A 72,089-nucleotide genomic window follows, 5' to 3' on the forward strand; every position below is an offset into this window, starting at 1 on the left:
CTGTTTACTGCACATGGTAGTTGTCTTGCTAACAGTGTGTAGCCTAGCCTGCACAGCGATAGCTACTGTTTACTGCACATGGTAGTTGTCTAGTGAGAGCTAGCTAATGGTGTGTAGCCTAGCCTGCACATGGTAGCAGTAAGTGACATGTGCCAGAACACACCCCTTATTTTGAAATTGATGAGCTGATTTGCTATAATTTTATACATTTAATATTTTTCCCCCATTTTTAAATATTCAAGCATAATTTAAAATTCATTACATAGGCCTAAATGAAATATACTTTATGTACGATGTCCTGAAAGGAAACTACCAAATAAAATGTATTATTATTATTGACAATTAGTTTTAGGTTCACCCCCCGTTCACAAAAATGGTTCGCTCCGACAGACAGTGAGTCACGTGGCCTGCTATAAAAGCAGACCGGCCATTCAGTTACTGTTCGATTGAGCAAACCGAGTGACCTAAGCGATTTTGAGCGCGCTGTGATCGCCGGCCAGCCGGCCTCCTGGGCTATTCACGCATGACAGTGTCTGGGGTTTACCGAGAACGGTACGACAAACAAACAACATCCAGTCAGCGGCAGTCCTGTGGGTGAAAACAGCTCATTAATGTGAGGTCGGCAGTCCTGTGGGTGAAAACAGCTCATTGATGAGAGGTCGGCAGTCCTGTGGGTGACAACAGCTCATTGATGAGAGGTCAGCAGTCCTGTGGGTGACAACAGCTCATTGATGAGAGGTCGGCAGTCCTGTGGGTGAAACAGCTCATTGATGAGGTCGGCAGCCCTCTCATCCTCTCTGATGAGAGGTCGGCAGTCCTGTGGGTGAAAACAGCTCATTGATGAGAGGTCGGCAGTCCTGTGGGTGAAACAGCTCATTGATGAGAGGTCAGCAGTCCTGTGGGTGACAACAGCTCATTGATGAGAGGTCGGCAGTCCTGTGGGTGAAACAGCTCATTGATGAGAGGTTGGCAGTCCTGTGGGTGAAACAGCTCATTGATGAGAGGTTGGCAGTCCTGTGGGTGACAACAGCTCATTGATGAGAGGTCGGCAGTCCTGTGGGTGACAACAGCTCATTGATGAGAGGTTGGCAGTCCTGTGGGTGAAAAGCTCATTGATGAGAGGTCGGCAGTCCTGTGGGTGAAAACAGCTCATTGATGAGAGGTCAGCAGTCCTGTGGGTGACAACAGCTCATTGATGAGAGGTCGGCAGTCCTGTGGGTGACAACAGCTCATTGATGAGAGGTCGGCAGTCCTGTGGGTGAAACAGCTCATTGATGAGAGGTCGGCAGCCCTCTCATCCTCTCTGATGAGAGGTCGGCAGTCCTGTGGGTGAAAACAGCTCATTGATGAGAGGTCGGCAGTCCTGTGGGTGAAACAGCTCATTGATGAGAGGTCAGCAGTCCTGTGGGTGACAACAGCTCATTGATGAGAGGTCGGCAGTCCTGTGGGTGAAACAGCTCATTGATGAGCGGTTGGCAGTCCTGTGGGTGACAACAGCTCATTGATGAGAGGTCGGCAGTCCTGTGGGTGACAACAGCTCATTGATGAGAGGTTGGCAGTCCTGTGGGTGAAACAGCTCATTGATGAGAGGTTGGCAGTCCTGTGGGTGAAAACAGCTCATTAATGAGAGGTCGGCAGTCCTGTGGGTGACAACAGCTCATTGATGAGAGGTCAGCAGTCCTGTGGGTGACAACAGCTCATTGATGAGAGGTCGGCAGTCCTGTGGGTGACAACAGCTCATTGATGAGAGGTCGGCAGTCCTGTGGGTGAAACAGCTCATTGATGAGAGGTCGGCAGCCCTCTCATCCTCTCTGATGAGAGGTCGGCAGTCCTGTGGGTGACAACAGCTCATTGATGAGAGGTCAGCAGTCCTGTGGGTGACAACAGCTCATTGATGAGAGGTCAGCAGTCCTGTGGGTGACAACAGCTCATTGATGAGAGGTCGGCAGTCCTGTGGGTGAAACAGCTCATTGATGAGAGGTCGGCAGCCCTCTCATCCTCTCTGATGAGAGGTCGGCAGTCCTGTGGGTGAAAACAGCTCATTGATGAGAGGTCGGCAGTCCTGTGGGTGAAACAGCTCATTGATGAGAGGTCGGCAGTCCTGTGGGTGAAACAGCTCATTGATGAGAGGTTGGCAGTCCTGTGGGTGACAACAGCTCATTGATGAGAGGTCAGCAGTCCTGTGGGTGACAACAGCTCATTGATGCATGGCTTTGCACCACATCAACTCCCATCATCAAGTTTGCAGGCCTGATAACCAACCTGTCTTACTTATTGATGTCATGTTAAATCCACTTCAATCAGTGTAGATGAAGGGGAGGAGACAGATTAAAGGATTTAAGCCTTGAGACATGGATTGTGTCTGAAGGCCAAGACTAGTGCCTTTGAACAGTTTCCCAATGGTCCATTGGGAAACTGTTGAGCGGGGAAAACCCAGCACCGTTGCACTTCTTGACACATTCAAACAGGCGCTCCTACCCCATTCAAAGGCACTAGTCTTGGCCATTTCCCAACTGTGGGAAGTAATTGGAGTCAACATGGGCCAGCATCCTCGTGGAACGCTGTCGACACCTAGAGTCCACGCCCCGACGTCAAGAGGGTGCAACTCAATATTAGGAAGGTGTTCCGTACCCTCAGTGTCTACATTCACATTTAAGTCATTTAGCAGAGAGCATTCAGTGTCGTACTGGTCCCCGTTGGGAATAGAACCCACAACCACGGCAAGGCAAGTGCCCTGCTCTACCAACTGAGCCACACATCACACCTGCTGTTACTAGACTATTATATATATATTGTGCCTTCCTGTATTCTACTGATTCTAGAAAGTTTCCTATTCTACCGAGACATTTACGTCATGCTCCTATTTGTCTCTATTGTTGTTGTGAAGTAGGAGCCTGCAGTAAGCATTGTGGACGATATATCCCGTACATACGACTAATAAAACTGAGCTGGCTTTCTACTCTCAAAATGAGTTTAAAATGTTTTCATTTTTTTATTACCAAGATAAATTGTCTAACATTGACAGATCATTTTTACTTTTAAGTCGTCAAAATAAAATGAGTGTTTTTCTTACCGATATACCTTTGCTTAAGTCCATTGTCACTAAAGATGATTCAAAATGGAGGTGAGGGTTCCCTGAGGTGAGTTGAAGACGTTGGCTCAGCCATACCTGTCAGTTAAACTATTACACTGCTCTTTGCAATGCAATTCAGAAAATGACGTTTTGATTTGAAAAAGGGTGAAGCTGTAGTTGTCATATTAAAATGTCTGTAGTCCTGAGGCCATCCTTCCCGAAGCCTGGTCCATGTTTATTAGCTTAACCAGACGTTTAAAAAAGCTCACATTTAAATAGTAATTCTTGTTACGACCAGTAGAGTGCGCTGGTGCACCTCTGCCAGCCGGGAGCTCGAGAAACACTTTAAATATCACATTCCAGTTTATTAACAAATCAATGATTGAAACCATCATCAGAAACTCAATCCAACAGTTGCTTTCGTATTAACAGAATATCAGGTGGTTCCTCCAGACAGCCACCTTGAGAATTAAATGACGTTTTATGTGTCTGTAGTGCATTTGGGTTCGATCCTGAGACTTCTCCTCAGTATCTGTAGCAACAGAGTTCAATTCCCTGACAATTGTAACTTTCCCAAAGATGTCCAGGTTTTTCCCAGAAATCCTGCTTCTGGAATCAGGAGTGAGTTAGAAGATACTAGGATTTCTGGAAAATCTGGGGAATTTTTTTGCTAATGGAGACCGTGCTCTCACTTTGTCCCTGTAGTCAGTCAGTCTGGCAACCCAGGAGAGAGATGTGTAGTGTTGACACAGGTAGTCTCTGTACACAGACAGACAGGTGTGGCTGATATTAGGAGTCGTCCTGTGGGCCAGGTTTGTTACACATGAGTTTAGCTGCCAGAGATCCGTACGCGTTGCTTTTAGCCTCCGGCTGGACCTTGTCTTTACATTTTCTCCCTGTAGTAGAGACAAGACATATAGATCATTAGAGAGGTGGTCTACATTCACCATGTTATTCTGCTGCTGGGGATAATGCACATTCACCATGTTATTCTGTTGCTGGGGATAATGCACATTCACCACGTTATTCTGCTGCTGGGGATAATGCACATTCACCACGTTGTTCTGCTGCTGGGGATAATGCACATTCACCACGTTGTTCTGCTGCTGGGGATAATGCACATTCACCACGTTGTTCTGCTGCTGGGGATAATGCACATTCACCATGTTATTCTGCTGCTGGGGATAATGCACATTCACCATGTTATTCTGCTGCTGGGGATAATGTACATTCACCATGTTATTCTGCTGCTGGGGATAATGCACATTCACCATGTTATTCTGCTGCTGGGGATAATGCACATTCACCACGTTCTGCTGCTGGGGATAATGCACATTCACCACGTTGTTCTGCTGCTGGGGATAATGCACATTCACCATGTTGTTCTGCTGCTGGGGATAATGCACATTCACCGCGTTATTCTGCTGCTGGGGATAATGCACATTCACCGCGTTATTCTGTTGCTGGGGATAATGCACATTCACCATGTTATTCTGTTGCTGGGGATAATGCACATTCACCACGTTGTTCTGCTGCTGGGGATAATGCACATTAACCTCACCTTCTGGCTATTGAGAGATGTCTGAACAGGTTTACTGTAGGGTAAGACACTAAGCACCTTCTGGCTATTGAGAGATGTCTGAACAGGTTTACTGTAGGGTAAGACACTAAGCACCTCCTGGCTATTGAGAGATGTCTGAACAGGTTTACTGTAGGGTAAGACACTAAGCACCCCGGTCCAACCCGGGTCCTCCAGTACCTCCCAACAGCCCAACCCTAGTCCTCCAGTACCCCCAACAGCCCAACCCTAGTCCTCCAGTACCCCCAACAGCCCAACTCCAGTCCTCCAGTACCCCCAACAGCCCAACTCCAGTCCTCCAGTACCCCCAACAGCCCAACTCCGGTCCTCCAGTACCCCCAACAGCCCAACTCCGGTCCTCCAGTACCCCCAACCCTAGTCCTCCAGTATCCCCCAACAGCCCAACTCCGGTCCTCCAGAACCCCCAACCCCGGTCCTCCAGTATCCCCCCAACAGCCCAACTCCGGTCCTCCAGAACCCCCAACAGCCCAACTCCGGTCCTCCAGTACCCCCAACAGCCCAACTCCGGTCCTCCAGTACCCCCAACAGCCCAACTCCGGTCCTCCAGAACCCCCAACCCTAGTCCTCCAGTACCCCCAACAGCCCAACTCCGGTCCTCCAGTATCCCCCAACAGCCCAACTCCGGTCCTCCAGAACCCCCAACCCTAGTCCTCCAGTACCCCCAACCCTAGTCCTCCAGTATCCCCCAACAGCCCAACTCCGGTCCTCCAGAACCCCCAACCCCGGTCCTCCAGTATCCCCCAACAGCCCAACTCCGGTCCTCCAGTACCCCCAACAGCCCAACTCCGGTCCTCCAGTATCCCCCAACAGCCCAACCCCGGTCCTCCAGTACCCCCAACAGCCCAACTCCGGTCCTCCAGTACCCCCAACAGCCCAACTCCGGTCCTCCAGTACCCCCCCCAACAGCCCAACTCCAGTCCTCCAGTACCCCCAACAGCCCAACTCCAGTCCCCCCAACAGCCCAACTCCGGTCCTCCAGTACCCCCAACAGCCCAACTCCGGTCCTCCAGTACCCCCAACAGCCCAACTCCGGTCCTCCAGTACCCCCAACAGCCCAACTCCGGTCCTCCAGTACCCCCAACAGCCCAACTCCGGTCCTCCAGAACCCCCAACCCCGGTCCTCCAGTACCCCCAACAGCCCAACTCCGGTCCTCCAGTACCCCCAACAGTTTTGTTGTAACCCTTGCCAAACACTTCAACTAATTGAGGACTTGATGATTAGTGGACAAGTTGAATCAGGTGTGCTTGTCCAGGGTTACAATACAAATGGGTACTGTTGGACCGGGGGATTTAGTTTCAGGTGTTTCTGGTACCCCTGCTACGTGTGGTTAGCTGGAGCCATACCAGGAATACCATGTTAAAATATCACAGAGAATTACCTGCTTCAAATGCAACTTGTTTAGGCAAAAAAAGGTTGATTTGTGTTTCCTTGTAGAAATCTCGTCTTGGATATTAAATCAAGATGTTTCAAATGCTCCCATCCATTTCTATTTGTTGTAGAAGTATATAGTTACCTGGTATTTTCCCCATGGCTATGAAGGTTATGTTTTCAGTCTTGATCTTGGGTCTGTCTCTGGCTATCAGGAAGACTCCAATGAATGAGAGCAGGCAGCTGGAAGAGTTCAGAGAGAAGGTTATGTTCAAATATCACTCTAAAATCATGGAGTTGAAATCACAGTGTTTACAATTTTGGAGTCATCTGAACCCTCAGAGTGATACGGTCTCTGGAGTTCACTGGGACGGTGTACTAAACTCCACTGGGACGGTGTACTAAACTCCACTACGAGTTCATTGGGACGGTGTACTAAACTCCACTACAAGTTCATTGGGACGGTGTACTAAACTCCACTACGAGTTCATTGGGACGGTGTACTAAACTCCACTGGGACGGTGTACTAAGCTCCACTAAGAGTTCACTGGGACGGTGTACTAAACTCCACTGGGACGGTGTACTAAACTCCACTGGGACGGTGTACTAAACTCCACTAAGAGTTCACTGGGACGGTGTACTAAACTCCACTAAGAGTTCACTGGGACGGTGTACTAAGCTCCACTGGGACGGTGTACTAAACTCCACTGGGACGGTGTACTAAACTCCAGTAAGAGTTCACTGGGACGGTGTACTAAACTCCACTAAGAGTTCACTGGGACGGTGTACTAAACTCCACTGGGACGGTGTACTAAACTCCAGTAAGAGTTCATTGGGACGGTGTACTAAACTCCTAAGAGTTCACTGGGACGGTGTACTAAACTCCACTGGGACGGTGTACTAAACTCCACTAAGAGTTCACTGGGACGGTGTACTAAACTCCACTAAGAGTTCATTGGGACGGTGTACTAAACTCCACTAAGAGTTCACTGGGACGGTGTACTAAACTCCACTAAGAGTTCACTGGGACGGTGTACTAAACTCCACTGGGACGGTGTACTAAACTCCACTAAGAGTTCACTGGGACGGTGTACTAAACTCCACTGGGACGGTGTACTAAACTCCACTGGGACGGTGTACTAAACTCCACTAAGAGTTCACTGGGACGGTGTACTAAACTCCACTAAGAGTTCACTGGGACGGTGTACTAAACTCCACTGGGACGGTGTACTAAACTCCACTAAGAGTTCACTGGGACGGTGTACTAAACTCCACTAAGAGTTCACTGGGACGGTGTACTAAACTCCACTAAGAGTTCACTGGGACGGTGTACTAAACTCCACTAAGAGTTCACTGGGACGGTGTACTAAGCTCCACTGGGACGGTGTACTAAACTCCACTAAGAGTTCACTGGGACGGTGTACTAAACACCACTGGGACGGTGTACTAAACACCACTAAGAGTTCACTGGGACGGTGTACTAAACACCACTAAGAGTTCAATGGGACGGTGTACTAAACTCCACTAAGAGTTCACTGGGACGGTGTACTAAACTCCAGTAAGAGTTCACTGGGACGGTGTACTAAACTCCACTGGGACGGTGTACTAAACTCCACTAAGAGTTCACTGGGACGGTGTACTAAACTCCACTAAGAGTTCACTGGGACGGTGTACTAAGCTCCACTGGGACGGTGTACTAAACTCCACTGGGACGGTGTAATAAACTCCACTGGGACGGTGTACTAAACTCCACTGGGACGGTGTACTAAACTCCACTGGGACGGTGTACTAAGCTCCACTAAGAGTTCACTGGGACGGTGTACTAAACTCCACTAAGAGTTCACTGGGACGGTGTACTAAACTCCACTAAGAGTTCACTGGGACGGTGTACTAAACTCCACTAAGAGTTCATTGGGACGGTGTACTAAACTCCACTAAGAGTTCACTGGGACGGTGTACTAAACTCCACTAAGAGTTCACTGGGACGGTGTACTAAACTCCACTAAGAGTTCACTGGGACGGTGTACTAAGCTCCACTGGGACGGTGTACTAAACTCCACTGGGACGGTGTACTAAACTCCACTAAGAGTTCACTGGGACGGTGTACTAAACACCACTGGGACGGTGTACTAAACACCACTAAGAGTTCACTGGGACGGTGTACTAAACACCACTAAGAGTTCAATGGGACGGTGTACTAAACTCCACTGGGACGGTGTACTAAACTCCACTAAGAGTTCACTGGGACGGTGTACTAAACTCCACTAAGAGTTCACTGGGATGGTGTACTAAGCTCCACTGGGACGGTGTACTAAACTCCACTGGGACGGTGTACTAAACTCCACTAAGAGTTCACTGGGACGGTGTACTAAACTCCACTAAGAGTTCACTGGGACGGTGTACTAAACTCCACTGGGACGGTGTACTAAACTCCACTGGGACGGTGTACTAAACTCCACTAAGAGTTCACTGGGACGGTGTACTAAACTCCACTAAGAGTTCACTGGGACGGTGTACTAAGCTCCACTGGGACGGTGTACTAAACTCCACTGGGACGGTGTACTAAACTCCAGTAAGAGTTCACTGGGACGGTGTACTAAACTCCACTGGGACGGTGTACTAAACTCCACTAAGAGTTCACTGGGACGGTGTACTAAACTCCACTGGGACGGTGTACTAAACTCCAGTAAGAGTTCATTGGGACGGTGTACTAAACTCCTAAGAGTTCACTGGGACGGTGTACTAAACTCCACTGGGACGGTGTACTAAACTCCACTAAGAGTTCACTGGGACGGTGTACTAAACTCCACTAAGAGTTCATTGGGACGGTGTACTAAACTCCACTAAGAGTTCACTGGGACGGTGTACTAAACTCCACTAAGAGTTCACTGGGACGGTGTACTAAACTCCACTGGGACGGTGTACTAAACTCCACTAAGAGTTCACTGGGACGGTGTACTAAACTCCACTGGGACGGTGTACTAAACTCCACTGGGACGGTGTACTAAACTCCACTAAGAGTTCACTGGGACGGTGTACTAAACTCCACTAAGAGTTCACTGGGACGGTGTACTAAACTCCACTGGGACGGTGTACTAAACTCCACTAAGAGTTCACTGGGACGGTGTACTAAACTCCACTAAGAGTTCACTGGGACGGTGTACTAAACTCCACTAAGAGTTCACTGGGACGGTGTACTAAACTCCACTAAGAGTTCACTGGGACGGTGTACTAAGCTCCACTGGGACGGTGTACTAAACTCCACTAAGAGTTCACTGGGACGGTGTACTAAACACCACTGGGACGGTGTACTAAACACCACTAAGAGTTCACTGGGACGGTGTACTAAACACCACTAAGAGTTCAATGGGACGGTGTACTAAACTCCACTAAGAGTTCACTGGGACGGTGTACTAAACTCCAGTAAGAGTTCACTGGGACGGTGTACTAAACTCCACTGGGACGGTGTACTAAACTCCACTAAGAGTTCACTGGGACGGTGTACTAAACTCCACTAAGAGTTCACTGGGACGGTGTACTAAGCTCCACTGGGACGGTGTACTAAACTCCACTGGGACGGTGTAATAAACTCCACTGGGACGGTGTACTAAACTCCACTGGGACGGTGTACTAAACTCCACTGGGACGGTGTACTAAACTCCACTAAGAGTTCACTGGGACGGTGTACTAAACTCCACTAAGAGTTCACTGGGACGGTGTACTAAACTCCACTAAGAGTTCACTGGGACGGTGTACTAAACTCCACTAAGAGTTCACTGGGACGGTGTACTAAACTCCACTAAGAGTTCACTGGGACGGTGTACTAAACTCCACTAAGAGTTCACTGGGACGGTGTACTAAGCTCCACTGGGACGGTGTACTAAACTCCACTGGGACGGTGTACTAAACTCCACTAAGAGTTCACTGGGACGGTGTACTAAACACCACTGGGACGGTGTACTAAACACCACTAAGAGTTCACTGGGACGGTGTACTAAACACCACTAAGAGTTCAATGGGACGGTGTACTAAACACCACTAAGAGTTCACTGGGACGGTGTACTAAACTCCACTAAGAGTTCACTGGGACGGTGTACTAAACACCACTGGGACGGTGTACTAAACACCACTAAGAGTTCACTGGGACGGTGTACTAAACACCACTAAGAGTTCAATGGGACGGTGTACTAAACACCACTAAGAGTTCACTGGGACGGTGTACTAAACTCCACTAAGAGTTCACTGGGACGGTGTACTAAACTCCACTAAGAGTTCACTGGGACGGTGTACTAAACTCCACTAAGAGTTCACTGGGACGGTGTACTAAACTCCACTAAGAGTTCACTGGGACGGTGTACTAAGCTCCACTGGGACGGTGTACTAAACTCCACTAAGAGTTCATTGGGACTGTGTACTAAACTCCACTAAGAGTTCATTGGGACGGTGTACTAAACTCCACTAAGAGTTCATTGGGACTGTGTACTAAACTCCACTAAGAGTTCATTGGGACGGTGTACTAAACTCCACTAAGAGTAACCAGATACAGGGACTGAAGAGTATCCACAGCCCCTACTGTGAACGTCAACGGCCCCTACTCTGAACGTCACGGCCCGCATTCAGGTGGAATGTCAAGGCCCGCATTCAGGTGGAATGTCAAGGCCCGTATTCTTAAAAAGACAGTACTCATGGGGTTTTTTGCATACTACTTACCCAAAGAGAAACATTAAAATATTGAGCAAAGCCAAGCCCTGGAATTCCTGGTAAAATACTATTCCTGCAAAAGAAAAGTAGTTTAACACCAAACCAAAACAACATCAGAGAGGCAGAGGGAGAGATGCAGAGGCAGAGGGAGAGATGCAGAGAGAGAGATGCAGAGAGGCAGAGGGAGAGAGAGGGAGAGAGAGAGGGGCAGAGAGAGAGAGATGCAGAGGGAGAGAGAGGCAGAGGGAGAGAGAGGGAGAGATGCAGAGAGGCAGAGAGAGAGGGAGAGAGAGAGAGAGAGGGGCAGAGAGAGAGAGAGATGCAGAGGGAGAGAGAGGCAGAGGGAGAGAGAGGGAGAGAGAGAGAGAGGGGCAGAGAGAGATGCAGAGGGAGAGAGAGATGCAGAGGGAGAGAGATGCAGAGAGAGATGCAGAGAGGGAGAGAGGCAGAGGGAGAGAGGCAGAGGGAGAGAGGCAGAGGGAGAGAGGCAGAGGGAGAGAGGCAGAGGGAGAGAGGCAGAGGGAGAGAGGCAGAGGGAGAGAGGCAGAGGGAGAGAGAGGCAGAGAGAGAGCTGCAGAGAGAGAGGCAGAGAGGCAGAGGGAGAGAGAGGCAGAGAGGCAGAGGGAGAGAGAGGCAGAGAGAGAGATGCAGAGAGGCAGAGAGGGAGGCAGGTAGAGAGAGAGGCAGAGGGAGAGAGAGGCAGAGAGGCAGAGAGAGCTGCAGAGAGAGAGGCAGAGAGGCAGAGGGAGAGAGGCAGAGAGGCAGAGGGAGAGAGAGGCAGAGAGGCAGAGGGAGGCAGAGAGAGAGAGAGGCAGAGAGGCAGAGAGGCAGAGGGAGAGAGAGGCAGAGAGGCAGAGGGAGGCAGAGAGAGAGAGAGGCAGAGGGAGGCAGAGAGAGAGAGAGGCAGAGAGGCAGAGGGAGAGAGAGGCAGAGAGGCAGAGGGAGGCAGAGAGGCAGAGAGGCAGAGGGAGAGAGAGGCAGAGAGGCAGAGGGAGGCAGAGAGAGAGAGAGGCAGAGAGGCAGAGGGAGGCAGAGGGAGAGAGAGGCAGAGAGGCAGAGGGAGGCAGAGAGAGAGAGAGGCAGAGAGGCAGAGGGAGAGAGAGGCAGAGAGGCAGAGGGAGGCAGAGAGAGAGAGAGGCAGAGAGGCAGAGGGAGGCAGAGAGAGAGAGCAGAGAGGCAGAGAGGCAGAGGGAGGCAGAGAGAGAGAGAGGCAGAGAGGCAGAGGGAGGCAGAGAGAGAGAGAGGCAGAGAGGCAGAGGGAGGCAGAGAGAGAGAGAGGCAGAGAGGCAGAGGGAGAGAGATGCAGAGGCAGAGATGCAGAGAGGCAGAGGGAGAGATGCAGAGAGAGAGATGCAGAGAGGCAGAGGGAGAGAGAGGGAGAGAGAGGGAGAGAGAGAGGGGCAGAGAGAGAGAGATGCAGAGGGAGAGAGAGGCAGAGGGAGAGAGAGGCAGAGGGAGAGAGAGGGAGAGAGAGAGAGAGGGGCAGAGAGAGATGCAGAGGGAGAGAGAGATGCAGAGGGAGAGAGATGCAGAGAGAGATGCAGAGAGGCAGAGGGAGAGAGGCAGAGGGAGAGAGGCAGAGGGAGAGAGGCAGAGGGAGAGAGGCAGAGGGAGAGAGGCAGAGGGAGAGAGGCAGAGGGAGAGAGGCAGAGAGGCAGAGGGAGAGAGAGGCAGAGAGAGAGCTGCAGAGAGAGAGGCAGAGAGGCAGAGGGAGAGAGAGGCAGAGAGGCAGAGGGAGAGAGAGGCAGAGAGAGAGATGCAGAGAGGCAGAGGGAGGCAGGTAGAGAGAGAGGCAGAGGGAGAGAGAGGCAGAGAGGCAGAGAGAGAGCTGCAGAGAGAGAGGCAGAGAGGCAGAGGGAGAGAGGCAGAGAGGCAGAGGGAGAGAGAGGCAGAGAGGCAGAGGGAGGCAGAGAGAGAGAGAGGCAGAGAGGCAGAGGGAGAGAGAGGCAGAGAGGCAGAGGGAGAGAGAGGCAGAGGGACAGGGAGGCAGAGAGAGAGAGGCAGAGAGGCAGACAGGGAGGCAGAGGGAGGCAGAGAGAGGGAGAGGCAGAGGGAGAGAGAGGCAGAGAGAGAGGCAGAGGGAGAGAGAGGGAGAGATGAAGAGGGAGAGAGGCAGAGGGAGAGAGGCAGAGAGGGAGAGGCAGACAGGGAGGCAGAGGCAGACAGCTGTCCATATCTGGAGGATAAACTCTAATTAGTATGGAGCACCAGACCATGAAAACATTTGGCGTCCCCAAATGCCATCCGTGTCTTTATTTAGTGCCCTACTTTTGACCAGGGCCCATAGAAAGTAGTGTACTATCTAGGGAATAGGGTGCCATTTGGGATGCACACTTTGGCTCTTTTAGGTTTTCAGTGGAGTTGCGCGGAGTTAGCCTGGCAGAGTCACAGAACAACAAAAGAAGTCCTCCGGAGATGCGAGCCAGGCCGAGTGATTATTTTACCTCCAATTTCTTGTCTCATCGCTGCATCCCCAACGGGTTCGTGAGGCGAAGGTCGAGTCACGTGTCCTCTGAAACATGACCCGCCAAACCACACTTCACAACACCCGCCCGCTTAACCCGGAAGCCAGCTGCACCAGCTGTGTCGGTGGTAACACTGTTCGACTGAGGTCAGCCTGCAGGCACCCGGCCCGCCACAAGGAGTCGCTAGAGCGCCATGAGCCAAGTAAAGCCCCTCCCGGTCAAACCCTCCCCTAACGACGCTGGGCCAATTGTGTGCCGCCCCATGGGACTCCCGGTCACGGCCAGTTGTTAAACAGCCTGGGATCGAACCCCAGGCTGTAGTGACGCTGTGCCACTCAGGAGGCTGCAAGACTGAGTGACTCTGTTGGACCTTTTAAAAAGAGATGGCAGTGATTCTAGAGAACCCAGGGAGAAAGAGGGATGGAGAGAGAGGGGCAGAGACAGAGACAGTGAGATGGAGAGAGAGGGGCAGAGACAGAGACAGTGAGATGGGGAGAGAGGGGCAGAGACAGTGAGATGGGGAGAGAGAGGGGCAGAGACAGTGAGATGGGGAGAGAGGGGGCAGAGACAGTGAGATGGGGAGAGAGGGGGCAGAGACAGTGAGATGGGGAGAGAGGGGCAGAGACAGTGAGATGGGGAGAGAGGGGCAGAGACAGTGAGATGGGGAGAGAGGGGCAGAGACAGTGAGATGGGGAGAGAGGGGCAGAGACAGTGAGATGGGGAGAGAGGGGCAGAGACAGTGAGATGGGGAGAGAGGGGCAGAGACAGTGAGATGGGGAGAGAGGGGCAGAGACGGTGAGATGGGGAGAGAGGGGCAGAGACGGTGAGATGGGGAGAGAGGGGCAGAGACGGTGAGATGGGGAGAGAGGGGCAGAGACGGTGAGATGGGGAGAGAGGGGCAGAGACGGTGAGATGGGGAGAGAGGGGCAGAGACAGTGAGATGGGGAGAGAGGGGCAGAGACAGTGAGATGGGGAGAGAGGGGCAGAGACAGTGAGATGGGGAGAGAGGGGCAGAGACAGTGAGATGGGGAGAGAGGGGCAGAGACAGTGAGATGGGGAGAGAGGGGCAGAGACAGTGAGATGGGGAGAGAGGGGCAGAGACAGTGAGATGGGGAGAGAGGGGCAGAGACAGTGAGATGGGGAGAGAGGGGCAGAGACAGTGAGATGGGGAGAGAGGGGCAGAGACAGTGAGATGGGGAGAGAGGGGCAGAGACAGTGAGATGGGGGAGAGAGGGGCAGAGACAGTGAGAGGGAGATGGGGAGAGAGGGGCAGAGACAGTGAGAGGGAGATGGGGAGAGAGGGATGGAGAGGGGCAGAGACAGTGAGAGGGAGATGGGGAGAGAGGGATGGAGAGGGGCAGAGACAGTGAGATGGGGAGATGGGGAGAGAGGGATGGAGAGGGGCAGAGACAGTGAGAGGGGCAGAGACAGTGAGAGGGAGATGGGGAGAGAGGGATGGAGAGGGGCAGAGACAGTGAGAGGGGCAGAGACAGTGAGAGGGAGATGGGGAGAGAGGGATGGAGAGGGGCAGAGACAGTGAGAGGGGCAGAGACAGTGAGAGGGAGATGGGGAGAGAGGGATGGAGAGGGGCAGAGACAGTGAGAGGGAGATGGGGAGAGAGGGATGGAGAGGGGCAGAGACAGTGAGAGGGGCAGAGACAGTGAGAGGGAGATGGGGAGAGAGGGATGGAGAGGGGCAGAGACAGTGAGAGGGAGATGGGGAGAGAGGGATGGAGAGGGGCAGAGACAGTGAGAGGGGCAGAGACAGTGAGAGGGGGAGGAGAGGGGCAGAGACAGTGAGAGGGAGATGGGGAGAGAGGAGGAGAGGGGCAGAGACAGTGAGAGGGAGATGGGGAGAGAGGGATGGAGAGGGGCAGAGACAGTGAGAGGGAGATGGGGAGAGAGGGAGGAGAGGGGCAGAGACAGTGAGAGGGAGATGGGGAGAGAGGGATGGGGAGAGGGGCAGAGACAGTGAGAGGGAGGAGAGGGGCAGAGACAGTGAGAGGGGCAGAGACAGTGAGAGGGGGGAGAGGGGCAGAGACAGTGGGAAAGGAAAAAGCAGACAAAGAAATGGTTCCCTAGTTGATCAGTAAGCCACCAACACTGAGGGTGTTACCCATAGACTTCTGATGTTATCCCAGCAGAGCTATAGGGAACAAAACATGCATTTTATTTTTTCCAACAGAGCTCATCTCAACTAGAATCGTCACAGAGGTAAATCTGAGCTGAATCGTCACAGAGGGAAATCTGAGCTGGAATCGTCACAGAGGGAAATCTGAGCTGGAATCGTCACAGAGGGAAATCTGAGCTGGAATCGTCACAGAGGGAAATCTGAGCTGGAACCGTCACAGAGGGAAATCTGAGCTGGAATCGTCACAGAGGGAAATCTGAGCTGGAATCGTCACAGAGGGAAATCTGAGCTGGAATCGTCACAGAGGGAAATCTGAGCTGGAATCGTCACAGAGGGAAATCTGAGCTGGAATCGTCACAGAGGGAAATCTGAGCTGGAATCGTCACAGAGGGAAATCTGAGCTGGAATCGTCACAGAGGGAAATCTGAGGACTCCTGTTTTAATAGGTATTATTATACATCTTGCTGAGAGATGGATGGGTGACAACAGTCAATGCTGGTGTCTGTTGATAGATGAGAACAATGGAATAATGCCAAGCTCAGGGATCTCCTTGGGTGTCCCAAATGGCACCCTATTCCCTATATAGTACACTACTTTTAACAAGGGCCCCATAAGGCTCTGGTCGGGAGTAGTTGGCCATTTCCATTGAAAGCCCCCACTAAGCCACACCTCCAATATCATTTCCTTTTCGAGTGAATTGTAGAGTTGGTTGTTGAACTCGTTCATTTTAAGTCCTGTGGACGTCAAGTGAGTTCCTCGGCGTAGAATATAATTGGAATTAAATTAACTCTTTGGGACAATTACATTAAATATATCATAAAGCCTTAGTTTAATCCTAACACAACTCCTACATTAAATATATCATAAAGCCTTAGTTTAATCCTAACAGAACACCTACATTAAATATATCATGAAGCCTTAGTTTAATCCTAACAGAACACCTACATTAAATATATCATGAGGCCTTAGTTTAATCCTAACACAACTCCTACATTAAATATATCATGAGGCCTTAGTTTAATCCTAACAGAACACCTACATTAAATATATCATGAGGCCTTAGTTTAATCCTAACACAACTCCTACATTAAATATATCATGAGGCCTTAGTTTAATCCTAACACAACTCCTACATTAAATATATCATGAGGCCTTAGGAAACTCCTGGTTTACAAGTCACATGATGCTGGCGTGTAATTCCTATTGGAATCCAGCCAGAGTTAGGTTGTTAATGAAACACTAGGTAACACTGGCAGATTAACACTAGGTAACACTGGCAGATTAACACTAGGTAACACTGGCAGATTAACACTAGGTAACACTGGCAGATTAACACTATAGGTAACACTGGCAGATTAACACTGGCCAATTAGCTGTAAATGGCAGATTAACACTAGGTAACACTGGCAGATTAACACTAGGTAACACTGGCAGATTAACACTGGCCAATTAGCTGTAAATGGCAGATTAACACTAGGTAACACTGGCAGATTAACACTAGGTAACACTGGCAGATTAACACTGGCCAATTAGCTGTAAATGGCAGATTAACACTAGGTAACACTGGCAGATTAACACTGGCCAATTAGCTGTAAATGGCAGATTAACACTAGGTAACACTGGCAGATTAACACTAGGTAACACTGGCAGATTAACACTGGCCAATTAGCTGTAAATGGCAGATTAACACTAGGTAACACTGGCAGATTAACACTAGGTAACACTGGCAGATTAACACTAGGTAACACTGGCCAATTAGCAGTAAATGGCATATTAACACTAGGTAACACTGGCCAATTAGCTGTAAATGGCAGATTAACACTAGGTAACACTGGCCAATTAGCTGTAAATGGCATATTAACACTAGGTAACACTGGCCAATTAGCTGTAAATGGCAGATTAACGCTAGGTAACACTGGCCAATTAGCTGTAAATGGCAGATTGACGCTAGGTAACACTGGCCAATTAGCTGTAAATGGCAGATTAACACTAGGTAACACTGGCAGATTAACACTAGGTAACACTGGCAGATTAACACTGGCCAATTAGCTGTAAATGGCAGATTAACACTAGGTAACACTGGCAGATTAACACTGGCCAATTAGCTGTAAATGGCAGATTAACACTAGGTAACACTGGCAGATTAACACTAGGTAACACTGGCAGATTAACACTGGCCAATTAGCTGTAAATGGCAGATTAACACTAGGTAACACTGGCAGATTAACACTAGGTAACACTGGCAGATTAACACTAGGTAACACTGGCCAATTAGCAGTAAATGGCATATTAACACTAGGTAACACTGGCCAATTAGCTGTAAATGGCAGATTAACACTAGGTAACACTGGCCAATTAGCTGTAAATGGCATATTAACGCTAGGTAACACTGGCCAATTAGCTGTAAATGGCAGATTAACGCTAGGTAACACTGGCCAATTAGCTGTAAATGGCAGATTAACGCTAGGTAACACTGGCCAATTAGCTGTAAATGGCATATTAACACTAGGTAACACTGGCCAATTAGCTGTAAATGGCAGATTAACGCTAGGTAACACTGGCCAATTAGCTGTAAATGGCAGATTAACACTAGGTAACACTGGCAGATTAACACTAGGTAACACTGGCAGATTAACACTAGGTAACACTGGCAGATTAACACTAGGTAACACTGGCAGATTAACACTAGGTAACACTGGCAGATTAACACTAGGTAACACTGGCAGATTAACACTAGGTAACACTGGCCAATTAGCTGTAAATGGCATATTAACACTAGGTAACACTTGCCAATTAGCTGTAAATGACATATTAACACTAGGTAACACTGGCAGATTAACACTAGGTAACACTGGCCAATTAGCTGTAAATGGCAGATTAACACTAGGTAACACTGGCAGATTAACACTAGGTAACACTGGCCAATTAGCTGTAAATGGACGATGAAATGATGAAGAGATACATAATCTATATAGAATATTAAACTCCCGGTGACAGTGCTGCTCAGAGTTCTGGTTAAACAACGTACCTGCGGGAATGGCACTGGCCAATTAGCTGAGTTCTGGTTGAACAACGTACCTGCGGGAATGGCACTGGCCAATTAGCTGAGTTCTGGTTGAACAACGTACCTGCGGTAATGGCACTGGCCAATTAGCTGAGTTCTGGTTGAACAACGTACCTGCGGTAATGGCACTGGCCAATTAGCTGAGTTCTGGTTAAACAACGTACCTGCGGGAATGGCACTGGCCAATTAGCTGAGTTCTGGTTGAACAACGTACCTGCGGGAATGGCACTGGCCAATTAGCTGAGTTCTGGTTGAACAACGTACCTGCGGTAATGGCACTGGCCAATTAGCTGAGTTCTGGTTGAACAACGTACCTGCGGTAATGGCACTGGCAGTGAAGAACACAAAGTTGATGGGGACGACCTCCGTGGCGTCAAACATCTTCATGGCTTGATTAAGGAACCTGAGAACAGCGAAGGTTAAAGAGAGGCCTCTGAGGGCCATGTGAATGATATGACCCACACGGTGGACTCATCCATCAAACCACCGGAGCTTCATCCATCACACGGTGGACTCATCCATCAAACCACCGGAGCTTCATCCATCACACAGTGGATTCATCCATCATACTACTGGAGCATCATCCCATCACACAGTGGATTCATCCACCATACTACCGGAGCATCATCCCATCACACAGTGGATTCATCCACCATACTACTGGAGCATCATCCCATCACACAGTGGATTCATCCATCATACTACAGTGGATTCATCCATCATAATACCGTGGATTCATCCATCATACTACCGGAGCATCATCCCATCACACAGGCGATTCATCCCATCACACAGTGGGTTCATCCATCATAATACCGTGGATTCATCCATCATACTACCAGAGCATCATCCCATCACACAGTGGATTCATCCATCATACTACCGGAGCATCATCCCATCACACAGTGGATTCATCCATCATAATACCGTGGATTCATCCACCATACTACCGGAGCATCATCCCATCACACAGTGGATTCATCCATCATACTACAGTGGATTCATCCATCATAATACCGTGGATTCATCCATCATACTACCGGAGCATCATCCCATCACACAGGCGATTCATCCCATCACACAGTGGGTTCATCCATCATAATACCGTGGATTCATCCATCATACTACCGGAGCATCATCCCATCACACGGTGGATTCATCCATCATAACACTGGAGCTTCATCCCATCACACGGTGGATTCATCCATCATACTACCGGAGCATCATCCCATCACACAGTGGATTCATCCATCATAATACCGTGGATTCATCCACCATACTACCGGAGCATCATCCCATCACACAGTGGATTCATCCATCATACTACAGTGGATTCATCCATCGTAATACCATGGATTCATCCATCATACTACCGGAGCATCATCCCATCACACAGGCGATTCATCCATCATACTACCGGAGCATCATCCCATCACACGGTGGATTCATCCATCATAACACTGGAGCTTCATCCCATCACACGGTGGATTCATCCATCATACTACCGGAGCATCATCCCATCACACTGTGGATTCATCCATCATACTACCGGAGCATCATCCCATCACACGGTGGATTCATCCATCATAACACTGGAGCTTCATCCCATCACACGGTGGATTCATCCATCATACTACCGGAGCATCATCCCATCACACGGTGGATTCATCCATCATAATACCGGAGCATCATCCCATAACACAGTGGATTCATCCATCATAATACTGGAGCATCATTCCATCATAACACTGGAGCATCATCCCATCACACGGTGGATTCATCCATCATAATACTGGAGCATCATCCCATCACACAGTGGATCCCTCCATCATACTACCGGAGCATCATCCCATAACACAGTGGATTCATCCATCACACAGTGGATTCATCCATCATAATACTGGAGCATCATCCCATCACACAGTGGATCCCACCATCATACTACCGGAGCATCATCCCATAACACAGTGGATTCATCCATCATACTACAGTGGATTCATCCCATCACACAGGCGATTCATCCATCATACTACCGGAGCATCATCCCATCACACAGTGGATTCATCCATCACACTACCGGAGCTTCATCCCATCACACAGTGGATTCATCAATCATAATACCGTGGATTCATCCATCCATCATACTACCGAGCATCATCCCATCACACAGTGGATTCATCCACCATACTACTGGAGCATCATCCCATCACACAGTGGATTCATCCATCATACTACAGTGGATTCATCCATCATAATACCGTGGATTCATCCATCATACTACCAGAGCATCATCCCATCACACAGGCGATTCATCCCATCACACAGTGGGTTCATCCATCATAATTACCGTGGATTCATCCACCATACTACCGGAGCATCATCCCATCACACAGTGGATTCATCCATCATACTACCGGAGCATCATCCCATCACACGGTGGATTCATCCATCATACTACCGGAGCATCATCCATCACACGGTGGATTCATCCATCATAACACTGGAGCATCATCCCATCACACGGTGGATTCATCCATCATACTACAGTGGATTCATCCATCATAATACCGTGGATTCATCCATCATACTACCAGAGCATCATCCCATCACACAGGCGATTCATCCCATCACACAGTGGGTTCATCCATCATAATTACCGTGGATTCATCCATCATACTACCAGAGCATCATCCCATCACACAGTGGATTCATCCATCATACTACCGAGCATCATCCCATCACACAGTGGATTCATCCATCATACTACCGGAGCATCATCCCATCACACAGTGGATTCATCCATCATAATACCGTGGATTCATCCACCATACTACCGAGCATCATCCCATCACACAGTGGATTCATCCATCATACTACAGTGGATTCATCCATCATAATACCGTGGATTCATCCATCATAACACTGGAGCTTCATCCCATCACACGGTGGATTCATCCATCATACTACCGGAGCATCATCCCATCACACGGTGGATTCATCCATCATACTACCGGAGCATCATCCCATCACAGTTCTGCTCTGACAAGGTCACAATGTCCAATACATTTTTACCCTTCACATTTTCTTCAATACTCTGTAGAAATTGAATCTGCTGTCAGGGGAAGTGGAGACACATTGGACTTACTTTATCTGGAAGGCACAGGAGGCCACCATGACCACCACCATGACGTAGAAGATGGGGTAGGTGAGCTGGAGATCTCCCTTTATGGACTCCGTGATCATCCCAGACACAGCTTTGACCGAGATCACCGTCAGGGAGGCTAAAACAACAGGGACAACGTGACTATTTCCTGGAGTAACTCATCCCATTCTGAAACGTGATAACCATGATCCCCCATAGAGTCTGTCAGAGTTCTTACCCAGCAGAGCCACCAGCAGCATCACTATGGTTATATGCTTGATATTCCTCCTCTTGTACAAATAGAGCAGGATAGAAAACACTACGACCTCTAGAAACTGGAGAGAGAGAGAAGGAGAGAGAGGGAAGGAGAGAGGGGGAAGGAGAGAGGGGGAAGGAGATAAAAAAAACATCAACATTAATAATACTGAACTGGTTTCCATAGTCCATCTCAAAGCTTCACAGTGATTGACACAGCCCGGATATCTGATCGCAGTAACAGAGTCATCAGCCAGCAGCACGGGTATCTGATCGCAGTACGGGTATCTGATCGCAGTAACAGAGTCCTCAGCCAGCAGCACGGATATCTGATCGCAGTAACAGAGTCCTCAGCCAGCAGCACGGATATCTGATCGCAGTAACAGAGTCCTCAGCCAGCAGCACGGGTATCTGATCGCAGCCCGGATATCTGATCGCAGTAACAGAGTCCTCAGCCAGCAGCACGGGTATCTGATCGCAGTACGGGTATCTGATCGCAGTAACAGAGTCCTCAGCCAGCAGCACGGATATCTGATCGCAGTAACAGAGTCCTCAGCCAGCAGCACGGATATCTGATCGCAGTAACAGAGTCCTCAGCCAGCAGCACGGGTATCTGATCGCAGTAACAGTCCTCAGCCAGCAGCACGGGTATTTGATCGCAGTAACAGAGTCCTCAGCCAGCAGCCCGGATATCTGATCGCAGTAACAGAGTCCTCAGCCAGCAGCACGGGTATCTGATCGCAGTAACAGAGTCCTCAGCCAGCAGCACGGGTATCTGATCGCAGTAACAGAGTCCTCAGCCAGCAGCACGGGTATTTGATCGCAGTAACAGAGTCCTCAGCCAGCAGCCCGGATATCTGATCGCAGTAACAGAGTCCTCAGCCAGCAGCACGGGTATCTGATCGCAGTAACAGAGTCCTCAGCCAGCAGCACGGGTATCTGATCGCAGTAACAGAGTCCTCAGCCAGCAGCACGGGTATCTGATCGCAGTAACAGAGTCCTCAGCCAGCAGCACGGGTATCTGATCGCAGTAACAGAGTCCTCAGCCAGCAGCACGGGTATCTGATCGCAGTAACAGCAGCGAGCACATGGCTTTAATTTAAACAAATTACCCTTATAGAGAAAAGCACAATTTAAATAACTTGTTTGAATGAGAATGAACCAAAACAGAGTCGTCCTTGAGAGATCAATAAGTACTCCAGCATCCTGTGTGTGTTTTCAATAGTACTCTATATAGGGAATAGTTTAATAGTACTCTATATAGGGAATAGTTTAATAGTACTCTATATAGTTTAATAGTACTCTATATAGTTTAATAGTACTCTATATAGTTTAATAGTACTCTATATAGGGAATAGTTTAATAGTACTCTATATAGGGAATAGTACTCTATATAGGGAATAGTACTCTATAGTACTCTATATAGAGAATAGTACTCTATAGTACTCTATATAGAGAATAGTACTCTATACGAGAATAGTACTCTATACGAGAATAGTACTCTATATAGAGAATAGTACTCTATACGAGAATAGTACTCTATACGAGAATAGTACTCTATACGAGAATAGTACTCTATACGAGAATAGTACTCTATACGAGAATAGTACTCTATACGAGAATAGTACTCTATACGAGAATAGTACTCTATACGAGAATAGTACTCTATACGAGAATAGTACTCTATACGAGAATAGTACTCTATACGAGAATAGTACTCTATATAGAGAATAGTACTCTATATAGAGAATAGTACTCTATATAGAGAATAGTACTCTATATAGGGAATAGTTTAATAGTACTCTATATAGGGAATAGTACTCTATATAGGGAATAGTTTAATAGTACTCTATATAGGGTGCCATTTGGGACTCAGCTATAAACATCATCCGTCAGGACTGTCAGCGACTAACATGTTAAAAGGTCTCCCGTTCCATGGCTGTAGTCTGACACAACACATTTGTCACCTTCCCTCCTCTCTCCTTCCCGCCCGCCCGCCCTCCCTCTCTCCTTCCCGCCCTCCCTCCTGCCCTCCCTCCCGCCCTCCCTCCTTCCCTCTCTCTCCCTCCTGTTCCAGTCTAAGTACATTGAGGTCTCGCTCAGTAAATAAGACAGATTCTGGAGCAGGATGTGATGAATATGGGTGTGACCTGATAGACAGGCAGCATTAACTCCACTGGGCGCTGTCTGGCTGGGCGACCACCTGATCATCTGGATGGCTTTAGAGTAGGTCCTCTAAAACCATGTCAGGGTACATACCAGGAGTACATACCAGGTGTGGGTTAGGGTACATACCAGGGGTACATACCAGGTGTGGGTTAGGGTACATACCAGGTGCAGGTTAGGGTACATACCAGGAGTACATACCAGGTGAGGGTTAGGGTACATACCAGGAGTACATACCAGGTGTGGGTTAGGGTACATACCAGGGGTACATACCAGGTGTGGGTTAGGGTACATACCAGGGGTACATACCAGGTGTGGGTAAGGGTACATACCAGGTGCAGGTTAGGGTACATACCAGGTGTGGGCTAGGTTACACACCAGTGGTGCATACCAGGTGTGGGTTAGGGCACATACCAGGGGTACATACCAGGTGTGGGTTAGGGCACATACCAGGGGTACATACCGGGTGTGGGTTAGGGTACATACCAGGGGTACATACCAGGTGCGGGTTAGGGTACATACCAGGTGCGGGTTAGGGTACATACCAGGTGCAGGTTAGGGCACATACCAGGTGCAGGTTAGGGCACATACCAGGGGTACATACGAGGAGTGAGTTAGGGTACATACCAGGTAAATCAGGAACTGCCAGCTGACAGCGTATCTCTGGACCAGGTGGGCGGTGATGTGGGTGGAGGTGTGGGGGGCAAAGGTGACCAGGAGATAGGTTCCCACCACTGCTAGTGCACCACCTGTAGGTCAGGAAGAGATTCACACGAGTATTAGACCATCCTATTCACCTGAGTATCATATGACACGGAGTAACTGATCTGTTTCATCAGTACTATGACACGGAGTAACTGATCTGTTTAGTCAGTACTGAGCTATGACACGGAGTAACTGATCTGTTTAATCAGTACTATGACACGGAGTAACTGATCAGTTTAATCAGTACTGAGTTATGACACGGAGTAACTGATCTGTTTAGTCAGTACTGAGCTATGACACGGAGTAACTGATCAGTTTCATCAGTACTATGACACAGAGTAACTGATCAGTTTAATCAGTACTATGACACGGAGTAACTGATCAGTTTAATCAGTACTGAGCTTCATCATATGACACGGAGTAACTGATCAGTTTAATCAGTACTATGACACGGAGTAACTGATCTGTTTCATCAGTACTGAGCTTCTGAGTTAATGTTTCATTTCCATCTCTAACTACACACACAATATTTACATAAGAGTCACTAGCCAGCTCCTCTCTCCTCCTCGACGTCAACCAGACATAATGTTTTGTAACGTGGGAACTCATACCTAAATCTGAACACTCTTGGTGGTTAGAGAGTTGGACTAGTAACCGAACGGTTACAAGATTGAAAATAAGGATTTGTTCTTATCTGACTTGCCTAGTTAAATAAAAAATAAAATCAAAGCCACAATGATTATGTCCTGAGGGGTTTGATTAGCGCTGTGTGTGTGTGTACAAACTTACCAACAACATCAGAGGCTCGTAGCGTCTCTTTAAGGAACACCACAGAGATGACCGCACTGGCTGAAAGAGATGACATACATTAAGGAACACCACAGAGATGACTGACATTAAGGCACACCACAGAGATGACTGACATTAAGGAACACCACAGAGATGACTGACATTAAGGAACACCACAGAGATGACTGACATTAAGGCACACCACAGAGATGACTGACATTAAGGCACACCACAGAGATGACTGACATTAAGGCACACCACAGAGATGACTGACATTAAGGCACACCACAGAGATGACTGACATTAAGGAACACCACAGAGATGACTGACATTAAGGAACACCACAGAGATGACAGACATTAAGGAACACCACAGAGATGACTGACATTAAGGAACACCACAGAGATGACAGACATTAAGGAACACCACAGAGATGACTGACATTAAGGAACACCACAGAGATGACTGACATTAAGGCACACCACAGAGATGACCGCACTGGCTGAAAGAGATGACTGACATTAAGGAACACCACAGAGATGGCAGACATTAAGGCACACCACATAGATGGCAGACATTAAGGCACACCACAGAGATGACAGACATTAAGGAACACCACAGAGATGACTGAAAGAGATGGCAGACATTAAGGAACACCACAGAGATGGCAGACATTAAGGAACACCACAGAGATGGCAGACATTAAGGAACACCACAGAGATGACAGACATTAAGGAACACCACAGAGATGACAGACATTAAGGAACACCACAGAGATGACAGACATTAAGGAACACCACAGAGATGACAGACATTAAGGAACACCACAGAGATGACAGACATTAAGGAACACCACAGAGATGACAGACATTAAGGAACACCACAGAGATGACAGACATTAAGGAACACCACAGAGATGACAGACATTAAGGAACACCACAGAGATGACAGACATTAAGGAACACCACAGAGATGACAGACATTAAGGAACACCACAGAGATGACAGACATTAAGGAACACCACAGAGATGACAGACATTAAGGAACACCACAGAGATGACAGACATTAAGGAACACCACAGAGATGACTGACATTAAGGAACACCACAGAGATGACTGACATTAAGGAACACCACAGAGATGACTGACATTAAGGAACACCACAGAGATGACTGACATTAAGGAACACCACAGAGATGACTGACATTAAGGCACACCACAGAGATGACTGACATTAAGGCACACCACAGAGATGACTGACATTAAGGCACACCACAGAGATGACTGACATTAAGGCACACCACAGAGATGACTGACATTAAGGCACACCACAGAGATGACTGACATTAAGGAACACCACAGAGATGACTGCGCTGGCTGAAAGACGAGAAAGACTGCCATTTTACATCTCCCATTTTCTTTACATAATAATGCCACGTGTGGTGTCTACCTTCATAGATTCAGTCACCTGGACACCATGTGACCTGCAGTATAGGAATATCCATCTATCATACCTGGTCCACACACCTACAGTCTCACATGTATAGGAGTCTTGTCGCTAATAATCAGAGAGGCTGAGAGAATCTCTCGTGTTGCAGATTCCTACAGAGTCTCTTCCTCTGTCTGTCCTTTGTTAGATTTAATAATGATCACAGTAATACTGTCACTCTCATTCTAACTCCCAGGAACTCAGAGGAAGGTGAACCCAATGGGTCTCAAAGCAAGGTGAAAGAAGGTGAACCCAATGGGTCTCAAAGCAAGGTGAAAGAAGGTGAACCCAATGGGTCTCAAAGCAAGGTGAAAGAAGGTTAACCAATTGGGTCTCAAAGCAAGGTGAAAGAAGGTGAACCAATTGGGTCTCAAAGCAAGGTGAAAGAAGGTGAACCCAATGGGTCTCAAAGCAAGGTGAAAGAAGGTGAACCCAATGGGTCTCAAAGCAAGGTGAAAGAAGGTGCACCCAATGGGTCTCAAAGCAAGGTGAAAGAAGGTGAACCCAATGGGTCTCAAAGCAAGGTGAAAGAAGGTGAACCCAATGGTCTCAAAGCAAGGTGAAAGAAGGTGAACCCAATAGACTCAAAGCAAGGTGAAAGAAGGTGAACCCAATAGACTCAAAGCAAGGTGAAAGAAGGTGAACCCAATGGTCTCAAAGCAAGGTGAAAGAAGGTGAACCCAATAGTCTCAAAGCAAGGTGAAAGAAGGTAAACCCAATGGGTCTCAAAGCAAGGTGAAAGAAGGTGAACCCAATGGTCTCAAAGCAAGGTGAAAGAAGGTGAACCCAATGGGTCTCAAAGCAAGGTGAAAGAAGGTGAACCCAATGGGTCTCAAAGCAAGGTGAAAGAAGGTGAACCCAATGGTCTCAAAGCAAGGTGAAAGAAGGTGAACCCAATAGACTCAAAGCAAGGTGAAAGAAGGTGAACCCAATGGTCTCAAAGCAAGGTGAAAGAAGGTGAACCCAATAGTCTCAAAGCAAGGTGAAAGAAGGTGAACCCAATGGGTCTCAAAGCAAGGTGAAAGAAGGTAAACCCAATGGGTCTCAAAGCAAGGTGAAAGAAGGTGAACCCAATAGACTCAAAGCCACCATTACAATCTGATCTATAGACTGACATTGTTGATGTGTGCCAGAGCTCATATCAACACATTACATGTGAAGTATGTCACACAATGAAACCATAACTATTGACACGTTGATTTACTGATCAAATAGGAGATGTTGACTGGTTGATTGATCCTGACCACCAGGTGGCTGATAACATCCCATACAGAGAGCTCATCTCACGGTTAAGGTTTCCCTCTACCTTTGGGACAGGCTAGATCCATCTCCTGTAACCATAGCAACTCCTTATGAAGCCAGATTCAGGAGTCTCGTCCCGAGAGAAGCTCTCGTGTCGCAGATTCCTACAGTCTCTTCCTCTGTCTGTCCTTGGTTAGATATACTAATAATAATATTAATATTTAGTAAATCATATATGGCAGCAGTAGTAGTGTAGTAATAATAGTAGTAGTAGCAGTAGTAATAATCGTAGTAGTAGTAGCAGTAGTAGTGTAGAAGTAATAATAGTAGTAGTAGCAGTAGTAGTGGTAGTAGTAGTAGTAATAATAGTAATAATAGTAGTAATAGCAGTAGTAGTGTAGTAGCAGTAGTAGTGGTAGTAGTAATAGTAACAGTGGTAGTAATATTACAGCCTCCATTCTAATACCACAGCCTCCATTCTAATACCACAGCCTCCATTCTAATACCACAGCCTCCATTCTAATACCACAGCCCCCAGTGACCCTGGGATCACTCCTCACTACTCATAAAGCACCCTGGGATCACTCCTCACTACTCATAAAGCTCCCTGGGATCACTCACTACTCATAAAGCTCCCTGGGATCACTCACTACTCATAAAGCACCCTGGGATCACTCCTCACAACTCATAAAGCTCCCTGGGATCACTCACTACTCATAAAGCACCCTGGGATCACTCACTACTCATAAAGCACCCTAGGGATCACTCGCTACTCCTAAAGCACCCTGGGATCACTCGCTACTCCTAAAGCACCCTGGGATCACTCACTACTCCTAAAGCACCCTGGGATCACTACTCACTACTCCTCAAGCACCCTGGGATCACTACTCACTACTCCTAAAGCACCCTGGGATCACTACTCACTACTCCTAAAGCACCCTGGGATCACTACTCACTACTCCTAAAGCACCCTGGGATCACTACTCACTACTCCTAAAGCACCCTGGGATCACTACTCACTACTCCTAAAGCACCCTGGGATGACTACTCACTACTCCTAAAGCACCCTGGGATGACTACTCACTACTCCTAAAGCACCCTGGGATGACTACTCACTACTCCTAAAGCACCCTGGGATGACTACTCACTACTCCTAAAGCACCCTGGGATGACTACTCACTACTCCTAAAGCACCCTGGGATGACTACTCACTACTCCTAAAGCACCCTGGGATGACTCACTACTCCTAAAGCACCCTGGGATGACTCACTACTCCTAAAGCACCCTGGGATGACTCACTACTCCTAAAGCACCCTGGGATGACTCACTACTCCTAAAGCACCCTGGGATGACTCACTACTCCTAAAGCACCCTGGGATGACTCACTACTCCTAAAGCACCCTGGGATGACTCACTACTCCTAAAGCACCCTGGGATGACTCACTACTCCTAAAGCACCCTGGGATGACTCACTACTCCTAAAGCACCCTGGGATGACTCACTACTCCTAAAGCACCCTGGGATGACTCACTACTCCTAAAGCACCCTGGGATGACTCACTACTCCTAAAGCACCCTGGGATGACTCACTACTCCTAAAGCACCCTGGGATGACTCACTACTCCTAAAGCACCCTGGGATGACTCACTACTCCTAAAGCACCCTGGGATGACTCACTACTCCTAAAGCACCCTGGGATGACTCACCCTAAAGCACCCTGGGATGACTCACTACTCCTAAAGCACCCTGGGATGACTCACTACTCCTAAAGCACCCTGGGATGACTCACTACTCCTAAAGCACCCTGGGATGACTCACTACTCCTAAAGCACCCTGGGATGACTCACTACTCCTAAAGCACCCTGGGATGACTCACTACTCCTAAAGCACCCTGGGATGACTCACTACTCCTAAAGCACCCTGGGATGACTCACTACTCCTAAAGCACCCTGGGATGACTCACTACTCCTAAAGCACCCTGGGATGACTCACTACTCCTAAAGCACCCTGGGATGACTCACTACTCCTAAAGCACCCTGGGATGACTCACTACTCCTAAAGCACCCTGGGATGACTCACTACTCCTAAAGCACCCTGGGATGACTCACTACTCCTAAAGCACCCTGGGATGACTCACTACTCCTAAAGCACCCTGGGATGACTCACTACTCCTAAAGCACCCTGGGATGACTCACTACTCCTAAAGCACCCTGGGATCACTCACTACTCCTAAAGCACCCTGGGATCACTCACTACTCCTAAAGCACCCTGGGATCACTCACTACTCCTAAAGCACCCTGGGATCACTCACTACTCCTAAAGCACCCTGGGATCACTCACTACTCCTAAAGCACCCTGGGATCACTCACTACTCCTAAAGCACCCTGGGATCACTCACTACTCATAAACCACATGTAGAAGTTTCATAGTCCAAAATACTCTCAAAAAAGTAGAAAAATACTGTGATACGATATCTTGGCCATATTGCCCTAGCCTGGTCCCAGGTCTGTTTATGCTGCCAACCTTAAGAGTTGGCCAGACAGATCTGAGACCAGGCTAGGATAAAGGAGATCCTGCTCCTGAAGGTCAATATTTAACCTGCCATTAGAATGTTTACACTGAACATGTGACAGCTGCACCTGCCGGGGTAGAGAATGGCTTCACAGGGATTGGTGGATTACTGAACCAGCAAGCCACCCGATTGGCTAAAATGGGATGTGTCACCTGGAGGTATATTAGGGCGGCTCTCTAGACGCTGTATCATGATCCGAGGTCAGTTTTGTGTTTTTCCCCCTTCTGATGGTTTAAGGTCAGGATAAGCTGATCCTAGACCTGTCCTTATACAGGTCTAGGGTCAGGATTGGGGAGGATAAGCTGATCCTAGACCTGTCCTTATACCAGTAAATTCTACCAGGAAAGTGGCAATTATAAGAGGGGTTTCATGTTGATGCTTAATGCAAGAAATTATATAAAATTGTCCATAAAATCTAGATAAATAAACAATAATACTAAAGAAAGGTCTGCGTCTTTACCTATGACTGAAACACAGCCCAGTGGTGCGATGAGGGAGGCCGGGGCGAAGCCGTAGGCTGCGAAGTTCCCCAGCTCCCCTAGTCCCATCAGACCCACGCCACTCCACCACAGCACTGACGTGTAGTAGGGCCTGGAGTCGCCGAGCTGGGACTGGCGCATGTGGGCGTATTTCTGACAGCGAGAGGACAGGGCACAGAGTCAAAGAACAGCACTTCATTCACATGTTCAGAGGAGCATTGGGAAAATACACAAATAATACAGTAGCTGACATAACATCAGGAAACACTAGTGTTGTATCTCATAGTACTGTACACAGCCTCCTAAAACACTAGTGTTGTATCTCATAGTACTGTACACGGCCTCCTAAAACACTAGTGTTGTATCTCATAGTACTGTACACGGCCTCCTAAAACACTAGTGTTGTATCTCATAGTACTGTACACGGCCTCCTAAAACACTAGTGTGTTGTTAGTGTTGTATCTCATAGTACTGTACACGGCCTCCTAAAACACTAGTGTTGTATCTCATAGTACTGTACACGGCCCCCTAAAACACTAGTGTTGTATCTCATAGTACTGTACACGGCCTCCTAAAACACTAGTGTTGTATCTCATAGTACTGTACACAGCCTAAAACACTAGTGTTGTTAGTGTTGTATCTCATAGTACTGTACACAGCCTAAAAACACTAGTGTTGTATCTCATAGTACTGTACACAGCCTAAAACACTAGTGTTGTTAGTGTTGTATCTCATAGTACTGTACACAGCCTAAAACACTAGTGTTGTTAGTGTTGTATCTCATAGTACTGTACACAGCCTAAAACACTAGTGTTGTTAGTGTTGTCTCATAGTACTGTACACAGCCTAAAACACTAGTGTTGTATCTCATAGTACTGTACACAGCCTAAAACACTAGTGTTGTATCTCATAGTACTGTACACAGCCTAAAACACTAGTGTTGTATCTCATAGTACTGTACACGGCCTCCTAAAACACTAGTGTTGTATCTCATAGTACTGTACACAGCCTAAAACACTAGTGTTGTATCTCATAGTACTGTACACAGCCTAAAACACTAGTGTTGTATCTCATAGTACTGTACACAGCCTAAAACACTAGTGTTGTATCTCATAGTACTGTACACGGCCCCCTAAAACACTAGTGTTGTATCTCATAGTACTGTACACGGCCTCCTAAAACACTAGTGTTGTATCTCATAGTACTGTACACAGCCTAAAACACTAGTGTTGCTAGTGTTGTATCTCATAGTACTGTACACGGCCTCCTAAAACAAACAGGCCCTTACCTGTATATTCAGAGAAATGCTGATGAGGAAGTTCCCACATATTGAAATGATGATTCCCAGGAGATACGTCTGAAAAACAACAGCAAAACAGATCAGAAGGAAACCTCTGAGTATCGTCCCGTGGAGAACGCCACTGGACGAGTGACCTCATCCCATAGAGAACGCCACTGGACGAGTGACCTCATCCCATAGAGAACGCCACTGGACGAGTGACCTCATCCCATAGAGAACGCCACTGGACGAGTGATGGAAGAGAGGAAAATGAGGCATTGAAAACTACCGTGGACTCCCTTAAAGACACCACAGAGAGGCTACGGTACGATGATAAAACAAACTACCGTGGACTCCCTTATTAAGACACCACAGAGAGGCTACGGTACGATGATAAAACAAACTACCGTGGACTCCCTAAGACACCACAGAGAGGCTACGGTACGATGATAAAACAAACTACCGTGGACTCCCTTATTAAGACACCACAGAGAGGCTACGGTACGATGATAAAACAAACTACCGTGGACTCCTAAGACACCACAGAGAGGCTACGGTACGATTATAAAACAAACTACCGTGGACTCCCTTATTAAGACACCACAGAGAGGCTACGGTACGATTATAAAACAAACTACCGTGGACTCCCTAAGACACCACAGAGAAGCTACGGTACGATGATAAAACAATGAAAGCTGAATGACTTGATCTAAAGTATAGAAGAATGAAGAATAATATTGTTATGAAGGAGAATAAAGGAGAATAATATTGTCATGAAGGAGAATAAAGGAGAATAATATTGTTATGAAGGAGAATAAAGGAGAATAATATTGTCATGAAGGAGAATGGAAATGAAAACTATCAGTCAACGGAGGGAAAAGTCAAGACGTTCATGAAATGTAATCTCAAGATGACGGACGAACAGGTGGATACAATTGATTTTCAAAAAGTGGTTTCACTGTTTCAGTGGAAGAGGAGGGAAGGCCCCGTTCGATCATAGCTGTGAGTGACAACTACCTCCTGCTGAACTAGTCCCCGCTGTGAGTGATAACTACCTCCTGCTGAACTAGTCCCCGCTGTGAGTGATAACTACCTCCTGCTGAACTAGTCCCCGCTGTGAGTGATAACTACCTCCTGCTGAACTAGTCCCCGCTGTGAGTGATAACCACCTCCTGCTGAACTAGTCCCCGCTGTGAGTGATAACTACCTCCTGCTGAACTAGTCCCCGCTGTGAGTGATAACTACCTCCTGCTGAACTAGTCCCCGCTGTGAGTGATAACCACCTCCTGCTGAACTAGTCCCCGCTGTGAGTGATAACCACCTCCTGCTGAACTAGTCCCCGCTGTGAGTGATAACCACCTCCTGCTGAACTAGTCCCCGCTGTGAGTGATAACTACCTCCTGCTGAACTAGTCCCCGCTGTGAGTGATAACTACCTCCTGCTGAACTAGTCCCCGCTGTGAGTGATAACCACCTCCTGCTGAACTAGTCCCCGCTGTGTGTGATAACTACCTCCTGCTGAACTAGTCCCCGCTGTGAGTGATAACTACCTCCTGCTGAACTAGTCCCCGCTGTGAGTGATAACTACCTCCTGCTGAACTAGTCCCTGAGACACATTAGCACACACAATTCATTTGTTTTTCACACAATTCATTTGTTTTTCACACAATTCATTTGTTTTTCACACAATTAATTTATTACATGGAAAGATTTTTTAAATTGTTTTTATTCATGCAAGTATGGAACCGTGGACTTCTGGGTAATCCAGAATGGGTATGATGAACTTATCCCTATTCTATTTAGGCAATATGGAACTTCGATAAAAGATGGAGTTGAATGCGTCTTTCTGCCCATAATTTCATTTTAAAGTCCTCAAATTTTGCTTTTTTGCCATCATTCTTTATATCATTGATCTCGGCTTCATAATATAGTTTAGTTACATTTCTCATTTTGCAGTAAGTCAGACAGACTTGTTAGCCACTTCCTTTTGTCCCGTCTCTTTCAACCAATACAGTTTCCTCATCTCCTCATCGATCCACGGAGCCTTAACAGTTCTAACAGTTCTAACAGTCAGTTTCCTCATCTCCTCATTGATCTACGGAGCCTTAACAGTTCTAACAGTCAGTTTCCTCATCTCCTCATTGATCTACGGAGCCTTAACAGTTCTAACAGTCAGTTTCCTCATCTCCTCATTGATCTACGGAGCCTTAACAGTTCTAACAGTCAGTTTCCTCATCGATCCATGGAGCCTTAACAGTTCTGACAGTCAGTTTCATGTTTATCAATCATTTGAAGAAGCAATTTCATAAATTCATCAAGTGCAGCGTCTGGATGCTCAGACCAACAAATAACATCCACATAAGAGTCACAGCTCAATCTTGTATGATCTCTTATATAGTATTTTAGGCCCAGCTGTTGGAACTTTGTCCTTCCTGTATATAGCCACTATATTGTGATCCCTGCATCCAATGAGTACGGATACAGCTTAAGAACAAAGTTCTATAGTATTAGTAAACATGTGATCAATACATGTGGATGATCTTGTTCCTGTGGTGTTTGTAAACACCCTGGTAGGTTGATTAATAACCTGAACCAGATTACAGACACTGGTTACAGTGAGAAGCTTCCTGTTGAGTGGGTTGATTAATAACCTGAACCAGATTACAGGCACTGGTTACAGGCACTGGTTACAGTGAAGCTTCCTGTTGAGTGGACAGCTTGATGAAAACCAGTCAATATTCAGGTCCCCTGAGAAAGTAGACCTCTGTTTACATCACGAACACTATCAAGCATTTCACACATTATTTAGATACTGACTGTTAGCACTTGGTGGCCTACAGAAACACCCCACAATAAAAGGCTTTAGATCTGCCAAGTGAACCTGCAACCACAACACATCAATAACACTTGACATTAGATCTTCTCTAAGCATTACAGGGAATATGGCTCTGAATATATACAGCAACACCTCCCCCATAAGCATTCCTGTCTCTTCTATAGATGTTATATCCTTGTATGTATCATCAAATTAACTATCTAAGTGAGTCTAAGAAATGGCTAATGTATTAATGTTATTTGATGTTAGGAAGTTAGAGTTCATGAACCTTATTTGTAAAGCTACAGATAGCCCATATTACTATGTTCAGCACTTTTCCTGGGTAGCTGATCACAGATAGACATAACATGGAAAAGAGCAGACAAAGAAGAGAGAAATATATACATTCAGCTGTCCATTAAATCAATTGGTGTGTGTGTGTGCAGCGGGGTTGAAGCTACGGACCCATAGGCTTGGCTCTCTCATGGCCAACGAGCCGGGCGTAGGGAGGGTGGCCAACGAGCCGGGCGTAGGGAGGGTGGCCAACGAGCCGGGCGTGGGGAGGGTGGCCAACGAGCCGGGCGTAGGGAGGGTGGCCAACGAGCCGGGCGTAGGGGGAGGGTGGCCAACGAGCCCGGCGTGGGGAGGGTGGCCAACGAGCCCGTCGTGGGGAGGGTGGCCAACGAGCCCGTCGTGGGGAGGGTGGCCAACGAGCCGGGCGTAGGGAGGGTGGCCAACGAGCCCGGCGTGGGGAGGGTGGCCAACGAGCCCGTCGTGGGGAGGGTGGCCAACGAGCCCGTCGTGGGGAGGGTGGCCAACGAGCCGGGCGTAGGGAGGGTGGCCAACGAGCCGGGCGTAGGGAGGGTGGCCAACGAGCCGGGCGTAGGGAGGGTGGCCAACGAGCCCGTCGTGGGGAGGGTGGCCAACGAGCCGGGCGTAGGGAGGGTGGCCAACGAGCCGGGCGTAGGGAGGGTGGCCAACGAGCCGGGCGTAGGGAGGGTGGCCAACGAGCCCGTCGTGGGGAGGGTGGCCAACGAGCCGGGCGTGGGGAGGGTGGCCAACGAGCCGGGCGTAGGGAGGGTGGCCAACGAGCCGGGCGTAGGGAGGGTGGCCAACGAGCCGGGCGTAGGGAGGGTGGCCAACGAGCCGGGCGTAGGGAGGGTGGCCAACGAGCCGGGCGTAGGGAGGGTGGCCAACGAGCCGGGCGTGGGGAGGGTGGCCAACGAGCCGGGCGTGGGGAGGGTGGCCAACGAGCCCGTCGTGGGGAGGGTGGCCAACGAGCCCGTCGTGGGGAGGGTGGCCAACGAGCCAGTCGTGGGGAGGGTGGCCAACGAGCCCGTCGTGGGGAGGGTGGCCAACGAGCCCGTCGTGGGGAGGGTGGCCAACGAGCCCGTCGTGGGGAGGGTGGCCAACGAGCCCGCCGTGGGGAGGGTGGCCAACGAGCCCGCCGTGGGGAGGGTGGCCAACGAGCCCGCCGTGGGGAGGGTGGCCAACGAGCCCGTCGTGGGGAGGGTGGCCAACGAGCCCGTCGTGGGGAGGGTGGCCAAGGAGCCCGTCGTGGGGAGGGTGGCCAAGGAGCCCGCCGTAGGGAGGGTGGCCAATGAGCCCGCCGTAGGGAGGGTGGCCAATGAGCCCGTCGTAGGGAGGGTGGCCAATGAGCCTGTCGTAGCGAATGTAAGCAATGTCCCTACGTGCTCTGGCAGCTTTCATGGCTGGGAAAAATGATTTCCTATTCTGGCAGATAGCTTCAGGATAGTCCTCGCTGAGGAAGATATACGTTCCTCTTAAGTTCTTGGCGCTTTCCAGAACAGCTACTTTGTCCTTGAACCTGAGGAACTTGACTACTATCGGCCTGGGCATCTCACCTTGGCCGGTGGTGGGTTTTCCAGTCCTGTGGGCGTGGTCCACCTCAATTTTCCTGATGTCCATCTCCAAAATCATTTCCCTCACTTTGTCCTCAGACTCCGTCCAGGTCTCGTGGAGATTCTGCAATTCCGTCCACATCCATGGTTGTTCCACCTTGATTGTCCCTCAAGATAATCTGATTTCTCCGTCATCATTATCATGGATTCACACACCGAACCGATGTCCTCTCTCACAGACTTACAGACTGCATTCAACTTGCCCGTTCTCTTGTTTAAACTCATCGAGCTGACCCTGGGAGAACTGCAAACTGTTCTTCAGTTCCTGGACCTCTCTGGTCAGGTCGTACATTCTTTTATTAGTTGAATGCTCCACCAGCATTTGGACAAAACACTTGAAGCTCCCGGCTAACCACCTGTTTGTCAAGGCTGAGAAGTGCCAGTTTCATCAGGAGGCTCCTTCCCAGGCTACCAAATCAGCCCGTAAGGAGTGAAGATGGATGTCAAGAAGGTAAATGCAGTCAGATCATGGCCAGTCCCAACCACCATAAAAGGGGTTACAACGTTTTTTGGGGTTTTGCCAACTTCTACCGCCGTTTCATCAGGTATTTGAGCTCCATCCCCGCTCCTCTCACCCTTCTCCTTAAGGGTGGTCCCCGTAGGTTGGTCCAGAGTCTAGCAGCCGACGAGGCCTTCAGTCTACTAATGGGACGTTTCACCCTCCGCCCCCATTGCTCAAACATCCAGATCCCACAATACCTTTTGTGGTGGACGCTTCAGAGGTGGGCGTGGGGGCAGTTCTGTCTCAACGACAAGGTCATCCACAGAAATTGCATCCGTGTGCATATTACTCTAAGAAACTATCCCCCGCAGAGAGGAATTACGACGTCGGTGATCGAGAGAGCTCCTGGTGGTGAAATTGGCATTAGGGGTGGAGACTGGCTGGAGGGCGCCAAGGACCCATTTGTCATCCTCACCGACCATCGGAACCTGGAGTACATACGGACAGAAAAGGAGGCTGAATCAGCGCCAAGCAAGGTGGGCCCTTTACTTCACAAGATTCTCCCAGGTTAAAAAACCCCACCAAAGCCAATGCCTTGTCACGTCTCTACGATTCGGGAGAGGGTCCTGCCCATGCACCTGTAATCCCTTCCTCTCGAGTTGTAGCCTCTGTGGTCTGGGACGTAGATGTGGACATTCGCCAGTCTCTGGAGACCCACTAACTGTCCTCCTGAAGGCATCTACGTTCCCACGGGGATTAGGGATCATCTGCTGACCTGGGCGCAGACAGCTGTCATCACTGGACAGTCAGGTATTTCTCGCACTACCCAATCGATCTCTGAGAAGTATTGGTGGCCTACCTTGGCGCAGCACGTTAGTCGCTACGTCAACTCCTGATCAAAACAAATCCTCACGGAACGCTCCAGCAGGGAAACTCCTTCCCGTTATGGCCTTCCGGAGGACATCGTCTCTGACCATGGCCCCCAATTCACATTACGGGTGTGGAAAGCCTTTATGGAGAAGCTCGGGGTCAACCTCACTTCTGGGTACCGGCCTCAGTCCAACAGGCAGGTGGAGAGGATGAACCAGGAGCTGGGGAGGTTCCCGAGGAGTCACTTCCAGGACCGGCAGGGAGAGTGGGCCCGATTCCTTCCATGGGCGGAGTACGCCAGTGAAAGGGAGGACAGTATCAGGAGACCCAACTGTGGTTTGTGACTGCTATCATTTCCCAATTCAATTGCAGTAATTCCGTTACTGATTTTCAGGAAATTGTGTTACCGATTCGCAACAGAATTACAAGTTTTAAATCTCTCATTAATTAATAAACAAGTTTGAGATCAGTAAAAGCACAAACTAATTGATAGCTTTACCTTTACTTGTTAGTTCTGTGAACATTCATGATCCTCCCTCTTCATGAGGCAGAGAAATTAGAACATATCTCAAAGGGTTTCTGGTAATGGAATTACAAGGCATAAAGCAAAGTTTCTTAAACGTACAGGAGGCAAATCATTTCTCCAAAACGATACTGAACAAAAATATAAAAAAATGCTGAAATAAAAGATCCCAAAAAATGTCTCTGAAATTGTGAAACAATTTGTTTACATCCCTGTTAATCCCATAAACCATCTCCAATGTCAACCGGCCTCACAACCGCAAACCGGATGTATGGCGTTATGTGGTCGAGCGGTTTACTGATGTCAACATTGTGAACAGAGTGCCCCATTGTGGAGTTATGGTATGGCCAGGCATAAACTACAGACAACTAACAACTGTATTTTATCTATGGTCATTTGAAAGCACAGAGATACCGTGACGAGATCCCGGGCCCCATTGTCGTGCCATTCATCCGCTGCCATCACCTCATGTTTCAGCATGATAATGCACGGCCCCATGTCGCAAGGATCTGTACACTTCCTGGAAGCCGACATTTTTTCCCCAGTTCTTCCATGGTCTGCATTCTCACTAGACATGTCACCCCATTGAAGAGAAGTGGGGACAACCTTCCACAGGCCACAATCAACAGCCTGATCAACTCTATGTGAAGGAGATGTGTCAAGCTGCATGAGGTAAATGGTGGTGACACCAGACACTGACTGGTTTTCTGATCCACACCAGACACTGACTGGTTTTCTGATCCACACCAGACACTGACTGGTTTTCTGATCCACACCAGACACTGACTGGTTTTCTGATCCACACCAGACACTGACTGGTTTTCTGATCCACACCAGACACTGACTGGTTTTCTGATCCACACCAGACACTGACTGGTTTTCTGATCCACACCAGACACTGACTGGTTTTCTGATCCACACCAGACACTGACTGGTTTTCTGATCCACACCAGACACTGACTGGTTTTCTGATCCACACCAGACACTGACTGGTTTTCTGATCCACACCAGACACTGACTGGTTTTCTGATCCACACCAGACACTGACTGGTTTTCTGATCCACACCAGACACTGACTGGTTTTCTGATCCACACCAGACACTGACTGGTTTTCTGATCCACACCAGACACTGACTGGTTTTCTGATCCACACCAGACACTGACTGGTTTTCTGATCCACACCAGACACTGACTGGTTTTCTGATCCACACCAGACACTGACTGGTTTTCTGATCCACACCAGATACTGACTGGTTTTCTGATCCACACCAGATACTGACTGGTTTTCTGATCCACACCAGATACTGACTGGTTTTCTGATCCACACCAGATACTGACTGGTTTTCTGATCCACACCAGATACTGACTGGTTTTCTGATCCACACCAGATACTGACTGGTTTTCTGATCCACACCAGATACTGACTGGTTTTCTGATCACACCCCTACCTTTATTTAAGGGATCTGTGACCAACAGATGCATATCTGTAATGTGAAACCCAGAGATTAGAGCCTCATGAATTTATTTCAATTGACTGATTTCTTTATTTGAACGGTAAAATCAGTCAAATCTTTTGAAATTGTTGTTTGTTTATATTTTTGTTCAGTTTAAAATATGTAGATTTTTGTTGGCAGTTACTTCAATATTATTTTGTTTTAAATGTATTTCTAAAAATATTTTAGAAGACTTTTATGTTGACCCCTTTCCCATATTTTAGGTTGAATATATATATGCCTTAATTTGTTTAAAAAAATGTTTAAAAAAATATAGACTCCTAGCTTTCATTTGACACCCAACTTAACACGTTTCTATGAACTTCACATGTTGGTTCTCATGGGTCCTTTTACATGGAATTGCACAGTAGTATTCATCAGCCCATTCACTCAGAGGGAACAGAGGTCTGGCTTCCTTGTAGCAGGAAGGGCAAACACAACAAAGGCCACAAGCAGGCTGGCACACTAGGGAGTGTCCTACTTGGCAAACATGACCTAATTGGCCTGGCAGGTCTGTTCTGGTCAGGGTGCTTCTTACAGTAGACTGCCCAGTTGGAAGACGTTCCACTACTAAGACAAACATTTGTATCCAACAACACACAGAGATCTACTATAATCTGCTAATCCATGGACTGTGGTGTACTGTATGTCCTGTACAGGAGGAGGTCATCTGATACTTGTAACCTGCATAATGAGGTCAATATTTTACCAACAGATTACATGTAACAGCACATAACAATCATGATTTTGTTTTCCATTCAGACAGAGTCTGTAGTTGTTTCAAAGACTCCCAAGAAGTTCCACCTTCATTCCAGAGTGTTCTAACTCTGTCCCTAACATTCTACCCCAGTGTGTTCTAACTCTGTCCCTAACATTCTACCCCAGAGCGTTCTAACTCTGTCCCTAACATTCTACCCCAGAGCGTTCTAACTCTGTCCCTAACATTCTACCCCAGAGCGTTCTAACTCTGTCCCTAACATTCTACCCCAGAGTGTTCTAACTCAGTCCCTAACATTCTACCCCAGAGCGTTCTAACTCTGTCCCTAACATTCTACCCCAGTGTGTTCTAACTCTGTCCCTAACATTCTAGCCCAGAGTGTTCTAACTCTGTCCCAGAACATTCTACCCCAGAGTGTTCTAACTCTGTCCCTAACATTCTACCCCAGTTCTAACTCTGTGTTCTAACTCTGTCCCTAACATTCTACCCCAGAGTGTTCTAACTCTGTCCCTAACATTCTACCCCAGTGTTCTCTATAGGGCCTAACATTCTACCCCAGAGTGTTCTCTCTGGGACTAACATTCTACCCCAGAGTGTTCTCTATGTCCCTAACATTCTACCCCAGAGTGTTCTCTATAGTCCCTAACATTCTACCCCAGAGTGTTCTAACTCTGTCCCTAACATTCTACCCCAGAGTGTTCTCTCTGTCCCTAACATTCTACCCCAGAGTGTTCTCTATGAGCCTAACATTCTACCCCAGAGTGTTCTCTCTAGGGCCTAACATTCTACCCCAGAGTGTTCTCTCTAGTCCCTAACATTCTACCCCAGAGTGTTCTCTCTGTCCCTAACATTCTACCCCTGCATCTCTCTCTCTCTAACATTCTACCCCAGAGGTCTGAAGAAGCAACAGAACAGAACTCTGTCTCTGGGTCTGACCCCAGTGTGTTCTAACTCTGTCCTCTAACATTCTACCCCAGAGGTGACAGAACAGAACTCTCTCAGTGTGTTCTAACTCGGGTCTGAACAGGTGACCCCAGAACAGAACTCTGTCTAACTCTCTGGGTCTACCCCAGAGGTCTAAGGTGACAGAACAGACCCCTGTTCTCTCTGGGTCTGAGGAGGTGACCCCAGAACTCTCTCTAACTCTGTCCCTAACATTCTACCCCAGGCGTTCTAACTCTGTCCCTAACATTCTACCCCTGGTTCTAACTCTGTCCCTAACATTCTACCCCTGGTTCTAGACTCTGTCCCTAACATTCTACCCCAGTGTGTTCTAACTCTGTCCCTAACATTGACCCCAGAACAGTTCTAACTCTGTCCCTAACATTCTACCCCAGAGGTGTTCTAACTCTGTCCCTAACATTCTGGGTCAGAGTGTTCTAACTCTGTCCCTAACATTCTACCCCAGAGTGTTCTAACTCTGTCCCTGGGTCTGAGAGGTGACAACTCTGTCCCTAACATTCTACCCCAGAGTGTTCTCTCTGTCTGAGGAGGTGACAGAACAGAACTCTGTCCCTAACATGGGTCTACCCCAGGTGTTCTAACTCTGTCCCTAACATTCTACCCCTGGTTCTAACTCTGTCCCTAAACAGAAGTCTGTTCTAACTCTGGGTAACATTCTACCCCAGGTGTTCTAACTCTGTCCCTAACATTCTACCCCAGAGGTTCTAACTCTGGAGGTAACATTCTACCCAGTGTGTTCTCTCTGTCCCTAACAGGTGACAGCCCAGAACATTCTAGCCCAGTGTTCTCTATAGGGTAACTCTACCCCAGAGGTTCTGATAGAACCTAACTTCTACCCTCTGAGTGTTCTGATAGGGCCTAACATTCTACCCGAAGTGTTCTCTATAGGGCCTAACATTCTACCCGGAGTGTTCTGACAGAACAGAACATTCTACCCCAGAGTGTTCTCTATAGGGCCTAACATTCTCTGAGAGTGACAGGGCAGAACTCTCTACCCCAGGTGTTCTCTGAGGGGTGACAGAACAGAGAGTGTTCTCTATAGGGCCTAACATTCTCCCTGGGTCTGAGGAGGTGACAGAACACTTCTCCCCAGAGTGTTCTCTATAGGGCCTAACAGAACAGAGTGTTCTCTAGGGCCTAACATTCTACCCCAGAGTGACAGAATAGGGCCTAACTCTCTACCTCTGGGTCTGAGGAGGTGACAGACACAGAACTCTTCTCTCTGGGTCTGAAGGTGACAGAACAGACTGTTCTCTCTGGGTAACATTGAGGAGGTGACAGAACAGAACATTCTACCCCAGAGTCTGAGGAACTCTCTATAGGGCCTAACATTCTACTCTCTATAGGGCCTAACATTCTACCCCAGGGTCTGAGGAGGTGACAGACATTCAGAAGTGTCTCTAACTCTGGGTCTGAGGAGGTGACAGTGACAGCTCCAGAACTCTCTCCCCTGGGTCTGAGGAGGTGACAGAACAGAACTCTCTCTACTCTCCAGAGTGTTCTCTAGGAGGTGACAACAACCCCAGTTCTCTCTCTGACAGAACATTCTCTGGGTCTGAGGAGGTGACAGAACAGAACTCTAACATTCTACCCCAGAGTGAACAGAACTCTCTGGGTCTGAGGAGGTGACAGAACAGAACATTCTACCCTCAGGGTCTCTAGGTGACAGAACTCTCCCCAGAGTGTTCTCTGGGTCTGAGGAGGTGACAGAACAGAACTCTCTCTCTCTCTGGGTCTGAGGTGGTGACAGAACAGAACTCACTCTCTCTCTCTCTGGGTCTGAGGAGGTGACAGAACAGAACAGAACTCTCTCTCTCTCTGGGTCTGACTCTCTCTCTCTGGGTCTGAGGAGGTGACAGAACAGAACTCTCTCTCTCTCTGGGTCTGAGGAGGTGACAGAACAGAACTCTCTCTGGGTCTGAGGAGGTGACAGAACAGAACTCTCTCTCTGGGTCTGACAGAACAGAACTCTCTCTCTCTGGGTCTGAAGAGGTGACAGAACAGAACTCTCTCTCTGGGTCTCTCTGGGTCTGAAGAGGTGACAGAACAGAACTCTCTCTCTCTCTGGGTCTGAAGAGGTGACAGAACAGAACTCTCTCTGGGTCTGGGTCTGAACTCTCTCTCTCTCTGGGTCTGAGGTGACAGAACAGAACTCTCTCTCTCTCTGGGTCTGAAGAGGTGACAGAACAGAACTCTCTCTCTGGGTCTCTCTCTGGGTCTGAAGAGGTGACAGAACAGAACTCTCTCTCTGGGTCTGAAGAGGTGACAGAACAGAACTCTCTCTCTGGGTCTGAAGAGGTGACAGAACAGAACTCTCTCTGGGTCTGAAGAGGTGACAGAACAGAACTCTCTCTCTCTCTCTCTGGGTCTGAAGAGGTGACAGAACAGAACTCTCTCTCTCTCTGGGTCTGAAGAGGTGACAGAACAGAACTCTCTCTCTGGGTCTGACCGGGTCTGAAGAGGTGACGAAACAGAATGAGACTGATGTTCTCCTCCCCCACTGTCTCTCTCTCTCTGTGTCCAGGGGGGCGGACAGCGTGTTTCTTTGTGCTACGTGACAATGGAGAACTGTGACGGGCTGGGGATGGATGAAGGGGTAAAGAGATGGGCTGATCCATGGCCTCTGACCTGGGAGGGGAGGAGGGAAGGGAGAGAGCAGGCTGGGGTATTGAGTTATCTCAGAGCTGCCAGCTGTTCAACCCTTATAGTACAGTAAACCCATTCTCCTGCAGAACAGTCTCTTCTCCTATTTCTACAGTATATGCTTCACACCTCATCTCTGCCCAGGCCCCGCTGACAACGTGGTTGACAGAATTCACCTCAGTCCTCATCTCTGCCCAGGCCCCCTGACAACGTGGTTGACAGAATTCACCTCAGTCCTCATCTCTGCCCAGGCCCCCTGACAACGTGGTTGACAGAATTCACCTCAGTCCTCATCTCTGCCCAGGCCCCCTGACAACGTGGTTGACAGAATTCACCTCAGTCCTCATCTCTGCCCAGGCCCCCCTGACAACGTGGTTGACAGAATTCACCTCAGTCCTCATCTCAGCTCGCTGGTCACCATAGCATCTCCCACCTGTAGCACACGCTCCAGCAGGTATATCTCTCTAGTCACCCCCAAAACCAATTCTTTCTTTGGCCGCCTCTCCTTCCAGTCCTCTGCTGCCAATGACTGGAACGAACTACAAAAATCTCTGAAACTGGAAACACTTATCTCCCTCAGTAGCTTTAAGCACCAACTGTCAGAGCAGCTCACAGATTACTGCACATAGCCCACCTATAATTTAGCCCAAACAACTACCTCTTTCCCTACTGTATTTTATTTATTTATTTTGCTCCTTTGCACCCCATTATTTTTATTTCTACTTTGCACATTCTTCCATTGCAAAACTACCATTCCAGTGTTTTACTTGCTATATTGTATTTACTTTGCCACCATGGCCTTTTGCCTTTACCTCCCTTCTCACCTCATTTGCTCACATCGTATATAGACTTGTTTATACTGTATTATTGACTGTATGTTTGTTTTACTCCATGTGTAACTCTGTGTCGTTGTATCTGTCGAACTGCTTTGCTTTATCTTGGCCAGGTCGCAATTGTAAATGAGAACTTGTTCTCAACTTGCCTACCTGGTTAAATAAAGGTGAAATAAAATAAATAAAAAATCTCTGCCCAGGCCCCCCTGACAACATGGCTGACAGAATTCACCTCAGTCCTCATCTCTGCCCAGGTCCCCCTGACAACGTGGCTGACAGAATTCACCTCAGTCCTCATCTCTGCCCAGGTCCCCTGACAACGTGGCTGACAGAATTCACCTCAGTCCTCATCTCTGCCCAGGTCCCCTGACAACGTGGCTGACAGAATTCACCTCAGTCCTCATCTCTGCCCAGGTCCCCTGACAACGTGGCTGACAGAATTCACCTCAGTCCTCATCTCTGCCCAGGTCCCCCTGACAACGTGGCTGACAGAATTCACCTCAGTCCTCATCTCTGCCCAGGCCCCCCTGACAACATGGCTGACAGAATTCCCTGCCTGGGACAGATGGGAAGAGGAGTATGAGGAGAAAGTGTATCTGTGTGCAGAGGAGGAAGTGTATCTGTGTGCAGAGGAGGAAGTATATCTGTGTGCAGAGGAGGAAGTATATCTGTGTGCAGAGGAGGAAGTGTATCTGTGTGCAGAGGAGGAAGTGTATCTGTGTGCAGAGGAGGAAGTGTATCTGTGTGCAGAGGAGGAAGTGTATCTGTGTGCAGAGGAGGAAGTGTATCTGTGTGCAGAGAAGGAAATGTATCTGAGTGCAGAGGAGGAAGTGTATCTGTGTGCAGAGGAGGAAGTGTATCTGTGTGCAGAGGAGATAGGAGGACAAGAGGCCATCATGTACTCTGTAGGCTATACATGGTTTCAGAGGGAACCTGTAGAAATATCCTCTCGTGGACAGAGGCATGTAACATAGAATGATATGCAACATTTTAACTTAGGGTTTCCAAGACGACTAGAAACCATGTCAATATAGCGATTCATTTATTCCAACCTCAGCCTTGAGAACAGGTACCACAGCGGCTTAGAGAACTCCTCACGGTCCAACAGAGAAAACCACACAAAGCACCAATTACTAAAACAAACTGTGTGTTGGCTTCCAAGATACTGTAAATGACCAGGAAGTAGCTAGCTAGCTACTGACATGATCTCACTGGCCATGAACTTGAACTTCCTGCACTAGACACAAAACACTTGGGAGGAATGTGGCCAAGGGGTGAAAACCTTTTCCCTGATGCTGTGAAGGACCATAACACTACTATAGTGACAGATTACTACCCTGACACTGTGAAGGACCATAACACTACTATAGTGACAGATTACTACCCTGACACTGTGAAGGACCATAACACTACTATAGTGACAGATTACTACCCTGACACTGTGAAGGACCATAACACTACTATAGTGACAGATTACTACCCTGACACTGTGAAGGACCATAACACTACTATAGTGACAGATTACTACCCTGACACTGTGAAGGACCATAACACTACAATAGTGACAGATTACTACCCTGACACTGTGAAGGACCATAACACTACTATAGTGACAGATTACTACCCTGACACTGTGAAGGACCATAACACTACTATAGTGACAGATTACTACCCTGACACTGTGAAGGACCATAACACTACAATAGTGACAGATTACTACCCTGACACTGTGAAGGACCATAACACTACTATAGTGACAGATTACTACCCTGACACTGTGAAGGACCATAACACTACAATAGTGACAGATTACTACCCTGACACTGTGAAGGACCAGAACACCACTATAGTGACAGATTACTACCCTGACACTGTGAAGGGCCCATAACACTACTATAGTGACAGATAACTACCCTGACGCTGTGAAGGACCAGAACACTACTATAGTGACAGATTACTACCCTGACGCTGTGAAGGACCAGAACACTACTATAGTGACAGATTACTAGCCTGACACTGTGAAGGACCATAACACTACTATAGTGACAGATTACTAGCCTGACACTGTGAAGGACCATAACACTACTATAGTGACAGATTACTACCCTGACACTGTGAAGGACCATAACACTACTATAGTGACAGATTACTACCCTGACACTGTGAAGGACCATAACACTACTATAGTGACAGATTACTACCCTGACACTGTGAAGGACCATAACACTACTATAGTGACAGATTACTACCCTGACACTGTGAAGGACCATAACACTACTATAGTGACAGATTACTACCCTGACACTGTGAAGGATCATAACACTACTATAGTGACAGATTACTACCCTGACACTGTGAAGGATCATAACACTACTATAGTGACAGATTACTACCCTGACACTGTGAAGGACCAGAACACTACTATAGTGACAGATTACTAGCCTGACACTGTGAAGGACCATAACACTACTATAGTGACAGATTACTACCCTGACACTGTGAAGGATCATAACACTACTATAGTGACAGATTACTACCCTGACACTGTGAAGAACCAGAACACTACTATAGTGACAGATTACTACCCTGACACTGTGAAGGATCATAACACTACTATAGTGACAGATTACTACCCTGACACTGTGAAGAACCAGAACACTACTATAGTGACAGATTACTACCCTGACACTGTGAAGGACCATAACACTACTATAGTGACAGATTACTACCCTGACGCTGTGAAGGACCATAACACTACTATAGTGACAGATTACTAGCCTGATGCTGTGAAGGATCATAACACTACTTTAGTGACAGATTACTAGCCTGACACTGTGAAGGACCAGAACACTACTATAGTGACAGATTACTACCCTGACACTGTGAAGGACCAGAACACTACTATAGTGACAGATTACTACCCTGACACTGTGAAGGACCAGAACACTACTTTAGTGACAGATTACTAGCCTGATGCTGTGAAGGATCATAACACTACTTTAGTGACAGATTACTAGCCTGATGCTGTGAAGGACCATAACACTACTTTAGTGACAGATTACTACCCTGACACTGTGAAGGACCAGAATACTACTATAGTGACAGATTACTACCCTGACACTGTGAAGGGACCATAACACTACTATAGTGACAGATTACTACCCTGACACTGTGAAGGACCAGAACACTACTATAGTGACAGATTACTACCCTGACACTGTGAAGGACCAGAACACTACTATAGTAAACAGATTACAAGCATTAGCTTAGTAATGAGGGTTTGGCAAACAATATAAACCTTCATCTGTGAGCAATTATATGTCATCACTAATCACTTTGATGAAATGCAATGTTTGTTTTTTACATGCGTGCTGAGAATTCAACCACAGCTTGTTGAGAAAACAAGAAGAATAAATGCACAACCCAAAAGCCTTATTATCGCAGATCAGGGATTCTTGAAAAAAAAAAAAGTGAAAATATACATTTTGGATTTTTCACAAATATTTTTCTTAAAATTAACATTCGAAATATATATTTTGATAGACCAAAGTATCAGCTCTCTCAACATTTAAAATAAACAACCTCATTCTTACATGTTTTCATAACAAGGCAACTAAATGGATTTATGTCAACTCTGTCACACGCACCATAAAAAGACAACTAAATGGATTTATGTCAACTCTGTCACACGCACCATAAAAAGGCAACTAAATGGATTTATGTCAACTCTGTCACACACCATAAAAAGACAACTAAATGGATTTATGTCAACTCTGTCACACACACCATAAAAGGCAACTAAATGGATTTATGTCAACTCTGTCACACACACCATAAAAAGGCAACTAAATGGATTTATGTCAACTCTGTCACACACACCATAAAAAGGCAACTAAATGGATTTATGTCAACTCTGTCACACACACCATAAAAAGGCAACTAAATGGATTTATGTCAACTCTGTCACACACACCATAAAAAGACAACTAAATGGATTTATGTCAACTCTGTCACACACACCATAAAAAGGCAACTAAATGGATTTATGTCAACTCTGTCACACACACCATAAAAGACAACTAAATGGATTTGTCAACTCTGTCACACACCATAAAAAGACAACTAAATGGATTTGTCAACTCTGTCACACACCATAAAAAGACAACTAAATGGATTTATGTCAACTCTGTCACACACCATAAAAAGACAACTAAATGGATTTATGTCAACTCTGTCACACACACCATAAAAAGACAACTAAATGGATTTATGTCAACTCTGTCACACACACCATAACAAGGCAACTAAATGGATTTATGTCAACTCTGTCACACGCACCATAAAAAGACAACTAAATGGATTTATGTCAACTCTGTCACACACACCATAAAAAGACTCTTCATTTCTACATGTGTTTAAAGACCTTGATTGATTAATTAATTAAAAATTAATTAAAACATTAGATTATTCAAATATGTAATTCCACGGCAACGGAATTGCGCTGACACTCAGATTCTTTACCAAACAAAAACCACTGATTTAAAAAGTCCAACCATACATACACAAGGACTACTTTTAACCATTTATATTGAACATTTTACAAAAACACTTTTTACTGGAAGAAGTTTGGTAACAGAATTTCTGTAAAATCTCCCTCAGTATCCAAATTTTTCAATAAATAATTGATTAGGTCTACTTTTACTTATTACTTCTGTGAACTTTCATTATCCTCCCTCCCTCCCTCCTTCTAAAGAAATTAGTAAATATCTTAAAGATGTGGGGATGTACCCTGTAAGGAGTTTGGTAACGGAGTTTGGTAACGGAGTTTGATGTACCCTGTATAGGAGTTCGGTAACGGAGTTTCAAGCTGCAAGGCAATGTTTCTTAAACTTACAGGAGGCAAAAAAATGTGTATAAGATTTTAATTGTCAGGAGTCTTCAACATGACTGTTTTGATGATGTACCCTGTATAGTAGATGTTTCCTAAGGCAGGAGTCTTCAACATGACTGTTTTGATGATGTACCCTGTATAGTAGATGTTTCCTAAGGCAGGAGTCTTCAACATGACTGTTTTGATGTACCCTGTATAGTAGATGTTTCCTGAGGCAGGAGTCTTCAACATGACTGTTTTGATGATGTACCCTGTATAGTAGATGTTTCCTAAGGCAGGAGTCTTCAACATGACTGTTTTGATGATGTACCCTGTATAGTAGATGTTTCCTGAGGCAGGAGACTTCAACATGACTGTTTTGATGATGTACCCTGTATAGTAGATGTTTCCTAAGGCAGGAGACTTCAACATGACTGTTTTGATGTACCCTGTATAGTAGATGTTTCCTAAGGCAGGAGACTTCAACATGACTGTTTTGATGATGTACCCTGTATAGTAGATGTTTCCTAAGGCAGGAGTCTTCAACATGACTGTTTTGATGATGTACCCTGTATAGTAGATGTTTCCTGAGGCAGGAGACTTCAACATGACTGTTTTGATGATGTACCCTGTATAGTAGATGTTTCCTAAGGCAGGAGACTTCAACATGACTGTTTTGATGTACCCTGTATAGTAGATGTTTCCTAAGGCAGGAGACTTCAACATGACTGTTTTGATGATGTACCCTGTATAGTAGATGTTTCCTAAGGCAGGAGACTTCAACATGACTGTGTTTTGATGATGTACCCTGTATAGTAGATGTTTCCTAAGACCCATTTCCATCAGTTGGTCTAGAAATCAAAGCCTTTGCTTTATTTCTGAATTTTTAGGATAGAAAATGGTTGAAATATTTATCTATGCCTTAATTTCTCTAAAATATTAGACTGCTAGCTTTCATTTGACCCCCAATTTAAATATGCTTCTATCAACTTCACTTTGGTGCTCATGGGTCATTTTTAAATGAACTAATACAAATCTCTAAACCTCTTTTTGTTTTGTTTTATTGCACTATATAAATGCTCCAGGGATTATTTCAAGTTAGCATTTTTGTCATGTTTTTCTAGATTTACAACATAAAACCACATTTATAAAGCAAACAGTATCCCTTAGGTTTAGTACAGACAACACTAAAAGAGTTTAAGCACGTTGCAGAACAGTGATTCAGATATTTTTCCAGAATATAAATGACAGAAAAATAACGCATCTTTAAGAGGGTTAGCCATCAGCGATGGAGTTGACAAGCCACTGGAGTTAACAGGTAGTCTGACATGTTTTTTTTACCAATAGAAATTAAAAGTTAAAATGCAAACATTTGTACAAATATGAAAAATTATGAATAAGAAAATCCTCAATAAAAACAAAACGTTTTTTTTCCCCCCCCCATTCAAGTGGTATACAAAGTTACATTTGAGTTTTTTTCTCCGTTGATTTATGACTAAAACCTAATGAAAATAAACATATTTGAACCAAAAATCATATCTTAATCTATCAGGTAGATGGAGTTGATAGTTTATGGTTGTGATCATGGTGACTTGAATATTGGTTGTTTAAATAGAAGTAGAGAACATGAAGGTCCTTATGGTGTCGCTCACCTGATTCATTTAGGACTCCGACGTTAATGTCCAAATCTCTAAACACATGTTTTGTAAGGAAATCACAGTTCTGAGAGAAATATTCTTCAATGTCACAGAGAGGGAATTGCAAGAAACTTCACAAGATCATTTCCCAGTTAATATTAATTATTGACCGTTTTTAGAATTGGTCAACTTTTTTTGAGAGTTCGGAATTGGGATCGTTTGTCCCAGACAAGGGCATATCCGGTCCCAGAGCGGACATGGAAATAATAATAATAATAATATTGAAAATATTAGGACAATTCCTAAAAATAAAAATAAATCTTTCCCCTTAAAAAAAAATCGATAAATGTGTTTAATCTCGAATAATAATACAAAATAATGTTTGTTTCAACTAATAAGAAATAAAGTTTCCCTGCCGAACAAGGATTGTGCGGACTTTTAAGAGTCAGTGAGTTACTAGTTGCCTACCTTCAGCGGATTCTCCCGGATTTCAGTGAACGGAGACGGTCGAGATGAATTCTGTCCTGTTCTGTTAGAAAACACGCTGTCTAAAGTTGAGTTGTTCGCCATCTTTTCCTCTATCGTAGCCTTTCCTTCCAACTAGGCTACTTCATCGCAACTCAAGATTCCCCTTTTCACATGTTTGTCCGGTTCCAGTCTTGACATCCCGTGAGTTTGAGTCTTTCCTGCCCGGTCAACCGGCAGAAGGGTCAGTCTGCTCGTCACCACGTCAGTACGAATTAACGAGGCGGGGATGCAGCTGGAGAGCACAGACTTCCCCGGATGTGACCAGTGGCAGACAGTTGTCACTTGTACACAGAATACATGTCATCTAATCTTTTATAATATAATAATAATATAATATTGTGGCGAACGGGAAGCAAACACTGGATTTTGGCGTGAAAGGCGGACTTCCCACTTGATGGGAATTGTAACGTGGCTCATATAGCGAGGATCGTTACAATATAATAAGATTGACATCTAAGGAATGTTTTAGCGAGTTATGCTTCAAGTTTATTTAATTAATTAATTAATCATTTAATTAATAAATAAACCAAATCAACATAATCCGCCATTATGCCACTGATTGCTATTGAACATCATAGCAGTCGCCATCTGGCGGACAATTAGAGAAACGTGAACATAATCTCAAGAATAGACATAATCTAAAGGTATAGACCCAAATAATATCTGTCAAGAATGAATGACATAATCAGAATGAATGACACAAAAGCAGTATAGACCCAAATAATATCTGTCAAGAATGAATGACATAATCTAAAGCAGTATAGACCCAAATAATATCTGTTAAGAATGAATGACACAATCTATAGCAGTATAGACCCAAATAATATCTGTCAAGAATGAATGACACAATCTATAGCAGTATAGACCCAAATAATATCTGTTAAGAATGAATGACACAATCTATAGCAGTATAGACCCAAATAATATCTGTCAAGAATTCAAGTGTCACTTGTACCCATGATCAAAGGCCAGAGGACTCCTCTATTCTGCACTGTTGTCCTGTCTGTTGTACTGACAATACTGTCTGTTGATCTGACAATACTGTCTGTTGTCCTCACAATACTGTGTGTTGTGCTGACAATACTGTCTGTTGTCCTGCCTGTTGATTTGACAATACTGTCTGTTGTCCTGCCTGTTGATTTGACAATACTGTCTGTTGTCCTGCCTGTTGATCTGACAATACTGTCTGTTGTCCTGCCTGTTGATTTGACAATACTGTCTGTTGTCCTGCCTGTTGTCCTGACAATACTGTGTGTTGTGCTGACAATACTATCTGTTGTCCTGCCTGTTGATCTGACAATACTGTCTGTTGACCTGTTGCCTGTTGTCCTGACAATACTGTGTGTTGTCCTGACAATACTGTGTGTTGTGCTGACAATACTTGTGTTGTGCTGACAATACTGTGTGTTGTACTGACAATACTGTCTGTTGTCATGTCTGTTGTACTGACAATACTGTCGGTTGTCCTGTCTGTTGTACCGTCTGTTGTCATGTATGTTGTGCTGGCAATACTTTCTGTTGTCCTGTCTGTTGTGCTGTCTGTTGTACTGACAATACTGTCTGTTGTCCTGCCTGTTGTACTGACAATACTGTCTGTTGTACTGACAATACTGTCTGTTGTCCTGCCTGTTGTACTGACAATACTGTCTGTTGTCCTGCCTGTTGTACTGACAATACTGTCTGTTGTGCTGACAATACTGTGTGTTGTCCTGTCTGTTGTACCGTCTGTTGGCCTGTATGGTGTCCTGTCTGTTGTACCGTCTGTTGGCCTGTATGGTGTCCTGTCTGTTGTCCTGTCTGTTGTACTACTACACCTGTATGGAGTGTGTATAGTCTGATACTACTACACCAGTATAGAGTGTGTATAGTCTTGACCTGATACTACTAAAGGGTAATGTTTTAAATAACTGGAGAGACAGGGTAATGTTTTAAATAAGTGGAGAGCCGGGGTAATGTTTTAAATAACTGGAGAGCCGGGGTAATGTTTTAAATAAGTGAGATCCAGGGTAATGTTTTAAATAACTGGAGAGCCGGGGTAATGTTTTAAATAAATGAGATCCAGGGTAATGTTTTAAATAAATTAGTTCCAGGGTAATGTTTTCAATAACTGGAGAGCCGGGGTAATGTTTTAAATAAATGAGATCCAGGGTAATGTTTTAAATAAATGAGTTCCAGGGTAATGTTTTAAATAAATGAGATCCAGGGTAATGTTTTAAATAAGTGGAGAGCCGGGGTAATGTTTTAAATAAATGAGATCCAGGGTAATATTTTAAATAAATGAGATCCAGAGTAATGTTTTAAATAAGTGGAGAGCCGGGGTAATGTTTTAAATAACTGGAGAGCCGGGGTAATGTTTTAAATAAATGAGATCCAGGGTAATGTTTTAAATAAATTAGTTCCAGGGTAATGTTTTAAATAAATGAGATCCAGGGTAATGTTTTAAATAAATGAGTTCCAGGGTAATGTTTTCAATAAGTGGAGTGCCGGGGTAATGTTTTAAATAAATGAGTTCCAGGGTAATGTTTTAAATAAGTGGAGAGCCGGGGTAATGTTTTAAATAAATGAGATCCAGGGTAATGTTTTAAATAAATGAGTTCCAGGGTAATGTTTTAAATAAATGAGTTCCAGGGTAATGTTTTAAATAAGTGAGATCCAGGGTAATGTTTTAAATAAGTGGAGAGCCGGGGTAATGTTTCAAATAAATGAGATCCAGGGTAATGTTTTAAATAAGTGGAGAGCCGGGGTAATGTTTTAAATAAGTGGAGAGACAGGGTAATGTTTTAAATAAGTGGAGAGCCGGGGTAATGTTTTAAATAAGTGGAGATACAGGGTAATGTTTTAAATAAATGAGATCCAGGGTAATGTTTTAAATAAGTGGAGAGCCGGGGTAATGTTTTAAATAAATGAGTTCCAGGGTAATGTTTTAAATAAATGAGATCCAGGGTAATGTTTTAAATAAATGAGATCCAGGGTAATGTTTTAAATAAGTGGAGAGCCGGGGTTAGGTTTTATCGCACTACGATGATGTGGTAATAAGGACTAATGATGATAGATAACCTTTCAGGAAGGCTGTTCTGGAATCAGATTATTACATCTCCACTGGAAACACTGAGTGGATGCTACAGAGCTCAGCAACAGTAAATGAAACCCAGCATTCCCACGGCCATCTCATACTGGGGATATACTGAGCAACATCAGAGGGAATGGCCTCTGACTGACCAATACCAGGCTGAAGAAACCAGCTGGAGAAAACCTTAGATGAGTAGAAATATGAATACATAACTATAAGTAGATCTGTCTCCTATAGGCAGAATATAGTCATATAGAATACAGCCCTATAGAATACAGTCATATAGAACACAGTCATATAGAATACAGTCCTATAGAATACAGTCATATAGAACACAGTCCTATAGAATACAGTCATATAGAATACAGTCATATAGAATACAGTCCTTTAGAATACAGTCATATAGAATACAGCCCTATAGAATACAGTCCTATAGAATACAGTCATATAGAATACAGTCCTATAGAATACAGTCCTTTAGAATAGAGCCCTATAGAATACAGTCCATTAGAATACAGTCCTATAGAATACATTCATATAGAATACAGCCCTATAGAATACAGTCATATAGAACACAGTCATATAGAATACAGTCCTATAGAATACAGTCATATAGAACACAGTCCTATAGAATACAGTCATATAGAATACAGTCATATAGAATACAGTCCTTTAGAATACAGTCATATAGAATACAGCCCTATAGAATACAGTCATATAGAATACAGTCCTATAGAATACAGTCATATAGAACACAGTCCTATAGAATACAGTCATATAGAATACAGTCATATAGAATACAGTCATATAGAATACAGTCCTATAGAATACAGTCATATAGAATACAGTCCTATAGAATACAGTCATATAGAATACAGTCATATAGAATACAGTCATATAGAATACAGTCCTTTAGAATACAGTCCTATAGAATACAGTCCTATAGAATACAGTCATATAGAATACAGTCATATAGAATACAGTCCTTTAGAATACAGTCCTATAGAATACAGTCATATAGAATACAGTCATATAGAATACAGTCATATAGAATACAGCACTATAGAATACAGCCCATTAGAATACAGTCATATAGAATACAGTCCTATAGAATACAGTCCTTTAGAATACAGTCCTATAGAATACAGTCATATAGAATACAGCCCTTTAGAATACAGTCATATAGAATACAGTCATATAGAATACAGTCATATAGAATACAGTCATATAGAATACAGTCATATAGAATACAGTCATATAGAATACAGTCCTATAGAATACAGTCATATAGAATACAGCCCATTAGAATACAGTCATATAGAATACAGTCCTATAGAATACAGTCCTATAGAATACAGTCATATAGAATACAGCCCATTAGAATACAGTCATATAGAATACAGTCCTATAGAATACAGCCCAATAGAATACAGTCCTTTAGAATACAGTCCTATAGAATACAGTCATATAGAATACAGTCCATTAGAATACAGTCCTATAGAATACAGTCATATAGAATACAGTCATATAGAATACAGCACTATAGAATACAGTCCTTTAGAATACAGTCATATAGAATACAGTCATATAGAATACAGTCATATAGAATACAGTCCTATAGAATACAGTCCTATAGAATACAGTCCTTTAGAATACAGTCATATAGAATACAGTCATATAGAATACAGTCCTTTAGAATACAGTCCTATAGAATACAGTCCTATAGAATACAGTCCTATAGAATACAGTCCTTTAGAATACAGTCCTTTAGAATACAGTCATATAGAATACAGTCATATAGAATACAGTCCTATAGAATACAGTCCTATAGAATACAGTCCTATAGAATACAGTCATATAGAATACAGTCCTTTAGAATACAGTCCTTTAGAATACAGTCATATAGAATACAGTCCTATAGAATACAGTCATATAGAATACAGTCCTTTAGAATACAGTCCTTTAGAATACAGTCATATAGAATACAGTCCTATAGAATACAGTCATATAGAATACAGTCCTTTAGAATACAGTCATATAGAATACAGTCCTATAGAATACAGTCCTTTAGCAACCTGCACTCAGGGGTAGACGTAACATAGTAAACGTAATTCCATGACATAATTAGTATGATATGTTTTGTATGGTACGTATTCATTTGTGGATGTCTGTCACCCATTTAGTATGATATGTTACGCATTTGCAAAACGTATGATATGTTACGAATTAATATTTGTTGTTTGCTAACGTTAACTAGGTGTCTAACACAAATGTTAGCTATGTGGCTAATGTTAGCTAGGCTACGGTTAGGAGTTAGGTTAAAATTTTAAGTCTAGGGTTAGGGGAAGGGTTAGCTAACATGCTTAGTTGCAAAGTAGCTAATGATCTAAAATGGTAAAGTTGCCCGTGGTGAGATTTGAACACGCAACGTTTGGATCCTAGATGTTCGCGTTATACTACCCGACCAACCCCCATACTTTTGTTTTTGCCTTAAGTAACCTTCTGTCTTAGGTAACCATACTAAACATAACATGTCATAGCAATTTCAGTGTCCCGGATTTACGTTGACTATGCTACGTCTAGTCTATGAGACCAGACTGGTATGTGTGTGTCCAGTTTGTAGTTTGCATTACACTCAGACAGCCTCCATTACCATCAGGTATAATGTGGGGTGATTATCTACCTGTGAAGGAGAGGAGAAGGAATCATAGAGCAGCTTTTTATTTCACAGACATATGTTCAGTCTCAACCCCCTCCAACCCCCCACCCAGTCCCAACCCCCCACAACCCCCAAGTCCCAACCCCCCAGCTCCAACCCCCGGTCCCCCACCCCCACCACTCCCCAGCTCTGGCCCCCCCCACCCCCACCTCCCCAGCTCCAGTCCCCCCCACCCCCACCACTCCCCAGCTCTAGCCCCCCCCCCACCACTCCCCAGCTCCAACCCCCCACCACTCCCCAGCTCTAGCCCCCCACCTCCCCAGCTCTATCCCTGGCCTCAGGTTATGATGATGTGAGCTATTGGCAGCAGTTCAGAATACAACATATGGAAAACTTTATTGACAACATATATCATCCACAGGGCCCTTAACAGCCTAATCTGACTGTAGTTAAAATTCCTCCCACAATGTCTTGGGGGTTAAATCTGAACCTTGTGATGTGAGTGGTTCTGGAATGGCCATCTGACAGCTGCGCTCACAGATGAGGTCAGTGTATTGTTGACCTTCAGCAATTAATCTGGGTCTATTCTGAGAGGGAGGACAGGGAGATGGGGGGAGGAGAGAGAGGGGGAGGAGAGATAGATGGAGGGGAGAGAGAGGTAGATTGAGATGGGGAGGAAAGATAGATGGGGGAAGGAGAGATATATGGGGGGAGGAGAGAGAGAGATGGACAGGGAGAGAGAGATGGACAGGGAGGAGAGAGAGAGAGGTAGGGAGAGAAAGAGATGGACAGGGAGGAGAGAGAGGTAGTGAGAGAGAGATGGGCAGGGAAGGAGAGAGAGAGAGGTAGAGAGAGAGATGAATGGACAGGGAGGAGAGAGAGGTGGAGAGAGATGGATGGACAGGGAGGAGAGAAAGAGAGGTAGAGAGAGAGATGGACAGGGAGGAGAGAGAGGTAGAGCGAGAGAGATGGACAGGGAGGAGAGAGAGGTGGGAGAGAGAGATGGACAGGGAGGAGAGATAGATGGGGAAGGAGAGAGAGATGGACAGGGAGGAGAGAGAGAGAGAGAGATGGACAGGGAGGAGAGAGAGAGGTAGAGAGAGAGAGAGATGGACAGGGAGGAGAGAGAGAGAGGTAGAGAGATGGACAGGGAGGAGAGAGAGAGATGGACAGGGAGGAGAGAGAGAGGTCATCAGGTCCCCGTCATCATGAAGTGCTTTGAGAGACTAGTCAAGGACCATATCACCTCCACCCTACCTGACACCCTAGACCCACTCCAATTTGCTTACCGCCCAAATAGGTCCACAGACGATGCAATCTCAACCACACTGCACACTGCCCTAACCCATCTGGACAAGAGGAATACCTATGTGAGAATGCTGTTCATCGACTACAGCTCGGCATTCAACACCATAGTACCCTCCAAGCTCGTCATCAAGCTCGAGACCCTGGGTCTCGACCCCGCCCTGTGCAACTGGGTACTGGACTTCCTGACGGGCCGCCCCCAGGTGGTGAGGGTAGGCAACAACATCTCCTCCCCGCTGATCCTCAACACTGGGGCCCCACAAGGGTGCGTTCTGAGCCCTCTCCTGTACTCCCTGTTCACCCACGACTGCGTGGCCACGCACGCCTCCAACTCAATCATCAAGTTTGCGGACGACACAACAGTGGTAGGCTTGATTACCAACAACGACAAGACGGCCTACAGGGAGGAGGTGAGGGCCCTCGGAGTGTGGTGTCAGGAAAATAACCTCACACTCAACGTCAACAAAACTAAGGAGATGATTGTGGACTTCAGGAAACAGCAGAGGGAACACCCCCCTATCCACATCGATGGAACAGTAGTGGAGAGGGTAGCAAGTTTTAAGTTCCTCGGCATACACATCACAGACAAACTGAATTGGTCCACTCACACAGGCAGCATCGTGAAGAAGGCGCAGCAGCGCCTCTTCAACCTCAGGAGGCTGAAGAAATTCGGCTTGTCACCAAAAGCACTCACAAACTTCTACAGATGCACAATCGAGAGCATCCTGGCGGGCTGCATCACCGCCTGGTACGGCAACTGCTCCGCCCTCAACCGTAAGGCTCTCCAGAGGGTAGTGAGGTCTGCACAACGCATCACCGGGGGCAAACTACCTGCCCTCCAGGACACCTACACCACCCGATGCTACAGGAAGGCCATAAAGATCATCAAGGACATCAACCACCCGAGCCACTGCCTGTTCACCCCGCTGTCATCCAGAAGGCGAGGTCAGTACAGGTGCATCAAAGCTGGGACCGAGAGACTGAAAAACAGCTTCTATCTCAAGGCCATCAGACTGTTAAACAGCCACCACTAACATTGAGTGGCTGCTGCCAACACACTGACACTGACACTGACTCAACTCCAGCCACTTTAATAATGGGAATTGATGGGAAATGATGTAAATATATCACTAGCCACTTTAAACAATGCTACCCTATATAATGTTACTTACCCTACATTATTCATCTCATATGCATACGTATATACTGTACTCTATATCATCGACTGCATCCTTATGTAATACATGTATCACTAGCCACTTTAACTATGCCACTTTGTTTACATACTCATCTCATATGTATATACTGTACTCGATACCATCTACTGTATCTTGCCTATGCTGCTCTGTACCATCACTCATTCATATATCCTTATGTACATATTCTTTATCCCCCTTACACTGTGTATAAGACAGTAGTTTTGGAATTGTTAGTTAGATTACTTGTTGGTTATTACTGCATTGTCGGAACTAGAAGCACAAGCATTTCGCTACACTCGCATTAACATCTGCTAACCATGTGTATGTGACAAATACAATTTGATTTGATTTTGATTTTTGAGAGGTAGAGAGAGAGAGATGGACAGGGAGGAGAGAGAGAGGTAGAGAGAGAGAGAGATGGGCAGGGAAGGAGAGAGAGAGAGATGGACAGGGAGGAGAGAGAGAGAGATGGACAGGGAGGAGAGAGAGGTTGAGAGAGAGAGAGGTAGAGAGATGGACAGGGAGGAGAGAGAGAGAGATGGACAGGGAGGGTAAAATATTCCGGGGAACTGCAGATGGAGAACAGCAGTCAGTGGATGAGGTCCACATCAAAACTCCTTAACACACTGCAGACACCCCCTCACACCGCTCTCTATCTCTCCCCCTCTTTCTCCATTTTTCTCCCTCAATCTCTTTGTACAGCTGACAGGTTACGAGGTGAAACTCATCTGAAGCCTCACAAATGAACCTCCTCCCAGCCAGGACCATATGATTGTAGAATATAAAGAGCCAAGTTAAGGAGGGGGACTTCCAATAAGGGAAGGACCCTTAAAGACACAGCATGATGGATGGAGCTCCACACTGAGGATACCCCCCCCCCACCACCCCCCAGCTGAAGAGGACCCTTAAAGACACAGCATGATGGATGGAGCACCACACTGAGGATAACCCCCCACCACCCCCAGCTGAAGAGGACCCTTAAAGACATAGCATGATGGATGGAGCTCCACACTGAGGATAACCCCCCCCAGCTGAGGAGGACCCTTAAAGACACAGCATGATGGATGGAGCTCCACACTGAGGATAACCCCCCCCCCCCACCACCCCCAGCTGAAGAGGACCCTTAAAGACATAGCATGATGGATGGAGCTCCACACTGAGGATAACCCCCCCCAAATCCCCCATTCTGAAATCTTTCTTCAACGTCTCCACCATCTCAACACCCCTTAAGTCATTTTAACTAGGCTTCTGGAGATTTACTTAAGGAGGGCAGATTGGCACTACTGCAGACCATGGCCCTATTCCCTATATAGGGCACTACTGCAGACCATGGCCCTATTCCCTATATATAGGGCACTATTGCAGACCATGGCCCTATTCCCTATATAGGGCACTATTGCAGACCGTGGCCCTATTCCCTATATATAGGGCACTACTGCAGACCATGGCCCTATTCCCTATATAGGGCACTACTGCAGACCATGGCCCTATTCCCTATATAGGGCACTACTACAGACCATGGCCCTATTCCCTATATAGGGCACTACTGGCAGACAGTGGCCCTATTCCCTATATATAGGGCACTACTGGCAGACCATGGCCCTCTTCCCTATATATAGGGCACTACTGGCAGACCATGGCCCTATTCCCTATATATAGGGCACTATTGCAGACCGTGGCCCTATTCCCTGCACTACTGCAGACCATGGCCCTATTCCCTATATATAGGGCACTACTGGCAGACCAGAGGAGGGGAGAGGACAGGAGGGGAGAGGAGGGGACAGGAGGGGAGGAGACGAGACAAGACGAGAGTAGAAAAGAGGTAAGAGATGTGTCTCTGCTAAGACATATTTCCAACTCAATGGTCACACACAATGTTTTGGACATTACTGTTTTATTTTGTACTGACTGTTAAATAAGGTCATCTAGAAGGGTCTGTGACTGTTCATATGGATGTGCTGGGTGAAGTATGCTTGGTGTGACATCGGACTTTTAAATCCCCTGTCCCCATTGGTGCACAAGATAACCCGTCATGTCTCAGAGGAGCCAGAGGGAAGTCACTGGATGTTTTCTCTCTCAGGATGTAGATACATATGATCCTAACCCCACCGTCTGGAAGTGATCCATCCACTTACCCAGGAACCATTCCTCCATGGAGATTATATATATATGAAATCTATATATATATATGAAATCAAAACTACAGTATATATATATATATATATATACTGTAGTTTTGATTTCATATAATCCTATTCCTGCGTATAACAGTAATCCATCATTCAGACACACTGAAATTCTAACCAGTCAGAGTACATGATATCTAATCATTCAATTGATTTGACAACGGATTAGTTAAAAACAAACCCACGTTTTCTGCCTCACGAATCAATCCTAACCTTTACACGTCTCATCCGTCTTCACTAAAGGCTCAGCTGGAGAGCTCTCTACCGGTTAACGGTGAACGGTTACCTCATCTGAAGATGACGGCCTCTGTATAACGCTCGGGCGCACACGCTTTTAATGATTCGTGACTTCTCCTCCCTCGCGGAGAGCAGAGTAAAGGAGTCGGTCCTTTCTGAACCTTTCTCCGAGAAGAGGGAGGTGTTGAATTGGCTCGGGAAGGCGAGGGCGGAACGGTAGTTTACAGAAAGTGGTTGCTACTGCACGGCAACACAGCTGAGGTCTAACCGCTACTAGACGTCACAATGGAGATTCATCCGAGGAATTCCTCACTACGGAAACGGAAGCATCTGGAGCGTGTTAGTTACAACGGGAGATGAAGATGTATGGCGCGAGCGCTCATGATTTAACGGTGTAAATAGTCTATGGGGAGTCTGTCTGTGGGGGGCGGACACGTTTTATGTCTGGAGAAGAGAGAGACAACCTTGTTCCGCGCTGACGGCTCCGTTGAAACCCCTCTATCTAACCTGGGCAGTAACGCATGACCGAAAGACAGACAGACAGACAGACAGACAGACAGAGAGATAGAGAGAGAGCATTGGTTCAGTCTTCCACGCTAGCTGGAGGAGGCACAGAGAGGAGGCATCTATCTACGTCTATCCAAGTTGCTCAGCAGCTCCGTGAAGCACAATGCCCTCGTAGGAGCTGATATGCAGACGCGTTGTGTAGGAGACTCGGGAAAAGGGCGTTGAATAAAGTAAGGAATATGTGATGTTTTGTAGTATATTGTACCGTTATAATGCAACAGTATTACATGCATTGATTGGTGTATTATGTAATGCATAGAGGTAGCCTAGCCAAGATTAAAAATAACAACTGTTTGACTCGAGTTATTTTTTTTTATTGTAGCACGCGCGGCGTGAGATTTTGAGGGAAATGCAACGTGATGTTGTGATGTTGTAATGTGAAAGACGCAACATGTTACTAAACGACCAGAGTGTGTGTTAGAGACACTGTATAATTTACCTGTTGTGTCATGTGATAAAGCAACCCCCCCCCCCTGAAGGGAATAGATTGAGGAACCCGTTATGATGTCTGACTGTCCATGTTTTCTCTCTCTTAGAAATGAGAGGATTCAAACTGCTCTCTCTCTCTCTCTCTCTCTCTCTGTCTCGCTCTCTCTCTCTCTGTGTCTCTCTCTCTCTCTGTCTCTCTCTCTGTGTGTCTCTCTCTCTCTCTCTCTCTCTCTGTCTCTCTCTCTCTCTCTCTCTGTCTCTCTGTCTCCCTCTCCTCTCTCTCTCTCTCTCTCTGTCTCTCTCTCTCGCATTCTCTCTCTGTGTCTCTCTCTCTCTCATTCTCTCTCTCTCTCTCTCTGTCTCTGTCTCTCTCTCTGTGTCTCTCTCTCTCTGTCTCTCTCTCTCATTCTCTCTCTGTGTCTCTCTCTCTGTCTCTCTCTCTGTCTCTCTCTCTCTGTCTCTCTCTGTCTCTCTGTCTCTCTCATTCTCTCTCTGTCTCTCTCTCTGTCTCTGTCTCTCTCTCTCTCTCTCTGTCTCTCTCTCTCTCTCTCTCTCTCTCTCTCTCTCTCTCTCTCTCTCATTCTCTCTCTGTGTCTCTCTCTCTCTCTCTCTCTCTCTCTGTGTCTCTCTCTCTCTCTCTCTCTCTCTCTCTCTCTCTCTCTCTCTCTCTCTCTCTCTCTCTCTCTCTCTCTCTCTCTGTGTGCAGGTACTTCTCCACTCCCCAGTCCCTTCACCCCTCGCCAGACATGACGGGTCAGAGCCTGGAGGAGCTGACAGCAGCCTATGAGGATCACACCGTGCGCATCAATGTGGGAGGGTTCAAGAAGAGGCTGTTCTCCAACACTCTGTCTCGCTTCCCGGAGACCCGTCTGGCTCGGCTGCTACAGTGCCAATCAAAAGAGTCGATACTAGAACTCTGCGACGACTACGACGACACGGAAAATGAGTTTTATTTCGATAGGAACCCGGCTCTCTTCCCTTACGTGTTGAATTTCTACAACACCGGGAAGCTCCACGTCATGGCAGAGTTGTGCATCTTCTCCTTCAGTCAGGAGATCGAGTACTGGGGCATCAATGAATTCTTCATCGACTCGTGTTGCAGGGGCGCCTACCACTGCCGGAAGATGGATCCTCACCGCGGGGAGGACTGGGACGACTGCCGGAGCGACGAGGGCAGCACCACGTCATCGTTCGACGAGATTCTAGAGTTCTATAACGACGCCACTAAGTTCGGTAAGCAGCCGCTGGGGAGCGTCCGGAGGCGGATCTGGTTGATCCTGGATAACCCGGGTACTCCGTCGCCAGCCGAGTCATCAGTATCCTCTCTATCCTGGTCGTGTTGGGTTCCATAACCACCATGTGCATGAACAGTATGGCTGAGTTTACCCTGGTGGACAGGGAGGGGACGCCTCACGAGGACCCCAGGTTTGAAACGGTGGAGCGGTTTGGTATCGGCTGGTTCACCTTGGAGCTGGTGGCCCGGTTCACAGTCGCCCCAGATCTTATCCATTTCTTCAAGCATCCGTTGAACTTAATAGACCTCGTGTCGATATTACCGTTCTACCTGACGCTCGTCATCGACCTGGTGGCCGAGAGCAGCCCGGCGCTGGCCAATCTGGGGCGCGTGGCACAGGTGCTACGGCTGATGAGGATCTTCCGTATCCTGAAGCTGGCGCGTCACTCCACGGGGCTGCGCTCTCTGGGCGCCACGCTGAGAAACAGCTACAAGGAGGTGGGGTTGCTCCTGCTCTACCTGGCGGTGGGCGTGTCTTTCTTCTCTGTCATGGCCTACACCGTGGAGAAGGACAGCGAGGACTTCTCTACCGTCCCAGCATGCTGGTGGTGGGCCACGGTGAGCATGACCACGGTGGGGTACGGAGACGTGGTCCCGGTGTCTATAGCCGGCAAGATGACGGCCTCGGCCTGTATCCTGGCAGGTATCCTGGTGGTTGTGCTTCCCATCACACTCATATTCAACAAGTTTTCCCTCTTCTACAAGAAACAGAAACAGTTAGAGATCGCTATGCGCAGCTGTGACTTCGACCAGGAGATCAAAGAAAACCTTCCCTCTGTCAATCTGAGGAACTACTATGCACACAAGGTGAAATCTCTCATGGCCAGTCTGTCCAATATCAACCGGAGCTTGCCCAGTGAACACAGTCTGAACGAGATGTCAATACATTAAGATCTGTGGATCAACAGACTGCCCCCCCTGCTGGCCTTATAAGGAAGGACGTGACTGAAGGAGAAGAGAAACATGGTGCAAGAGGTAGTGCTGTTTCTGTGTAGCTCTTGTTGTTGAATAGAGCTACACGGGAAGCTGAAGTTTAGTTTGACTGACAGGCGAGGGCGTGGGCGGGCCAACCAACATCACAACCTTTCTATTGGGAGAATCTCATCGAATCCCTCTCTCTCCTTTACATTCTTCTCAAATTCTATTGGATGAGAAGGCCAGAGGTCCTTCCCCTCTGACCTTTCTAATCCAATGGGTTTTTGAGAAGGCTTTTCGAGGAGAGAGGACACAAGGAATCAAAGAAAACAATGGAGATTCTCCCAATGATTCCTCTTCCACATTTTCATTCACCTCAAGTGTTTTAACAGTGTGGTTCATCATCAGACAGAAGAGGAGCCGATAGTCTGACAACATAATCTACTGCTGTGGTGTGTGTTGGGGTCTATTCATTACGACGGCCATTAAAAAGTCTTCAATAAAAGACACAGTGCAGGACAAGTCACAACCCTAGGACATGGGGTTCATCACTAGGGGTCAACCCTAGACCATGGACTTCATCACTAGGGGTCAACCCTAGGCCATGGGGTTCATCACTAGGGGTCAACCCTAGGACATGGGCTTCATCACTAGGGGTCAACCCTAGGACATGGGGTTCATCACTAGGGGTCAAGCCTAGACCATGGGGTTCATCACTAGGGGTCAACCCTAGGACATGGGGTTCATCACTAGGGGTCAACCCTAGGTCATGGGGTTCATCACTAGTCACTAGGGGTCAACCCTAGGTCATGGACTTCATCACTAGGGGTCAACCCTAGGTCATATGGACTTCATCACTAGTCACTAGGGGTCAACCCTAGGACATGGGGTTCATCACTAGGGGTCAACCCTAGGACATGGGGTTCATCACTAGGGGTCAACCCTAGGACATGGGGTTCATCACTAGGGGTCAACCCTAGGTCATGGACTTCATCACTAGTCACTAGGGATCAACCTTAGGACATGGACTTCATCACTAGTCACTAGGGGTCAACCCTAGGACATGGGGTTCATCACTAGGGGTCAACCCTAGGACATGGACTTCATCACTAGGGGTCAACCCTAGGTCATGGACTTCATCACTAGTCACTAGGGGTCAACCCTAGGACATGGGGTTCATCACTAGGGGTCAACCCTAGGTCATGGACTTCATCACTAGGGGTCAACCCTAGGTCATATGGACTTCATCACTAGTCACTAAGTGTCCTCTAAAGTTTAGTCATTGTGATTTTGTCCAAAGTAGAGCTTTTCTCATGTTCTCCTGTTATGAGGTACTGTTGATGTGTAACTGTTGTACTGCAATGAGATGATCAATACAAGATCAATACATATTGATACCTCAGATGTCTCGAATCCCATATTAAAGATCAATACATGTTGATACCTCAGATGTCTCAAATCCCATATTAAAGATCAATACATATTGATACCTCAGATGTCTCGAAACCCATATTAAAGATCAATACATATTGATACCTCAGATGTCTAGAATCCCATATTAAAGATCAATACATATTGATGCCTTCAGATGTCTAGAATCCCATATTAAAGATCAATACATATTGATACCTCAGATGTCTAGAATCCCATATTAAAGATCAATACATATTGATACCTCAGATGTCTAGAATCCCATATTAAAGATCAATACATATTGATACCTCAGATGTCTAGAATCCCATATTAAAGATCAATACATATTGATACCTCAGATGTCTCGAATCCCATATTAAAGATCAATACATATTGATACCTCAGATGTCTCAAATCCCATATTAAAGATCAATACATATTGATACCTCAGATGTCTCGAAACCCATATTAAAGATCAATACATATTGATACCTCAGATGTCTCGAATCCCATATTAAAGATCAATACATATTGATGCCTTCAGATGTCTAGAATCCCATATTAAAGATCAATACATATTGATACCTCAGATGTCTAGAATCCCATATTAAAGATCAATACATATTGATACCTCAGATGTCTAGAATCCCATATTAAAGATCAATACATATTGATACCTCAGATGTCTAGAATCCCATATTAAAGATCAATACATATTGATACCTCAGATGTCTAGAATCCCATATTAAAGATCAATACATATTGATACCTCAGATGTCTCGAATCCCATATTAAAGATCAATACATATTGATACCTCAGATGTCTCAAATCCCATATTAAAGATCAATACATATTGATACCTCAGATGTCTCGAAACCCATATTAAAGATCAATACATATTGATACCTCAGATGTCTCGAATCCCATATTAAAGATCAATACATATTGATGCCTTCAGATGTCTAGAATCCCATATTAAAGATCAATACATATTGATACCTCAGATGTCTAGAATCCCATATTAAAGATCAATACATATTGATACCTCAGATGTCTAGAATCCCATATTAAAGATCAATACATATTGATACCTCAGATGTCTAGAATCCCATATTAAAGATCAATACATATTGATACCTCAGATGTCTAGAATCCCATATTAAAGATCAATACATATTGATACCTCAGATGTCTAGAATCCCATATTAAAGATCAATACATATTGATACCTCAGATGTCTAGAATCCCATATTAAAGATCAATACATATTGATACCTCAGATGTCTAGAATCCCATATTAAAGATCAATACATATTGATACCTCAGATGTCTAGAATCCCATATTAAAGATCAATACATATTGATACCTCAGATGTCTCGAATCCCATATTAAAGATCAATACATGTTGATACCTCAGATGTCTCAAATCCCATATTAAAGATCAATACATATTGATACCTCAGATGTCTCGAATCCCATATTAAAGATCAATACATATTGATGCCTTCAGATGTCTAGAATCCCATATTAAAGATCAATACATATTGATACCTCAGATGTCTAGAATCCATATTAAAGATCAATACATATTGATACCTCAGATGTCTAGAATCCCATAATAAAGAAACAGTAAGTGGTTTTGTTCCACAGCAATGACCCAAAAATATCCGTTTCATTCAAGACCAAAGTGAGAGAGGATTCTCTTTTAGATAGAAATATTGAATTCATTTTTTTTTTTTTTAACATTAAGAACACCTTCCTCATATTGAGTTGTATCCCCTTTTGCCCTCAGAACAGCCTCCATTCGTCGGGGCATGGAGTCTACAAGGTGTAGAAAGCGTTCCACAGCGATGCTGGTCCCTGTTGACTCCAATGCTTCCCACAGTTGTGTCAAGTTGGCTGGATGTCCTTTGGGTGGTGGACCATTCTGGATACACACAGGAAACTGTTGAGCGTGAAAAACCCAGCAGCGTTACAGTTCTTGACCAACTCAAACCGGTGCGCCTGGCACCTACTACCACTGGACACTTGCCCAGTCACCCTCTGAATGACACGTACACAATCCATGTCTCAAGGCTTAAAAATCCTTCTTTAACCCGTCTCCTCCCCTTCATCTACACTGAGTGAAGTGGATTTAACAAGTGACATCAATCAGGGATCGCAGCTTTCACTTGGATTCACCTGGTCAGCCTGTCATGGAAAGAGCAGGTGTTCCTAATATTCTGTCCAGTCAGTGTATCGGCCTATAGGAACTCCTCATTGACCTGGTCAGCCTATCATGGAAAGAATAGGTGTTCCTAATGATCTGTCCAGTCAGTGTATCAGCCTATAGGAACTCCTCATTGACCTGGTCAGCCTATCATGGAAAGAGCAGGTGTTCCTAATATTCTGTCCGGTCAGTGTATCAGCCTATAGGAACTCCTCATCGTTCATCTGTCATTCTTTGTAGTAGTGCTACTTCTTCCTTTCAGACACATCATGAGTCCCAAATGGCAACCTATTCCCTTTATAGTGCACTACTTTTGATCAGAACCCTATGGGCTCTGGCGCCCTATTCCCTATGGCACCCTAGTCAAAAGTAGTGCACTACAACGGGAATAGGGTGCCATTTGGGAAGGCGCCATGGTAACCAGCCATCATAATCCATTGAGTTCCACTGATGTTGTTTTTCTGTTGTTTCCACATCACAGGGCAGCTGACACACGTGACTCATAGCCTCAATAAACTATCAGCTATCAAAACAATCCTCTTCAATGGATCACGGTGACGCGACCGATGCTCGTTGCTGTCAGATATCCACACCTTACAGCACAGTATACAGGAGGAGTTTACAGAGGGGCGATCATTTCATATCACGGGGACTCTTCCCATCAGAATTCAAGGTTTCAGTGTCGACTTCTTTCTCTTCTCTCAGACAGCTTTGTTTCAGAGAACGTAGCTACTGGAAAAGCTCCTGAAAACGGGTGAATTTTGTAATGAAGGCTATGCGTACTCCAAGCCACATGACGTTCACTGAGCTTGCTGCTGTAAATATGTCTAGCTCGTGCTCACTTGTCATATCCGTTTCCACAGCAACACAGTCTGACCAGTGGATTTGCCTGAGCAGAAATATCACTCATCGTGTTTGACAGAAGACAAAACAAAGACACTGAATCCTGACAATATAACTTTTTTTTTTTAAAGTGTTCCTCTTTGATTTGACTATCTACAGTGGCCATCACTAATTCCCTTAAGACGAACTACACAAGATCTGGATAGAAACAGGTCCATAAGAAACTCTGCTTCCTTACCACAGACGCCCAGAGCTCTTATTCCACACAAGGCTTTCCTGGAAGCTCCTGGAAGATGACAAGAATTAGAAAACGGGTTGTTTGGATCCTGGATGCTGATTGGTTGATTGCAGGAGAGTGATCGCACGATAATTCCCTGCAAAGTACCATCCCTGTCTTCAGCCAATTGAATTAGTTTATGTTGTTTACTGACTTCAGGGAATAGATGCTACAGAACAAACAGAATACAACAGGGTTTCTAAACATTACCTCAGAAAACAACAGGGTTTCTAAACATTACCTCAGAAAACAACAGGGTTTCTAAACATTACCTCAGAAAACAACAGGGTTTCTAAACATTACCTCAGAAAACAACAGGGTTTCTAAACATTACCTCAGAAAACAACAGGGTTTCTAAACATTACCTCAGAAAACAACAGGGTTTCTAAACATTACCTCAGAAAACAACAGGGTTTCTAAACATTACCTCAGAAAACAACAGGGTTTCTAAACATTACCTCAGAAAACAACAGGGTTTCTAAACATTACCTCAGAAAACAATCAGAAAACAAACAGAATACAACAGGGTTTCTAAACATTACCTCAGAATACAACAATACAAACAGAAAACAACAGGGTTTCTAAACATTACCTCAGAAAACAACAGGGTTTCTAAACATTACCTCAGAAAACAACAATACAAACAGAAAACAACAGGGTTTCTAAACATTACCTCAGAAAACAACAATACAAACAGAAAACAACAGGG

The 72,089-nt window shown here is 46.2% G+C and overlaps 2 protein-coding genes across 4 annotated transcripts; one reads left to right on the forward strand and one right to left on the reverse strand.

The window, feature by feature from the left end:
- Positions 1 to 3,417: 3,417 nt before the first annotated feature.
- On the reverse strand, positions 3,418 to 53,032 carry LOC121845493 (NIPA-like protein 2). 3 transcript variants are annotated; one of them, XM_042316957.1, is made up of 11 exons: positions 52,716 to 53,029; positions 32,529 to 32,597; positions 31,222 to 31,393; positions 25,460 to 25,519; positions 24,593 to 24,714; positions 21,783 to 21,879; positions 21,548 to 21,683; positions 18,717 to 18,805; positions 10,753 to 10,816; positions 6,188 to 6,285; positions 3,418 to 3,969 (listed from the first exon to the last, which is right to left on the reverse strand). In XM_042316957.1, exons 1-11 carry the CDS (start codon positions 52,815 to 52,817, stop codon positions 3,863 to 3,865), a joined length of 1,116 nt encoding a protein of 371 aa, XP_042172891.1. In that variant the 5' UTR covers positions 52,818 to 53,029; the 3' UTR covers positions 3,418 to 3,862. The 3 variants fall into 3 exon arrangements, with proteins under 3 accessions (XP_042172891.1, XP_042172893.1, XP_042172892.1); XM_042316959.1 differs by lacking the exon at positions 52,716 to 53,029 and adding an exon at positions 52,263 to 52,468; XM_042316958.1 differs by lacking the exon at positions 3,418 to 3,969 and adding an exon at positions 4,535 to 4,608 and having other exon boundaries at positions 52,716 to 53,032.
- Positions 53,033 to 63,744: 10,712 nt separating this feature from the next.
- On the forward strand, positions 63,745 to 66,827 carry LOC121845494 (potassium voltage-gated channel subfamily S member 2-like). The gene is given in 3 exon segments (XM_042316963.1): positions 63,745 to 64,168; positions 65,134 to 65,714; positions 65,717 to 66,827. Coding segments are annotated over 2 exon segments (1,437 nt in total). The 5' UTR covers positions 63,745 to 64,168; positions 65,134 to 65,173; the 3' UTR covers positions 66,613 to 66,827.
- Positions 66,828 to 72,089: the final 5,262 nt, after the last annotated feature.

This window comes from Oncorhynchus tshawytscha, unplaced genomic scaffold, assembly GCF_018296145.1.
Source record: "Oncorhynchus tshawytscha isolate Ot180627B unplaced genomic scaffold, Otsh_v2.0 Un_contig_2048_pilon_pilon, whole genome shotgun sequence".
In the NCBI taxonomy this organism is placed as follows: Eukaryota; Metazoa; Chordata; class Actinopteri; order Salmoniformes; family Salmonidae; genus Oncorhynchus; species Oncorhynchus tshawytscha.

What these genes read in the sequence shown, in the direction of transcription:
- LOC121845493 (XM_042316957.1), bottom strand. Translation starts at nt 52,817, where the DNA reads ATGGCGAACAACTCAACTTTAGACAGCGTGTTTTCTAACAGAACAGGA. An exon ending in TCCGGGAGAATCCGCTGAAG is followed by an intron (nt 32,598 to 52,715) that starts GTAGGCAACTAG and finishes GTTGTTTTTCAG; the next exon opens with ACGTATCTCCTGGGAATCAT. An exon ending in AGCCATGGGGAAAATACCAG is followed by an intron (nt 3,970 to 6,187) that starts GTAACTATATAC and finishes TCTCTACTACAG; the next exon opens with GGAGAAAATGTAAAGACAAG.